At 38.1% G+C, this 65,095-nt stretch overlaps 4 protein-coding genes across 7 annotated transcripts; 2 read left to right on the top strand and 2 right to left on the bottom strand.

Annotated features, from left to right (window-relative positions):
* Positions 1-23,237: 23,237 nt before the first annotated feature.
* arpc3 (actin related protein 2/3 complex, subunit 3) lies at positions 23,238-28,456 on the bottom strand. Its single transcript, XM_008423934.1, has 7 exons — positions 28,346-28,456; positions 27,884-27,983; positions 27,473-27,549; positions 25,177-25,245; positions 24,830-24,956; positions 24,516-24,610; positions 23,238-23,462 (listed from the first exon to the last, which is right to left on the bottom strand). The coding sequence occupies exons 1-7, from the start codon at positions 28,349-28,351 to the stop codon at positions 23,400-23,402; spliced, it is 537 nt and encodes a 178-aa protein (XP_008422156.1). The 5' UTR covers positions 28,352-28,456; the 3' UTR covers positions 23,238-23,399.
* Positions 28,457-28,592: 136 nt separating this feature from the next.
* On the bottom strand, positions 28,593-31,528 carry gpn3 (GPN-loop GTPase 3). Its single transcript, XM_008423932.2, has 8 exons — positions 31,348-31,528; positions 31,102-31,210; positions 30,793-30,960; positions 30,044-30,168; positions 29,814-29,929; positions 29,580-29,676; positions 29,371-29,499; positions 28,593-28,923 (listed from the first exon to the last, which is right to left on the bottom strand). Exons 1-8 carry the CDS (start codon positions 31,393-31,395, stop codon positions 28,858-28,860), a joined length of 858 nt encoding a protein of 285 aa, XP_008422154.1. The 5' UTR covers positions 31,396-31,528; the 3' UTR covers positions 28,593-28,857.
* A 257-nt stretch (positions 31,529-31,785) lies between these two features.
* rnf170 (ring finger protein 170) lies at positions 31,786-36,641 on the top strand. Its single transcript, XM_008423931.2, has 7 exons — positions 31,786-31,938; positions 32,727-32,882; positions 33,192-33,267; positions 33,412-33,526; positions 33,702-33,775; positions 34,131-34,262; positions 35,077-36,641. Exons 2-7 carry the CDS (start codon positions 32,743-32,745, stop codon positions 35,344-35,346), a joined length of 807 nt encoding a protein of 268 aa, XP_008422153.1. The 5' UTR covers positions 31,786-31,938; positions 32,727-32,742; the 3' UTR covers positions 35,347-36,641.
* Positions 36,642-38,674: 2,033 nt separating this feature from the next.
* Positions 38,675-58,982, top strand: hook3 (hook microtubule-tethering protein 3). 4 transcript variants are annotated; one of them, XM_008423927.2, is made up of 25 exons: positions 38,675-38,855; positions 43,035-43,120; positions 43,240-43,312; positions 43,398-43,448; positions 43,547-43,679; positions 43,776-43,843; positions 43,946-44,011; positions 44,716-44,799; positions 45,333-45,395; positions 46,762-46,925; positions 47,013-47,153; positions 47,927-48,014; positions 48,123-48,236; positions 48,380-48,490; positions 48,578-48,662; positions 48,757-48,826; positions 50,898-51,038; positions 51,696-51,783; positions 51,996-52,030; positions 52,158-52,240; positions 52,579-52,679; positions 52,782-52,886; positions 52,981-53,052; positions 53,894-54,030; positions 55,835-58,982. In XM_008423927.2, exons 1-25 carry the CDS (start codon positions 38,799-38,801, stop codon positions 55,848-55,850), a joined length of 2,232 nt encoding a protein of 743 aa, XP_008422149.1. In that variant the 5' UTR covers positions 38,675-38,798; the 3' UTR covers positions 55,851-58,982. The 4 variants fall into 4 exon arrangements, with proteins under 4 accessions (XP_008422149.1, XP_008422150.1, XP_008422151.1 ...); XM_008423928.2 differs by having other exon boundaries at positions 54,194-58,982; XM_008423929.2 differs by lacking the exon at positions 45,333-45,395.
* Positions 58,983-65,095: the final 6,113 nt, after the last annotated feature.

Here is a 65,095-nt window from a genome sequence, read left to right as displayed (position 1 = left end):
TGTAGGGAGGTCATACAGGCACGTGGAGGCCACACACAATACTGAGCCTCATTTTGACTTGTTTTAAGGACATTACATTAAAGTTGGATCAGCCTGTAGTGTGCTTTTTCACTTTAATTTTGTGTGTGGCTCCAAATCCAAATGCATTAATACACCTTAAGGTATATTTAGTGCTTAAATTATTTAAATAGCCAGTTAAAGTATTTTTATAGGGGGTCTGAGCTTTTCAAAGGCAGCTGTGGACCCTAACTCCTGAAAATGGTGGTCTCCTGTACACAAAAGAGTTAAATTTTGCCATGCCATGTGTCAAGATCTTAAATGGGTAAATTCAAACATATATCCCTTTCACCTAAACTCCACAACATCTCTGTTTGACATGCTCATTTCAAACAGCTCACTGTCAGGCAAATTGAGGCAATCAGTATCACATTTTGTCATTATGTGTTTTTTTTTTTCTTGTGCTGTTCATCCCCAATAGGGAAGCTGGTGTTCCAAAGAAAAAACACATGCTACCTGAGGGCATGAGCAGAGTGTAAAAAGACATGAATAAGAAATGGTGAAATACATGGCACCTCACATGAAATGGTTTTATTTGAAGTCAAATAGGGCATTTGTATACTGGCTTAGTGTAAGTGTGTTTCAACAAGATTAAAATAGTTCATTATGCTTCAAGCACAAGTCCCACTAGTTACTCTTTCTAGTCGTAGGTGGGTTTACTGTTTTTACTAAGAAGAACAGCTATGATTCTGATTTAGGTGCTACTGAATTCTGTTGTGAGGTTCTGTTTCTTTAAGAGCTGAGACCTATACGCTGACTCTGCTTGTTCCTCCTGCCTCTCCAGCATAAGGTTTAGCTAATTAGCAGCATAACCTTAATCTGAAAGCCAACCTTATAATCGTCAATGAACAGTAAGACTTTAGACTTGTTTTATAATCTATTTTTTTCCTATTTTTTCTTAGGAGACCTTTGTAACAAATGGATAATTACATTGAAAAGAGCCAATTTAGACATTCCCTCTAACAAGGAACATTTTATTTTTCACTCTCTCTAGTTTTTTTTTTTTTTTTGCAAGATTCTCCAACCGCTGAAAGAGAAAAATGGGGATGATGTCAGAAGCAGACAAAGCAAGTACATTCAGTTCTCTTCATTGCCCAAACAACAGAGGGCAAAGATAGGTCGGGCGAAATAGCTATTTGGAATAAAAACGGCAAATCAGAGAGCAGAGGAAAAGATATTGATCGTTGGAAAGGTTTACTGTTCTCCAACTCAGCTAGAGAGTGTGATTGCCTGAGATGAATGACTTCTGTCTAAAGAGACACCGCTCCTGTGAACTATGGCCAAGACCCCAACACATTTACATGAACACTGTATTCCAACCATAAATTCTCCGAGCGCCTCTCTGATTGGCCCCGGACAGTCTTCCCGTCTCTGCTGGGCCAGAGCCACCGAATCAATCATCCTTCTGTGGCTCTGATGGTGCGGCTGTCTGATCAATGATACCACTAATAATAACTGCAATGCTGTCACCTCACCTCTCATCATCCCGACTGACACAGCCGGGGGGCAGCTCTCTGCAGATTGCCTCTGCAGATTAGGACTCCATTAGAAAAAGCTATTTACCCACCTTTTCCACCCCTGAGGCTCCCCTTCATTTTGTTTGCCCACCGGAAGACCCCATGAAGGAGAAAATAACCTTTTTTTTTTTTTTTTTAATTGAGAAATAACTACTTCATGTATACTGCTCCAAAGGCAGCAGATAAAACCACACCCTGAAACTTCTGTTCCAAGGCACCTCTTGTGAAGATCGTTGGGAAGCTTAAACTCTGGGGCTTATGGTAAAAAATTGCATGCAGCATTTCCTTCTGTGAGCACCATTTATCATTTTGCAAGTACACACCACCGTGGCATCTCCAGCACCCTCAGTTAAAGGTTAGCTCATCGCACAGCCACTCCTCTCTGTTTTACATTACAATAAAAGCTGCATTTGGCTTTGCAGAACTATTAGGAGAAATGTTTGAACATATTAATCATGTTTGTACCTACCAAGCCTTCCAAAACACTCAAACGTTTTTTGACATATTTCACACTTTTTCACCTTACAACCAAAAACTATTGTAATTTAGCAAAATTACTTCTATGTAATAGACCAACACAGAGTGGTGTATAATTGTAAATACCTAAGAACCAACAGGAAAGCAAATACACAAAATTTTCCAATTTTGACAGATATCTGTAACATGTGCCCATTTGTATCCCCTTTGAGTCAATACTTTGCAGAAACACCTCCAGCTTCAGTTGCAGGTGCAAGTCTTTTGGGGGTATTTTGAACTTGAATAGAATTGTGTTAGTTTGTAAAATAGTTCAGATTAAATGCAGAGCTTCAACGAACAATCCTTGTCACAAATGTACAACCAGCTTGATCTGAACCATACATTTCTAACTCATGGAAATCCTTTGATCTAACCCAGTGATTCCCAGACTTAGTCCTCAAGTACCCCTGCCCTGCACATTTAAGGTGTTTCCTTGCCTCCAAACATCTGACATGCATGAATGGGTGATTGACAAGCTTCTGCAGCATTTGGTAGCTGCAGAGAAGGTCATGAAATAATTTGAATCAGGTGTGGTGGAACAAAGACAATCAACCACTGATATAAACTAATTTGCTGCGGCTTTGGCTTGGTGTTTTGGGTCCTTTTCCTACGTGGGAGCAGGACAACAACCAAACAACCAACCAAAGCTTGCTAGAGTTTGGAGAATCTAGCAGGCTTTCTTTCAGGCTTGCCAGGTATCCAACTGCTCTGATCAGTTGGAGGTCATGTGCAGCAGTACTTTTCTACCATAATCAAAGTTCTGCACATTGATCAAAAGTTAAATGTTGGTCTAATTCTTCCTCCTGTTTGCTTTGTCTCCTGTAACACTCAGCCTGTAAACTGAATGTAAGTAGACGTTCTAATTGTAAAAAGTGCCCTTTAGTCCCACTTGAGCTGCAGATTTCAGCAGCTCTTTCAAAGGTATCATGGATTTCTTGACTGCTTCTGATTACTGCTCTCCTACCTCTCCTACCTCAGCAAGCAATTTAGGTGGGTAGTCATATCTTTGCAGTTATTCAGTGCTAGTTTCATTTTCAGATGAAGGATTAAACAGTGCACCTTGAGATGCTCATAGCTTTTAAGGGATTTTGCTCTATACCCTAACCCCTGAAACCTTCAAAGAACAGCTGTACTTATTCAGAAATTAAATCACACTCATAGCCTCATACAGTGACTTCTGAAAATTTCATTTTATTGGGGTTAGGGCGTAATATGACTTTAAGCCCCACCTTTCATGTTTTCATTAGAAAAGAATATTTCTTGCACTACTTTGTGTTGCTCCTACCATATGAAATACCAAAAGGTTTTTGGGTTGTAAATGTGACACAATTTGTAAAGTTTCAGGGATAATAATTATTTCAGATGGCACAGAATATTTGCACCAAGAAAAATGCTTGATATCTTTAACTCTGCCTGACTGGTCTAACAGGATAAATAAGTAGCATAAATCACTGCTCCAGGCTCCCTAGCCCATTACAGAAGTCACTTAAAGCAATCATTAGTGAAAAAGACTAATTGCATTCCTGTTTCCATTCCCATCACCACTTCTGTATTAATCTTTTGCATTGTTGTAGCAGAAGTCAAAGAGAGAAAAGGTTCTCATTTACCCTCCCAAACAACAGGAATGAAATTTCTTGGCCTTTTATCTCTGTGAATAAGGTGATTTGAACCACAGAGGATTTATAAACCACAAGAATATAAATGATGTAATATGTGAAACCTTAATTTAGGTGAGAATATATAAGCTTTTGGGAATGACGAGCACAAGCTCCCGTCCGCTCTTTTAATTAGGAGCAATGAGCCTTGTAAATCCAATATTCTAGATGCGGAATTATTTGCAGAAGAATGACTGCTGTAACACAATAGAAAAATAGGTATTTAGGCAGATACAAATGATCTATTACGATAATGTAACTCCCCTGTCTCTCAAATTTCCCAAATGGCAGCGGAAGTGTTTTGAATTTTCAATGCCAACGTGTCTGTACGAGGAGAGAGAAATTACCGGAGTGAATCTTGTCTCTGGCAGCCCTTTATCGGACCAGCTTCTCCCCAGGTAATTTCGCTGGCAAGCAAGTGCAGTCCTGATAGACAGAATGGAAAGAAAGAATGTCATATTCCCAGCAGCGCTCTTTAATTCATGAGTCCTCTGTGTTATCAAACCACTGAAGTCCTGACCTGTTTTACTTTCTGCAGGTGTCCGTTTGTGTGTGGGTGTTCTTCCCTCATAAGACTTCAGTTTTTTCCCCCCACTTCAATACTTGCTATAGCAAGTATTGAAGTTATAGGCCAAGACTCCTCTCGTTTCCCTAAGGGACCGATAACACCTTACATATAGTAAATCAAGGGTATAGGATGTGATAAGGCTCATGAAATTTGGAATTGGTTTTCCCTAAATTTGATTAGCATTTTATGGCTCTTCATTTTTTTTTCTGCCTTGCACAAAGGACAAGCACTGATAGTATACAGTATAGCTCGTATGTGAAACCATCAATAAAAATTGTTGGGAAAAATATTTTTTGGATATTTTATTATGCATGGTATAGCAGTGACCAACTGAGATCGCTTAGTGTAAAAGGAAAGTACAGAGAACATGGAGTTTTGGCCATTGTTTCTTATTGGCTGTAGACATAGACTCACAGGCTCTTATAGTTATGATCAAACCCTCCATTATAAATTCTTTCACCTTGCCAAATAAGTGTGCAAATAAACTTGACATGACTAGTGGCATCAATTTTGGTGGGTTTCTGTGTACGGCTCCATATGGACGACCAGATCAGATCTCTCTAGCGGTGAACAACTGGTTTCTCTCCATGGTCTTGTAAGACAAAAGTGACCAAGGTCACTTGTTTGAGTCGTGAGAGTTGGATCAGAACTGTTCTTTCTCAACTGAATGAACTTAACTAAGTGGAAAAGGTGCAGAATGAGCTGAAACTCATGCCGACTTCAGATAGTTGTGACAAATGGAGTGCGTTACATAATTCCCAATGTGAAATTGAATGGGATCATCATGATCATTCCCAACTGATTCAAACCTGATTAATAGTTTTTGTTTCCATAATAATTACATCTAAGATTAGTTTAATTCTGGCATATTTTCCTTGTCATATCACTGACAAAACAATAGGATGCTGTTGACTTTCTCTGCAGAACTTTATGAAAGTCATAAAGTACTTATTGCTGGTCAGTGTGCCTTTTCTGCATTACATCATTTAGTCATTTCAGTCTTTTAGTCAACATTTCTGGTATATAAAATAGTTATCTGTTTAGGGGCATTAATGATCAACTTTGACAACTTAAGATTTTAATTTTCCATAATCTACTCATAGGCTACTATAAAGAAATGTGGTTATGTAATCTTAAGCCATTTGAAACCTATGTATTGTTTTTCTCTTCAAACAAGTGAAAGCAAAATAAGTCTGTGTTTAACTTACTTTCTTTTAGTATCAGGTAAAATATGATCCTGTCACCTCTATTCCAGTAGTTTTAGTAATGTTTCCCAGCACTATTTATTCATGTTTATCTATCTTCTTTACATAGTGGAAGGACTAAGTGTTTTTTCTCAAATAATAATAGATCTTAGGATGCTACACATGGGAAAATAGTATTAAACAAGTCGGCATTCTCCTCTGAATATATTTCTAACAAGGCAAATGGGATAATGTTCACACAAGATGTTGGTATTATTATTAATCCATACATAATAATAAACCAATGCAATAAATGAGTCCATAAATTACATAATGTTCTGAAGTGTTTAATGGGTGGTTCTTCTCATTTGGAAGACTTCTTGATTTCTAAGACAGAACCATTGCAGGTAACACCTGGTTCTGCTTGGTTTATTGTGCAATGATGTTTCAGTGCAGTGTCTGCATCAAGGTCCCAGTGGTGCAACATTTAAAGCCTTTTGATCAAATAAAACTATAGTACTTCAAAATAATCCACTTTATAGAGGGCATCAATTTGGACAAAGGCACCTGATATTAGTGTAACAAACAGAGAACATGATTTCTGGCTTTTTTTGCTTCTCTATGTGTTTTGGGTTTTACTCTCTCCATGTTATTACATATTTTTCCTTTTATGTTTTAATTACTTTCCTTTTGTTAACATCTGCTGTGAATTTTGTGTCAATAGTTCCATTACCATTATAATTAATGAGGAAAAAATAATACTGATATATTCAGTTTTTATTTCACTTGCTTTCCAAACTTAATCTTTATTTTTTAAGAAGATGGAGCTTTAGGTATAATTTGCTTTTTTCTAAGAAAATCTGTGGAGCCTAGGGTCTTCTACAGCCAGTGAGTAAATGAAGAACTCATACAGCGGTTGGATGCCAAATAGGTGAACTTACTTAAGTGGTTATCTAGGAAGCTCATCATAGTAGATTACTATAATAACCACCAAGTACCATCCATTCTGTGTATTGCGTTAACATGCTGAAAGAGAACAAAATATGTCTTGTATAAAGAACCAGCATTTAAAGATAATGCTCCTGTCTGATTGAGGATGAACAAAATCGGAGTAGGTTAATTGCACTGCGATTGAATCCAATCAAACAAAACCAGAGCAGTTTAAACGTGATTAAGGAAAGAATTAGACTGAGGACAGGTATTTAGTCAAGCCAAAGAAAACCACAAAATTGATCAGAGACGATGCGCAAAGACACAGCTGCCAAGAAACTATGCCGACAATTATTACATTAAAAGTCAGACTGATCACAATGTTATGCTTTCTTCTGAACACTGGAGACTTAAAATATTGTAACATCTATTAACTTATTGGTACATTGATCTAAATGTCAAAATTAGTCAGCGAACAAAGAGAAACTTTTCTTTGGAGTGAACATACTGAATTTTTCTTTCCATTACATTGCACACATTGACAAGACTTTTCCAGTTGGGTTATATCATTAATGCAGCTGAGATGTTGTTGGAAGATATACATAATTAATTATAACATGAATGTGTTTTTCCATCGGACATGAAAATCATATTAATATATAAAAGATGGGAGGCAAAGCTTATAATACACTATCCATTTGTCTTGTCCTTCATTTTGTATTTTTCTACTTGCATTTATTGGCTGCGGAGAATTAATGTGGTTAGTGAGTAAAACAAGTGGAGGAAAATGGTTTAATGACAGACTGTGAAGACTGTGTGTGTATATGCTTGCAAGAAAGCCCTGTGGGGTGAAAGACAAAACACAAGACAAAATGAGCTAAATTAAAATGTTGCAGGACAAGAACAGAAATGTAAAATAAGGAAAAGAGACAACAAATGGATTAGGAGGAAGCAAAAACCAAGTTACAACATGTAGAGTAGATAGAGGTTAAGAATGGCCTTGGCCCCTCGCCCAAGTGGTTCTGGTCATTGAGAGGTCAAGCCGGCCATATCCATTAGCAAGTAAACACCAGATAGTCTCTTAAATGGCCTCGCTCCTCCCCTTGCAGCCACTAGAGAGTGATGACGGCCTTGTCTAAGAGAAAGGCTAATCCATCGGTCTGATTTGTAGCGAACAGGGCAATTTCAATACCTGTCTTTAGCTTGATACACGAGGCCCCCATTTGATAAAGGGCCAATTTGCCAAAGGGCCAACAGTGGCAAAGTTCTAGAAGGTGCCTTTATTTTGTCCTCCTCACTATTTACAGTGAAATAAGTTTGAGAAGGACATATTCACCATTGCCACCATTAAGAGTAAGAATGAAACAATAGTAAAAGTGCTAAAAAGCAAAGAGCATCTCCTAACAGTACATGTAATAAAATGATGTGAAGCACTAGCCTGAAATATAGATAATATATAATATTTTAAGCCTATCACAATAGATTCAGTAAGGTACTAGTTTTGATGTTTAAACTCCGAGTGGAAAGGAAATTGGTTGGACGCAAGGTTCCTCCAAAGTTCCATTCTACCTTAAAATAAATTATTTGATCACCAGTGCCACTGTCTACACTGAAGTGAGTTCATTGCCATCCATCTTTCCATCCATTCATCCATTAGTCAGCGGAGAAACATAATTCTTCCAGCAGATCCTGGATTGTCCTCTTATCTCTTCAGAACATCTCACCAGGGAGGCACCTTAACTGGCTCCTGCCAATGTTTAGGAGAAGCAACCCTGAGCCCCTCCCTGATTACCAAGCTTTTTGCCCTATCTCTAAACCAGTGGTCTCAAACTGCATTTCTCAAGGGCCAGACTCCTGCAACTTTTAGATGTTCCTCTGCTTCAGCACACCTGGTTCGGATATTAAATTGTTAGCAGAGCTCTGTACAGCTTGAATGACTGCCAGTAAGGCAATTTCACCATGTAATTCAAGCACTAGCGGAACAAGTCAGAGTCGGGCAGGGGGCGGGGCTAATGACCGGGCCCTTTATACCCAAATAATAAAGCCCATGATAATAATAATAACTTTATGACATAGACATGCCCGCAACAGCGAAGCTCGCAGGTTTCACCACCACTGAGAGCGACTATGTCATTCTGAAATTCATCGAAGTATAACAAACCAGGAGAACAACAGAAACATCAGGCTACTGGTCACTAATGATGAAAACAAAACAAATTCAAATCAGTTCAGAACCACGGAGAGCGATAGGATCATTTTGACACTTTATCAAGACTGGAGCAGCTAGCAACTGCTGAAGCTAGGCTTATTGTTGACGCGTTGAACCGAGCACGCAGCAGCGCGCGTTGAAGTGGACACGCACCGACCTCGCCACACGCGGACCGTGTCGCAGCACATCGTGCACTTCTGGATGTTTGTAGCTCACACAAACTATAAGATGCTCTTCCAGGCGGCTCCAACGTAAACCTTAACTATAAACGCCAAACCGCTGTCTTGGCTCGCACGCGCTTAACCAGAATTGTCAAAAGCGACACAGTAACTCAGCCTTGAGTCCCTGACATCACCGTTGTCGAGAGGGAAAAGAAGGGGTCGTAAGCTAGGCGGCTAGGCTGATACAATTTACAATCAGTATAGACTTAACTCACACATTGTGAATAATGTCACAAATAATAATTTTCACTTTGCCGGTTCATGGAGCTCCACTCATGTTAACTTAGTCCGTAAATATGCTCTGGCTAGCTCGTTTGCCATCTGTTGCCAAGAGACCGATGATGACGTTGGTGGACGGCTGGTGACAAGTCTTACCCAGAATACACTTGGAGACAATATTGGCTATCCTATTGTAAAGCTAAATGTCAGAGTAAAAATAAAGCCAGTCATGTAGCACAACATTTTATTCAATATTTTACACCTACTATATCACTAAAATCAGTTGATCTTGTAAAGGTTTTAGTAACCATGAGTCAACAACGACTGGAGCAACCTCATATATAACTCACTCGGTTATACACTGTTTAGTCTTATCTATATTGTACTCAACAGTCATAAGCCCAGCTCTCATCAAAAGTGATAGGATCCTTGACGTCATAGTCTGCCTCCATCCCTCTCTGAAGCCCCGCCCCAGAATACAAGTGTTTTACACAAGAGACACATCTAAAAGTTGCAGGACTCTTTGAGACGACTGCTCTGAAGGCTCTTCCATACTTTCAACTGGAAATCGGCTCTCATTGGCATGATTCACTATCTGTATTTTTTTATTCACAGGGCACGTAAATACATTTTGTATGTTTCAGATGTGATAAGGAATTAAATACATCTTCTGGTTCTTCACTAAATAACTGCAAAGACTGTCTAAGTGGCTTAAAACTTCCTGGGTGGAAATTGATACATTGTGGTCTAAGGAGGAGGCTGTCTGCAGAAAAGTGTGGCACTCTCTCCTTGACTGTTTTGTAAAAGCAAAACAGAGGATGCAGGGAGGGAGTGGAGACCCCAATGGGAAGGAGCATGACACATACTGAAGAGGGAGGGGTATCCCCCAGGTGGTCTGTGTCATGTATGAAAGGTGCAAATAGGGACATCCCGCAACCTTGTGACCGCACATCAACAGTTTGACTTCAGATGAAGCATGGGAGAGGCTTAAGGGAGAGCCCAGACACCTTGCAAAGGGAACTCATTTCAGGCATTCAGAAAAGCAACCAGTTTAAATTAACAGCAAAAAAAATCTATCAAGAAAAGGCGAAAACAGTACAAGAGGTTTACTGATGGCTATACAGAAAATGTAAATTATAGCCGTCCACCTTTTGTACGTCTATCAGTTAGTGTGCGTCTGCACATCAGTTTACGGATGTGCAAGTGTTGTCAGAAAATGCGACAATAAAAAGCCCTTTAATAACTGAATATGGCTAGAAATGCTCAGTGTAAGTGGAGTTCATTTGAAATCTGTAACTTTCTGCAAAATAAATCAATTCTATTAGTCAAAGCAAATTACATTTTAAACCTACTTTTGAGTTTGCAGCAATGAAACACAATTTATGGCATTAAACTTTTTAGGAAAGAACTTTTTTCTCAAAAGAAAAAAATATCAAAATATTTAAATAAAATTACATTTTTCAGCTGTTTGGACATTTTTATATTATTACTTTGGTGAAGACACCGTCTTCTAATAAAACGGGTACATCTTATTTTCATTTGTAGTTATTCTTCCATTATTGGATCGCCAGTCGCTATTACCTGCTTTCACTACATAGAATTTCAGGTCCAGACTGTTCTCTTCTTGTTTAATCTTTTAGGGATTAAGAGTTAACAGAGTGTGAGTTTATAGTTAAGACAGTTCAGAGAACTCTTCTATCTTCACTATTTATGCAGCATTTTAAAAAGCACATGCCATCATATGTTGGTGTTACAAAACCAAGAAATCTAATGAAACGTCTCAATTTACTTTCCTACAGTTTGGGGAAAGCAAAGTCAAGTAAACCATGTTTGTTTGAAACATTATGAGCCTTTTGGAGGCCACCTGTCATAAAATAGATTGCAGACTATTGATTCATGTTATTACAGGGCAATTTAGTTTTACTGTTTCAACCAGAAAACAGTTCTCTCAACAGAAAAATCTTTCTAACAAGAATATGTCAAATGGATACATAGCTGTTTCCTGGCAATGTAAAAAAAACGATCCTGCTACCCAGAATGGGTGAGCTTGGTGAAAAAGTAAAAATGAAGATTGTTGATTTCTCATTGCCCACCAAAAACAAGCTACTTAAAACTCGTTCTGCCTTTTAAATGTGTTGGGACCGTTTTATATTTTAAGAACAGAAAGACTTTTAGATTGTTCATATTTATTTGCTTTAAATCTGTGGATTTTAACTATTATTTTTTCATCTTTTATCTCATTTTGAAAGTGGCTCTGTTGTGTTTTCATGACTGATTAGTAAAATTAAGAACACAATTATTCGTGCCTCTGGCAGATTTTGGTTTATGCTGCCTTTTTTTTATTTTTTATTTTTATTCAATTTTAGTGACATGATTCTCCTCTCTACTGCTCTGGATCTGGAGAGGCCTAGCCAAAATCTGACAAGGAATCTGTGAAACAAGTTAGAGATTATATGCCGTACTTTTCGCACCATAAGGCGCACCGGATTATAAGGTTGGTATCAGTTGGTAAATCCTGCCATATAGTGTCAGTTGTTTTCAAATGACTTCTTCTTGAAGTGATTCGCACAAACTATAATTTTCTTTGGTAATGTGGCTGGAATCTTGCCATTAAAAAGTAACTCTGTTTCTTGTGATTGGGAGAATGTTCGTGGATACATGTTGTTAACAGCAGCCAACAAAGTACTTGTGCTCAAACTTCAGGTTTGCTAAGTGAGGGACAGTGTCTGCCGACTGTGCTTTAGTAGGCTTTTGAAATGGCTTGTTTTCCAGACATTACCGAAACATTTAGTGGTTGCCAAAAAGCATTTTACTTGTTACTATATTGTTTGTCTCTTTGTAAGAACCATAATTATTCAATAACTCTATGATTGGTTTATATAATCATAGAGAAGAGATGTTAATAATTGTGGTTCAATGAAACAATGACGTTAGAACAGAATGAGTACAATTCATAACATTTGCTCTTTTAGAAGATATTTGTAAGAAATAAAAGTGAAACAGATATAGATATTTTTAATACTTGGGAAAGAAATATGGATCTTTCTGTTAGGAATTCATAGCTTGAGATGACATCAAACACAGACATATTGTTACAAGATCCAAAAACTCGATTACAACAACCATTGTTCCGATTGCACCAGCTGTGTTCATCACAGTCAGGTTGTGGGGTAATGCATCAAAACCTTGTTTCACAGAGAGAGAGAGATTAGAAATGTTTCTTTTTTTTTCACGTCTAACTCTCAGTTCACGGCTTACCAAATGTACACCCTGAAACTTCAGTGGTACATACACTTATGTACTAGTAACTGGTTTTTACTTTTTAGTGCATATAGAGAAATAAAACCAAAACGCATCATGTGGGAATAATGATTACCCACTCATGCAAATGCCTATTGAACTCTGCAGCAAGCACAAAATTACCTCCATGATTAACATAGATCTGCTTTAAAACACTTGATGCATGAAGACGAGGCAAGGAAAAGTCTCCCATTTAAAATCAATGCCATTTGTTCGCCCCCAGATCAAGGGCTCCCCCCGCCCCCTCTACAAAACGATGCGTGACGTGACATAATCATACCTTTCCCCCGAAGTTGATTAATATTTTAAAGATCAACTCTCCTTCAGGAGGATATTAAACAAGATTTAAATCCAGCACCCCTCGCAAGACATTTGCATGCATGAACTATTCCAGTTAGATTCTCCATCATCCAGCCTGATCTAGTTCTTAAACGCTGTGATCTTATTAATCAATTCTGTTTTCTTGCACCGTGTGTGCGTCCATGTAAGTGCATAAACAGGAGAGCCCATGATCATTAAAAACATACACAGCTGCCACCAACAGAGAGGAGAATCAGAAAAGCAGCTATCGCTGTCCCCCGGTGCCGATTATTTCCTGTGAAAATGTTCAATGATAGGGCAATTGGTTTTCATAAGCAAAGCAGTGCATATTGCCTTGCTTTTAAATGTATTTACAGTGCCAGTTTTAAAGGTCAGCAGGCAATAAAAAAAAAACACATCGGAGGTCTGTTTTCCATACAAGTATGTTTATCTAATTTAAGAGCTGCTGTGTGTTATTTTGTCTATAATTCATTTGAAATCGAAAGGTCAAGCTCTTTTAAAGACCTGATGAGGCACCTTTATAAGTCCAACCAGAGGGGAAAAGGATGACTAACAATTTAATTAATATGTTTTTAGATTTTCTTGAATTTGCTCATTCAGAATTTTTTATTTATTTTTTTATACCGACTTTTGTGAATAAGGCAAAGATCCTCCCACAGACGTAGAGTGTGGTTGTGTGTGAGACAAAAATTTGATTTTATTTATTTTATTTTATTTACCAGCCATTTATTAATCGATCCAACCAGCCCACTAATTTCCGGGCAGAGTGACTGGGCTCCGAACGTGTTTGTAAAGGATGAGCGAATTTAAATCAAAGCAGGATGTAATCAGCCACGCGGGGTTTTGAGCAACCCGCGGGGGATTTAACACTCCATTATTTAAAGCAGAACATATAAATGAGAAAATAACACGCAATGGCTGAAGATCCACGGATCTGTCCGTGTTGAAACTAGCACAGATCAGCAGATTTGTGATCACAATAAAATAACAGGTTTGTGTCTTTTTAGTTGCTACTTTTACTTTGAGTTAACAGAGTGTTGCTGTCTTTACCCTAAAACCTCTGCTTTTGATTTCAAAGGATCAGATTAAATTAGATTTAGAATATATTCTTTATTGTCATTGTAAACACATAAATTGGAATTCAAGCACGCAGTTCTTGAACAAAATTAAATTAAAGAACCATGTTTTATTTGAAATTAAAATATATAATAAATTAAGCTGCACAGTGGCGCAGTTGGCAGAGCTGTTGCCTTGCAGCAAGAAGTTCTGGGTTCGATTCCCGTCCCCGGTCTTTCTGCATGGAGTTTGCATGTTCTCCCTGTGCATGCGTGGGTTTTCTCCGGGTACTCCGGTTTCCTCCCACAGTCCAAAAACATGACTGTCAGGTTAATTGGCCTCTCCAAATTGCCCCTAGGTGTGAGTGTGCATGGTTGTGTGTCTCTGTGTTGCCCTGCGACAGACTGGCGACCTGTCCAGGATGACCCCGCCTCTTGCCCGAAATGGTGGCTGGAGATGGGCACCAGCAACCCTCCTGACCCCATTAAGGGACTAGGGTGCAAGAAAATGGATGGATGGATGAATAAATTAAGTAATGAATACCAAATTCAGAGATAATAAATGAGAAATCCAGATGTTAATGAAACTTTGGGTTTGGAGAATGTGCTTTAAGTTCAAAGTTGCATAAGATGATGCCTTGCAAAAGAAATTATACCGTTTGAAATTTTTCACATTTTGTCACATCATACTTTTCAAACTTCAATGTATTGCAGTTTTATGTGATGGATCTAAACGAAGCAGTCAGCAGTTGGGCTATGAAAGAAAATGACACAGGGTTTTCATTTATTTTACAAATAGAAATTGGAGTGTATCCGCCCCCGTACGTCAATACTTTGGGGAATCATATTTTTCTGCAACTGCAGATCTTTGGGGTATTTTCGCATCTGAAGTCATTTTTGCACATTTGTCCTCAAAGTTCCTCAAACTCAAACAGATTGCCAATTTAATACAAATTTTCAAGTCTTGCAACATATTGTTATTTGGATTCATCTCTGGACTTTGACTTGGTCATCTGTCAAATACCGTATGCTTTAACCTAAATAAATCAATTTGAACTCTGCATTTATGCTTGAGTTCATTGTCCTGCTAGGAGGTGAAACTCTGTCCCACAATCACATGTTGTTTTACATTTCTGGCCAGAATTGTCACCCAGTCTATCTTCCCAACAACTCTAGCTTCCCCGCAGCATAATGCCACCACCACTATGCTTCACAGTGGACAGAATGTGTAAAGGGTGATGTGCAACATTCATTTTCTGCCACTCATGGTATCTTTAATGCAGTTCAATATGTTTCACCTAAGCGTGAAATGACCGGTGCAAATTCTCAGTTTTCTTTCAACAATGTGGTTATTTTCTTGTGACTCTTCCATCAGGCTGAGATTTGCGGTATCTGTGTGTGTCCAATCAGCAGATTCTCCTGCCTGAGCTGCGGATCTCTGCAGCTGCTCCACAGTAAATATGGGCCTCTTAGCTGCTTCGATTAGGATGATGAAGTGACCTCTGAAGGTATTTGGTTGTACTGTATTTCATTTAGTGGGATCAATGCATGCCACGCTTAACATTTGTACTAATAGAAATCAGCAACACACTGTTTCTTCTAATCCTTAATTAAATACACTTAGGTTATTGTAACGTGACAACATGTCAAAATGCTCAAGAGCTATAAATATATTTTATAAGGCAGGACACATGAAGAGTCTTAGGAGCCACGGATCCTCTGTTAATCCTCAGTGAGTAATGAAACGTATTGCCTATTAGATTATAATGACCCTGTTAACTCAAAACTATTAAAAAATACATATTTTAGCCTTAGGTTGTAATTTTCAGACTTCCATGCGAACGTGTGTCTTCAGAGGTAGGAAACCCTATATTCTGCGGCTGTGAATCTGCCGGAGTAGTTCCCCTGGTGAGCTTAAAAGATGCTGCACAGAGAAAGTGATGTTCTTATCTCACACATTTTACTCACAGGGAATCGCTTCTCGTTGCAGTCGGCTGCTCTCCGGTGTGTTTGTCTTGCAGGATTGCTCAGAAAAGTTGTCCACTCAGCAACCTCCTGTGGATACACAAACAGATAAATGAGAAAAATGTCATAGCATTCAAATAGCTCAAAGTTTCACTGTGTAATGTCAGATTCATGCGCGTGAGAACAGAGACGCTTCACGTTCAAAATATGGGCCACAGTGCCACCTATTGGGCGGAAAGTGCCTTATTTTTCTTGGAAACGCATTCATATTCTCTATTTACAGATATATAGAAATCTGAATGGCAAATCAATGTTGCTCTCAGTTCTAACTGAGTTAGTTGAATGTGCATAAAACATAAAAGCTGCAAATAAAAAGAAAATCAACTTTCCCATGATATATTTAGTCCTTCTTCTGGATTTGTAATTCCTCTATCCTCACAGCTAACTTACACCTTAATTATCAAGCTAAAAAATCTCTTGGTAAGTAATGTTACAGATAATAGTTTCTCTACAGCAAGTTGAAGAGAAAATTTCTGTTGGTGGGGGACAATTATTCAAGGGTTGGTAGGTGTGTGGGTATATTTGAGCCTGTAAATAAAAGTTTGACCCAGTTTGGATTTCCAGTTCTTCATTAAGCATATGTACATAACTTTATACGTTGCATAATCATTCCATTCTGGAAAAAGTAGGTTGAAATAAACCACTAACACAATAAAATGAACATTATGTGTCCATGATCGGCACATACAAATATCTGTCTCTACTGCCGTGCTTTCAGAAATACTTCAACCAAAATTGTTTTGCCTATTCAAGATAAAAATAAAAAAAGAAGGAAAAGCAGATTGAGGTGAGAGTATAATTTCTGACCCTTTGAGTCTTTGTTCCATTAATTACTCTGCTTAGTTTTCTAAATAAAGGTGTATGAAGTTCGATAAGCCCCCATAGGCATGAGGATAGAAAATACCAGCTCTCTGAGTGGTGGTGACCCTTTCCGAACAGTTGTGTTCTCAAGAGGGTTCATCAATTCCACCTACTCTCTCTGCTGCAGTAGTAATAACCTTTTTGCTAATTGCTTCATTACCATGACAGTGACTTTCCACCAACACAGGATTTACTGCGCCTTAGAGACTCCAGTTACTGCGGGATTTTTTTTTTTTTTTCTTACAGTACAATAATCTGAGCTGCTCTATAAGCATTTATTAATGAATTGGAAAGGTTATAGTGAGTATACAACGATGCCTCTTACTAAACCTAATTCAATTTGGGCCTACATATAAAAAAATGCCTCCATAATTCAGCATGGGAACCTTTTTGAACACAACTTGTTTTGCAGCAGGTAAGTAATGTTTTAGATCTAACAAGAGTATCCCTGCAAGGCTGAGTCTTTCAGAAGAAATGATGAGAGATGCACAACTCTGTGAAAGACTGCATGGACCAAGAGTTTTGAGAATTTTCTGGAACCACATTGCCATCTGTGTAGAGAGGTACTTAAATCAACATGTGCTGGTCCATCTGGACTATTTTCTTAAGCAGATATGCCTACGGCTCAACTTGTAGTTGGCTGAAATCCCTTTCAACATTCAAAGATGCAGCGCTACCTGCGGAGTTCAGAGAGTCAGACGCTCCGCGAGCGTCGTGGAAAAAAAAAGTCTTCAGATGTTTTTAACTAGCAAGGTGAAAAAAAAAGTACAGAGACGACGAAAGACTGGGACCGAAAACAGATGAATATCTGATATCAAAGCACAGAAAAGTTCTTGACCAAAATGTTGAAAGTGCTTATGTGTCCTTTTTGTCTGAGGCTTCTCTCTCTGAAATGATTTATCATCAAAAAAAGGAGACATGAAAGAAAAATATTTCATCAAATCCAATTACTTTTGTTTTTTGGGGGGGTTTTTTCATCAAACTTTTTGACATTTAATTTAACGATTGCCCTCAGGCTTCTACAAGTGCACTCTGTCACATTGTAAGTTGTGGGCACTTCCAACGACCTGTTACAAAAGATCTCAAACTAAACAGAAATGGTCTCATTCACTTTGTATCTATTGCATTCTTCATTGCGGTTTTTCCCTCAGACATGTCTAATCAATGCTACATATTACCCTCTATTAGCCACTGGCCTGGGCTCTCCATCTCTCTCCAGTTGGCTTTGCTGCAGTGCTTGATCACTCGTACAGACAAAAACTCATGCAGGGTTTTATTATAATAATACGCTGCATCATAAGCTAATGATACAGCATTTAATAGCATCATTAGTTCACACAAATGAGCCCAGCGTACATACACAGCAAGTGTACCTCCTGTCTCATGTGAGAGGTAGGGGTATTACTCAAAGCTAAGGCTACAGTTCCCAAAAGCCCCATTACATTCGGTTATAAATTAAATGGTGCCGTATTTGCCTCCCCTGGAGCCAGAGCTTGTGTGTTTGTCTTTCTTTACTCGAACCTTGTAAAAGATAAATGCGATGACAGGGGACTTTTTAATCTGCATTTTGCTTACAGCATCATCTGTTGTGACAATTTGTTAAAGCTTCTTTCTCTGCACATTTCACAGTTTGATGCGAGCAGTGTGGAGTGCCAAACACACAAAGGGAAGATTCAAAATGGGACTCTAAAAGCTTACTTGAAGGCAACAAAAAGGATTTTTTTTTAAAACGTAAAGTGACAGAGGAGAGTTTAAAGTATGACCAGACTATTTTTTTTTTTTTTTGCAAAATGTTGATATAGACCTTCAACCATGGGTAAAAATGGTTGAATAAAATCCATAACTGAGAACTGCAGGCAACAGCCTTTGTATGTTCTTTCTGTACATGTGTGTTTGTCTCCCAAATCACAAAACATGCATTTTAGGTTATTTTGCAGCTCCCAATTAACTTTTAACTTTAGTGATTTCGTGCATGAATACTTCTCTCTGTACTGCACTAGTGACTTGTAAAGTTCTATTCTTTGACTGCTGGCATAAGCTACAGAAAAGTAGACTAATAAGCTGGTAAAAATAACAAGAGAGCCAAAGTATTGACTGGATTTAAATTGCCAGCTTGGCCAAACATCTGCACACCGAGGTAACGCTTGTGATGCGTGAACAAAACAGCCAATCATCCGGTGGAAGCAGGATTCCTTGTTCCACCTGAACAAACATCACATATGACGATCAAGCAGAGGGATTTTTACAAATCAAACTTCTTTTTTTTTTTACCTAGATGAAAATTTAAGTCGTCCTTTGGGATGCGAGACTGCAGTGAAGATGACAGCAACATGACTCCGTGTAGCAGAAAATGTCTCCCTTAGAGGCTCGTTGATTGAAATCTTCAGCCGTCTAGACTTTAGTGAAGAGAATCCAGCGTTCTTATAACGTCCACAAACGTGCCATTTGAGTGAACTTATAAAAACGATTACATTGGATATTTTGGGGGTATTTAAATAATGCCCCATTAAGTTTACAGTCATATTCAATACATTAGATAGTTTCTGTATCATCAGAAAGACTTTTAACTTTTAAATTGGTATTAAGCATACTTTTCATTAAACCCACATTTCTGTATTATAAAAGTTTTTTTTTTTTATTGGTCTGATGTAATATCCTAATTTTTTCGCTTGCAGTTTTCATTAACTGTAAGTGGGAAATCATCATAATTAACAGAAATAAAGGCCGGAAAACACCAGTCTGTGCATGCGCTTAATCTATATAATGTGTTTCACTTAGTGGTAAAGTTCCTGAAATAAATGGACTGTAAACATTGTGGGTATAAGGAAAGATAGTTTTGATCCAGGAAGTGTTTTACACAGAAGAACTCACCTTTTTTTTTTTTTTTAAATCACCCACCGAAGTCTTTTAAATTAGTATGGACACGACGCAGGGGAGATGAATTGAAGTGCTGCAAAATGTCAAGGGAAACACAATTATTTATTTTAAAACCATTAAATGTATTCCCAGGTTCATGCGGGCCCATCGAATGGACAGCTGCAATGTTTACGATCATACGCGGCATAGTAAATGTTTACAGGCTAAAGAGTTTAAACACATATAGGAGACGGTAAACTCTGAAGGGACACAGATATAAAATATATCAAACAATAATGTGCGAAATGTGCACTGAATCACAATTGAAGCCTTGTTACCAAGCACATAGGAGGAATGTAGGACATCACATTTACAATGCGTTGCTGTGAGAGAAAATGGCTCGAGAAGGCTGCTGATTCTGAATGCTAATGTTGCAACAAAAGCTTTTCTCAGGACCTTGAATAATGCTGAAAATGACTGAGTGGCACTGTGAAAAGTCAACATATAAAAGCCAGATATGAGAACTGAGAAAAAGCAGGAATGCAGATTGCAGACTGCTGATTCTTGAACAGTGTCTCACCAGGATAGAAGGCACAGTGCTGTTAATATTATTTTTTTTCTGATTATTCTTTTGTCACTTAAATGCTTCAGTTGATCAAACCACTTTCAATTCAAAAACGTTAGGAAAAAAAACTTTTAAAATTGGGATTTTATTTATTAAGAACCTTATCTTGCATGTTAATATAATTTCCCCTATAAGCATAGCTGGTTGTGCCACCCTTCCTGGTAATAATTGCTATCAGTTATTGATGATAACAACCTATAAAGTCTCTTATTTTGCTGAAGAATTTTAATGCACAAGTCACAAATAAGATGGCGAGAAACAGAGAAAAGTCTGGAAGCTCTAAACTTCCTGTGTGAGAAACAACATTTTGTTATTTAACCAGCTTATATTAAACAGCAGCTAAGCGTTGCCTGCTGGTGGGTCAAACAGATCATATAGGCCGTCTTTTTTTGTTCAATGTGATTGTTGCTGAAGAAAAACAAATGAAGCCTGGGTGAAAATCTATCTATCTTTAATACCTGTGCCAAATCTTGGGTAATTAGATTAAACATAGCACATTAGAGACAACACAGTTTCTACAGATGTTTCACCTTGCAGCGAAGGTTAACTTTGCTATTTTTAAATTAGTTGGGAGTTTTCACAGACACCTGCCAGCAAAGCCTCTTACTTTTTAAGTCAACTCTAACAAGCTAAAAGGTAATATTAGGTTCAACAATTCCAAAGAAAGTTATTCTACGACAGTCAAATGGAGTCAATCCAACCATTATGATGACTGTTTTTGAAAAAAAAATTGACGACCAAGCAACAATTTCTGTTGGGCCCATTTTCCATTATTTGCAGTTTTCTCCTTACAAATCCAGGTTGCTAGAGGTTCTATTGTATAAACATTTTGTGTTCTTCCTCATCTTCAGAGCCTAATAAGAACCCACAGGAAGGCATTTCTGTGGATGCTGGAAGTGATTATGACATCCATCTGTGAGAAGTTGCTGGTTTTGGGCCTCAAGACACATCACTCTGGGAGTTTCTTTTCACATCATTATTTCACATTCATTAGTTGAGTTGTGACTTCACCACTTCACCCAAGTCTCCAGTGTGCTTGTAACACCAGCTTCTTTCTCATTTTGTGAGTTTCTTTTAAAGCACATTTTCTTCCAGAGACAATCCTTCATGGCCCTTTAGGATTATATTTATGAAAGAAGTCTGGCACCTAGATGTACCAGAAAGTTTAACACAATACACCAGCATTAAGCGTGACCTGCTAAGTAATTTGCTTTCATTAAAGACCCAGGAGCACAGAACACCCTGTGAAATTAATTGTGTAAGAATGTCTTAAAGTATCTTTTGTTGAGACAAAAGTAAGTCTGTCCCACTGCAAAGTTCTCAAAGATAGTCAGAAGAAATACAAAAATTAGTTTTTAACTTACTGAGAAAAAAAAGCTATTCCAACCATTTTGTTCAACTGTGAAAAAGCAGCTGCTCTATTAGGCTATCTTAAAGTCATGGCAGATCATCTATGTTACTTTTAAGTCAGGACTTTGGATGGAGATGTTCAACTCAGCCCAACTACAATTCTGCAAGTTTTGGGTGTGTCCCTACACCTGACTCAAACTGACTCATTAACAAGCCTATGGAAATCCAAATGACCACTGGTGAGGGAATTTAATTCAAGTGTGTTGGAGGAGAGATGCATCATCTGTCCATTTTCTGTACACCCCCTTGTCCCTAGCGGGTTTGGGAGGGGTGCTGGTGCCCATCTCTAAAGAGACATTTTGGGGAAGAGGCAGGGTACACCCTGGACAGGTCGCAGGGCAACACAGAGACAGACAGGACAAACAACCATACACACACACACACCTAAGGAGAATTTAGAGAACTCAATTAACCTGACAGTCATGTTTTTGGACTGTGGGAGGAAGCCAGAGAGAGAGATGCATTATAAGTTGTATAATAATAGCTCTTGAGGACTGAACTTGGACACCCCTGTGCTAATTAACATACAAGAGCAGATGTTTTACATGCAGCTTAATGTTAAGGTCATCTTAGTTTTCTTTTAGAACTTACGATATGCATTGAGTTGAAACTTAAAGTCAAAATTTAGACCTCATTTGTATATAAAAAAACATTCTAAAGGATTTGCTTTAAAGTACACCTGCATTTGTCTACCATTTAAAAACTTATGTGGGATGCCCAAGTCAAGTGATCGAGAGCTACAATCCAACAGTTGAGTCTCACAAGGCCTCTGCAGAGCTGACTGACATGCTGATGAGGGAATTCAGCCAATTGACTCAGGTGTACTGGAGAAGTGATGCAGGAATGTAACAAAGAAGCTCGTGAGGACTGAATTTAGGCGTCTACAATCAATGTGGCATTATGACTAGGTTGTCTTTTAAAGTATTTCTTCATAAAGAAAAGCTTAAATATTACTAATAAGATGTTAATAGCCATTTTAATTTGGATACATTTCAATTAAACTGAAGCAGCTCCGTCTTGGTGGCCAATAAAATTGAAGAGAAATGTGTGTAGGCCTCACCACATTTTGACACACCAGGACAGTGGCTGCATAGCCAGAAGCAGTTTCCATGCTACTGCAGTGCAGCTGAAAAAAAAAACATCCTTTGATAAGATTTGTCCTTTCTTAACTGGCATCAAAGAGTGTGTCAAATCCAGCCGTCCTGTGGAATTTATGCTATGCCCTCTTTTATGCCAGCAGGCAGAAATATGATCATATTTATATTCTCATCTTGCATCAACTTGGTAAGGACAAGCGTGACTATAGAGTGAGAGAAGAGCTGACTACCAATGACCACACCGTGATGCTGGCATGGTAGCCCTGTCATATGAGCAATATGTATGAATCTTCCAATGTGTAGGTATATGTATAAATACATTTTATGTATGTTTAAGCTAGATGCATATAACCCAGTCATATCTTTGACTCTGTACGTATTTCTTTAACCTATGTCTGGTATGTATTAGTTACAAGCAATTGTTTGTGAATAGATCGATGTATTTTAACTTATTAAAATTAGATGGAAAATGTATGCAACATACAAAGAACAGATTTTGTTTTTCCAAAGTGCCTTCAAATGTTTTCAAAGACATGATATGACAGTAGGATTCCTATGAAGCTTATTTTTGTCATGTATAAAAATGTGTAAGAACAAAACGAAAAACAACATTACCAATCTCTCAAACTTCTTTATTGTATTACACACCAGCCCAATATGATCAACATCCAGACAAGTGAACATATAATTTTATTTTTTTTTAAGTCAAACAGTATAAAATTTTAACAGAAAATCAAAACTTGCTTTATTGCAGTCTCTGTGTCCCTTCTGGTTCACTGTCCAGGAGCAGAGAGACTTTTGTTCATGAACTGCTTCTTCACAAAGCACAACCACCACTGAAAAAAAAAAACCACAAACACAGATTAGGACAAACACTGGCATTTTTAAACTGTAGTATTTTATTGATGGGCTAAAAGTCTACAAGGTCTTTCAATAGAAATAGGAAACAAAGAGCTGTTTAACATGACTATGTAAAGAACTCAATGTATGGACAAAGCTGGCAAAATTATTTCATTGTACTAATTTTAATTAACATTGGCATTAAAGTTTTGCTTTCAGAACTGCATTACAGACTTCAAACAGTGCTGTTTAACATAAAAAGATATCTATAAAAATTTGGTGTTGTCTCAAGTATTCCAGTAACACAAAATTTCAAAATACAAAATTTGAGTTCTCATGATATAAAGCTCTTTACTTTTATTACAGAAAGAAAACAGCATGAAATATTTAAACTCATAAGGGGGAGTATATTGGTTTGTAAGCAGGAATACAGCACCATTTAAAATATCTGCTTTAGTCATTTCATCTTATGACATCATGAATTTAGAGCCAGAATAACCAGCCTCTCTTCTCCACTTTGTCCATTTTCAGGGCTGACCTACAGAAAGCGACCACATTCTAACCTATACTGAAAGCTCAATCACACAAGAATCTGCAGGGCACCAAAACACAGAGAGCCTGCATAGCTTAGCAACAAAATGGATATTTGCTTAGCAGCATGCCTCATGTCCACAGAATATAAAGTCTTATGGAAGCATTCCCATTTTTTCCCCTTGTATTTCAAATTGCAGCACCGCTGGAAAAAACTAATAAATGTCTACTCTTTTTTTTGGTCTTTGGCCCATCTCATTTTGGGTATTTTTTCCTACCCAAGTCTATCTCTGCTAATAATTAATTATATGAGCTGAAAAACTAGCCACTCATCTTGTAAAAAGTCAGAAAAAGATGTTAATGAGAGGTCAATAGAAGCACTAAAACACCTTTCTTTGGCACCTGGAGAATTTAACTATTTTCACAGCCACTGCAGCAGCAGATTGAGTCATATATTTAATAAGGTAACCTTTGACACCAGAAAGAAAATTCAAATAAATCATAAGTATGAGACTTACCTTGCTGGGTTTGTCTGTTTGCGGGTCAAACACACGATCACATAGCCTTAAACCGGTCTCCTGGCGAAGCTGCTGCAGGTACGCCCTCATTGTCTCTGAGATGAAAGAATACATTAATTTATCGAGTTCAAAACTATCATTTGGAGTGCCAACTTAGATTTTTGTGCTATTGTTTAGACTCTTACACAGAATCTTTTAAACTAATTGAGGTGTATGCTCCCTGCCTTCAAACAGCAGCAGAGCATCTCCACCATTGTTAAAACCTCAACACAAACAAGCTTACCGCTTGTCACAATATTAAAGCTCTCTCTCACCGTCCTCCTGCTTGTTTCCGGGCTTGGCATACATAGCATTAAGAGGGAAGCCAGGTTCTCCAGGAATGGGAAAGTTTGTGATGCCCAGAGTGTACATCTCCTTTTCTCCTTGGCTCCTAGAGCTGCACTGCAAGATTCATACATAATCCCAAATCATCAATTTGAAGGTGTCCAAATTCATTTAAATCAGCTACTTTCTCCATAAAGTGTGCAAGAAAAAAAAAACAAATACAAAGGCTCGTCATGTTCTGTTCAAGACACAACCACTTTAATGGAAACATCAAGTGCTACTATACATTTTAAAATCAAGCTCCAAGAACTGGTCATGCTGCACAGTAAAAATTTACCTTCTGTAGCTTCTTTAGGCATTCAGAAATGTAGAGTGTAACGTAGATCAGTGTCCTGTCAGCCTCATTCTGGAAAACAAATTTACATAACTTATTATTAAAAACTAATGATGTAGAGCTGCACAATATATTGTATAGCAATAGCAGTGTGTGTGCAATACTGCAATTGCAAGGAAGAGCTTGGATGCAGGTTTTAATATCACCTCGAACTCTTCTTGCCAATAATATATTTGGTCAGTAGGAAGGATTTTCATTTCCTTTTATACAAGCATTCAACATAGATCCTGCCAACTGAGATGCTCAAGCTTAAAGCATCTCAGTTGGCAAGTGGTGATGGACAATAAAAAATGAGGATATCTGTATTATCACTAGAGGTGTGCCGATGGATCGGCCACCGATCATAATCGGCCGATTTCCGTGAAAAAGTGTATGATCGGTGATCGCCGATCACGGTCTCTTGTTGCGGATCACACAAACTGATCACCTGCATCTCATTTCGCAGCCTGTCTGTGCAGCTGGTCTCCTCTTTCCTTCACACTGCGCAAACGCGCAGCAACAAATCCTAAGCGATGTGTAACTATAACGCACTGAGTGAATGGGGAAGTTTGCGTGTTGCGGCAGAAAATTGAAGCATATGGGGTGAAGCAAGTCAAAATGCATCAACACAATGAATCTAATATGGGATAAAAACAATGCCATGCCGTACTTGACAGAGTTTGACTACATCGAGGCTCACTGCAGTAAAAAAGACATACGGAGGATCAGATAGCAGGCAAAGCAGCGTGCAGCTACAAACACTCATCCGGATTAGCATTACGGTCAGAAAGCTAAACAAATAACCCGCAAAATTATTTAAGTCTTCGAGCTGCGATGTAAGACGCTGGTTCTGCTCTCACTGTTGAACCGCTGCTACGCTACAGGTAGCGTAGCAGCGGTTTACATAACTTGCAAGACACGATCACTCCGTCTATTTCACAGACGGAGCGCCGCTTCTGCTCCACCTGGTAGTGACTCTCACACCAAACCTTTGCTTAAAGCTGCAGCATCTAACTTAATAAAATACATTTTACATATGTATTAAAACTTTCGCTGTCCTAACATGAAACAAATAATCTCTAAAAAAATAATCGATCTCCTCCCTGCTCTGCATAATTACTCCGCTCAGTCAGAAACAGCCAATCAGAACTAGCAGTAATCAGCTAGCTGCCATGCTATCAGGAAGTTTTCATTCAGTAACTCAGGTGGCTTAAGGTGGGTCTTTATTGTAATGGCACCTGTATTTCCCTTTGAATGTTAAGTTTTATACTTGAATTTCTTTGGCAATGTTGAGAGGTTTTATTTTGGCTCTTTGCATTATTTAGTCTCTTCAGAGCCTTCATATGTTTTCAGTCTGTTAAAGATATTATTACTGATAGCAGTACAATTTGAACAATGCCTGTTTTGTTTTTTTCTTGGAAAAAGTTATTAAAAATAAGTTTTTGTCTAAATTAAGGTAAATTCATGGTTCCTTTTTCCACATAATGTAACCGGTAGTGCTTATGATTAAAAATAATAATAATTACGTGATCGGTATCGGAAGGAAAAAACCTGATCGGCACATCTCTAATTATCACCACAGTATTTAAGGGCTTCACAAGATTTATTTTCTATCTTATGCAGCCCAACAATTTTCCATGCCATATGCATCCCACAGAAAAATTTTTTTGTAAAAGACTTAAACCCTCAGAGGCAAAAGTCAGACAGATGTACACCAAGTTGCAAGACAACAGCTTCTTAGTTTGGTTTTCTAAAAGAGTTAAGCCCTCAGAAATAAAACATTTTCTTATATGTAGAATAATAAAAACTTGCAGAACCAGTGTATGAATGTAATATAAAGTAAGCTATTCCAGTGACAGATACCAATGAATATGACTACTCAAGGGTGACAAGCACGACAGAAAAGGCTCAATGATGATACATGCCCATAAAAATCCAAAGCAACTCCTACAGGACTGTGTTGTTAAAAAGGTATGAGATAAAGCAAGCCAGGGCAAGTGGAGAAACATGAAATACTCAGCTGCTTCAAGACACAGATTACTGAGGCACAAGCTGTATGCGCCACTTTTGAGCTCCATTTGGTTACAATTTCTAAAATTATCTTAAGCGTTTTTGGGATATACAGCTTTTTGTCTTTGTGTCTTTTAAAGTCCCTAACCTGATTGCATAGTTTTAAGAAAACAGAGTTAATCAGCATTATTACAGTGTCAATAGTACATAAAGGTTCATAATTCAACTTTTTGATTTCTTGATCTCTTACCTTGATTTCGTAATTCTTAAAGAAAACATTGGCCTTGAAGTAGTAGATTGCTTCATCTATGATGTCAGAATCTACGCCTGGAATAATAAAAACAAATGTTTTCATTAGACATATTATCCTATTTCTTATATAAATCTTTATTCTTTTAGTACTGATCACCACTGAATCGTTAGAAAATGACTCGAGTACGTATACAGATGTCACAACTGTACAATTAAGAGACGTATAAATCAAAATGCAGAAGTTAGAGGAAAGGTGCCACCTTAGTTTGCATTCTTCAGACCATATAAGGAAGTGAAGCTCAGTCATGAATCAGGAACTCAATGCTTGCAACAACAACGCACATCTCTGCAGAACGCCCAAGATTATGTGGATACGTTTTTTGAAAAACAAGAATGAAAGAACCCTCACCGTCTCCTCTTGCTGGTCCCTTGAACTGTGTTTTGACGGGAAGCAGGGCCATGTTTCCCACCAGCCTGGTTTCAGGGACCATCAAGCTTGAGTGATAAGCCTGAAGAAGAAGAAAAAAGAGAGAAGTCCTGTCATTTTTGTCGAGTACGTTTGTTAATTTATAGTCCCCGGAATGAACGCGGCTTTTCATCGGTGGTACTAAGCGTTTTATATACGTGTATATAAAATGCTAAACTCATTAAAAACAGTACAATGACAGCGATGAATTTGTGTACTGTTGCGAGTCAGCCACTAGCAGCTATGAAGCGAATGCTAAAGTAGCTAGCCTACTGTGCTAGATTTGTCTTGAGAGCTAATGTTAAAAGCAGATTCAAAATCTAGTTGCGTATTTCTAGAGATTCCTGGCTCCTAACAGTGAGCTGAAAGCTTATATTTGTCGTTTATCGCACAGGATATACTCACCGGCATATTGAATGAAATATAAATCCAACTGCTCAGCAGGAAAAACGTACAGGCACCCCCGAAGCCTCTGCTTCCGCTTGTTCCACCCTTCAGCTTTACAGGAAGTGGCCACGTGTCGTGTTGCGTTGCAGCCACGTGGTGGCGCGCACAAGCTCTTTTTCCCCCCTCCACATGAACACGTATTCATGTTTATGTCCCCCCCACCCCCACATTTAAAAAACACGGGCAACTTGTCTGGTGTAAGCAATATTTTATTTTAAAAATATATATTTTGTTTTTATATCTATAATAAATCAACCAAAAGCCAAAGATTTACACGTGTACATTACTCTAAAATAACAAAATATGAAACTGAGGTTCCTTTAAATTTTATAAGTTATTTAAAAGAAGAAACAAAATACTTTTATGCAAGTCCAGTCAGTTTTTCAGAAATATTCATGGAATGAATATCAAACATTAAAGTTGAACTTCATTTATGGCAAGTCATTTTTCCACTTCAGGGTTCAATTGTCTCAGCTGCTGACTTTGTCTTGAAAGATCTCGTCATAATTCAGGTTGGACTGCTCTTCGTCAACTTCCTGTCAATAGGGAAAGCATAAAAGTCATGATTATATACAAATATAAACCCACACACACAATGGCTTGCATGATTATTCATACACCCTTTCACATTTTATTGCATTACAAACAAAAACTTGAATGTAATTTACTCGACTTTTTGTTTTCAAGTATGGTAACTGCAAACTTGCATGTCCACATGAGCCGACAGTTAATCAAGCACCACTTCTTTCAGAGAACCGGTTAAAATGTATTCGGCAACACTAAGAGCCCCAATTTGAACTGTCTAGCCTAAATGCAAAATACCAGGTCTACTGCCTTTAGACACAAATGTCAAAAGCTCAAAGGCTGTGAATTCTATATTGTTCTGCACAGTGACATCGGTTCCAAAGCTTTACTGCAAGGAACTATGTAACGGTAATTATTCATTTTCAGTAAGTGTCCAATGTTTTGTTTTGTCATTTTACCTTAGGCTCCTTAACCTCCAGGTCCTCTCCATACTGTATGGAGAAGTCAATGTGCTGCAGAACTATGTTTATCCCCTCCTCATCTGTACGGTCAAAAGGCAGGAATCTTACCATGCTGTAGTCTTCTATCTGGAGACATAAACAATCTTAGTTTTCTGAATATAAATTACAAGAATATCATTAAACAACAAAACTAGGACTCTACTTACCAAACCACAAATTGCTTTAGTAAGCTTTTTGAACTTTTTGCTTCTGAAAGTGTCAGAGTTATCTTCCATCATGGAGTACATGTCTGGATCCAAGTACCTTGTAAATATATAACAAAATATTTTAAAACTCAGTATGAAGAGAAGGATCAGCAAGGTTCATAACAAAATCTGACAAATAAAGTGCAGCCTCATCGAAGTTGTCAAGTATTCAGTGTTTTATTCTTACTAACTTACTTTTCAATTTCCTTCTTAGCCTTTGGAGCAAGCAGGTCCATTTTTGTCATGACATTTACTTGAGGAATTTCTAACGACACCATTGCACTGAGGGCAGCCATAACTCCTGAGATGAACTTGAGTGCAAGATAATGGAAACACCAGTGCATATTGAAATCAAAGTAGGTTCATTTGAATATTGCTTCAGCAAAAAAAAAAGAACAAGAAAAAAAAAACACAGAGAAAATTACCTTAAAAGACTCGACCATAAACTGCGAGTCTACCAAAAAGACCCCGCAAATGCGAAACTCCCACTGCTGGAGCTGCTCCACCAGCTGCTTCATCACAGGGAGGTGTGTGTAAAGCTCAATCTGACCTGGAAAAGTGTGAGAAGAGCTGCATCAGTCATGCACAGCTGACACTTTTCCTTAAATAACAGCTAAGGTGGATCTAAGAACTGCACAGACTCTTGTTAAGATGGCATGTTTTCAGTATATACACGTGACCAAGATCAACAGCTGGTAAACTTTTTCCAACTTTAAAATTACACATATCCTGTAAAAATTCAAATGAAATATAAATAAATCTAAATGTATGGCTTAATGGTTCAAGCAAAGTCTGATTACAACATAACATATTCTCCTCCAGGTTTTGGAGGAGAATATAAGTCTTGAATAAGTCTCTCTTATTCAAGAGAGACTTGAATAATTTCAAGTCTCTCTTAATTTCAAGAGAGACTTGAATAATTTCTTTGGAAGAAAAGGACTGAGTCTTGCAGGTGTATTGCTGATATACAAAGAATATAAAACATTGCTGTTACTCCCAGCAGTTAGTTCAGTGTTACTGCTTTCCTTGTCAGTTTCCATTTTTTCTTCCCATTTCACATGAACATTGACTTTAAAAACACTGTGCTTTAAAATTAAATCAGTTATTCAAATAAACTCTAACCTAATAAAGCTTCCACCTTCATTAAAACTTGAATCCAACGCAGAGCACTTACCTGGGCAATCAAACAATATGTAGTCATCTTCTACGTGGCCCAGGCTTTCTTCCAGCCAGTCAAAGTTGTTGGCAAAGTACTCCATACAGAAGACCAGGCCTCCATTAGGGCCAAATCTCAGAGAGTTATCCTCCATTACGTCATCCACCTGAATGAGTTCACGGATGTCTGAGAAAACAGAAACAGAATATAACATACAAAGAGCTGTGTTAAATGTATTATGGCACTAACATTTTCCTAGCTTAATTTAATTCATATTTCCTTGGTAATGTGTATTCCTGTTACACATCCATGCAAAGTAAAACTTACCTGCCATAACAGGGTAATTAAAATACTCTGCAGCAGGATCCAGGTTCACCACCTGGACTGAGCGGTTTAACGACTCTGCGTGCTGAACCATGGTGGAGCAGTAGGTACTCTGAAATAATAATAATGTGTTAAAAAAAGACTAACACGTTTTACTTTTGCGTAGAAAACAGGACAGCCTCACGCCGCATCACAACATGTTAGCCGAACAACATAGCACAACCTCTCACCACAGACCAGGAAAGTTACCTTGCCGCTTCCAGCTGGGCCCATAACTAACTGTGCATAACGAGGCATTTTCTGCCTCTGGAGAGGTCCGCTCAAGAGAAGTTCACCTTTTCTTATAATCCACGACAGCTTACTACAGTTGGGTACCACTGTATTAGTGTGACTACTTCTTCGTTCGAGGACACCACGCTGTAGGCACCGCTATTGCCACCTAGTGCTTAGACTGTGAATTATCACTCCTTGAAAAAGTAAGTATTTCAAGGTTCAGTTTTAATGTTATGTTTAACTGGGTAATAATAACTCTATAAAAAATGTTCATGTTATTAAGTATGTATTTATAAGGCAGAATTAAGATTGTACTGACATTCCATCGGTGATCTGTCGTGAAACGACAGCTCTCACTCCAGCACACTAGGCGGCGGTAATACATTCTAACAATGAGAATGTAACAACGAGAATGAGTGAGCTGCTATCAGCTGTCCATGCAACGATATGCGATATGGTCACTTGGCTAACTTACAAAAATACATAACAAAATGCTTGGACGGAGTGAATGGACTTGACAGGTTACGGTTGCAGACAGATATTTGGGTAAAAGTAGGCTTCTTATTGGTAAGTACTCTTCTCGTTCTAAGTTCAGCTTGTAATTTATATTTTAACGTTTTGAGTTATGTTGCTTAAGTAAAACTTTGTAGTTATTTGACTCTTTCACAGCTACTGTGTAGAAATACTTAGATAGTTAAAAAAAAATAACAACCTAGTTTCCTCCTTCCTTGATTAAACTCCTCTGATCTTATGAAAACGAAACGTCCAAGGCTAAACAAGCATCTTCCCTATTCTCAAGCGCTACATGGCTTTTTGCTAACGAGCCAACCCCAGTCCACTTATTTCAGTTTCGAAAAATATAAGCTCGGCCTTGGTGTTCATTGAGCTGTCCATGACGCAACCACCAAAAACTACTTAACAATCTAGCCCCCATTTTGTTTTGACATGAAACTCAGTATGCGATTAAAATGTTGTTTGTTCCTGAAATTACACTAAAAAGTATTGTCATTATATTACGACAATACCTTTTGGGTTAACTCTGCTTACAATGTAAGCAACCCTTCCAGTTCGTCCTTTGAAAAAACAAATATTTGTAATAAATTCCAACAAGAATTCATTAAAATGTCTACTTTGAGTTTGATACAGAGGTGGCTAAATGTTTTATAAAGCCATGATAATTTGGAGCCCCGCCTTTTTTGCTTTCTGCATCTTACACTCTAGCTCTAGTTGTTCCGAAAGTGTAATTTTTCTGCTTGTTTCAAATGTGATATGATTCCTCGATCATCTACATAAAAGTGTCAAAGAAAACCTTGAAGACGGTAACCTACACTTTCCTCTTCTGTTCATTGTTGCAGGCTATGAGTGTTTATAATGGAGGATGGTCAAGGTGGGGACTTGGACTACCTGATCCAAGATGAGGACACCATCATTGAGGGTGTTAGCAACCAGGTTTTGTTTGTAGTGGTTGTCAGTTTCACATTGCTTGCAGGCATCTTCACTTTGCTCTGCAGGTAAACCACTAAGTCAGGCTGGTTAATTTAAATTGTTTTGAGAAATTTGTTAAAAAACAAAAAAAAACAAGTGTACGAAGTGTCATTTTTAATATAAAAATCCAGCTAGGTATTTTTTTTTGACTGATTTAAATTTCGTAGAGTTCTTTGAAACTAACACATGCATATGTGTTACAAACCAGTTGTCAACAAAACAATCCCAGCTGCAGTCTCCTCATCCAGTCAGAGAAATCACCTTTAATCTTCCTGTGATCTTGTTTGAAACCTGTGAAACTAAAAAAAAAAAAAAACTCCTTTTGTCCTTTACAGACAGGAAGAGCAGAATATCCATCCTGAAAATCAGGAGCACGTTCGAGCTGTCCGACAGCAGCTCCAAACTGAGCAGGTAAAACTAGTAACTTTTAGGCACGACTTTGTTGAAATGCCATGATTACTGTCATTTGAATTACATCTATATATTTGTATAAAGTGCAAATGACTGAGTCATTGCAGATATTTTACGTGTCTTTTCTACATTTCTTCTCCTTAGGATGAAAATCCGCAGGCAGAGGCTAGACAGCAGTATTACACAGACATGTCTTGCCCTGTGTGTTTACAGCAGGCTGTGCTGCCTGTGGAGACCAACTGTGGACACCTTTTCTGTGGTAATTGCGTGGACCGTTTTACAAATTCACGTGTTTCTGGCGTGGTTAGTATAGTAAGAAACAGAGGAAACGATGAGATGATACAATCATTAATGTAAATACTTTTTTTTCCTTCACATTTTTACAACATTGGTGTTCTCAATATTGCTGTTTTATGTGTTGTCTTTTTGCAAAGGCTCCTGCCTTATAGCTTATTGGAGGTACGGCACCTGGCTGGGTGCGATCAACTGCCCAATCTGCAGACAAATGGTGAGTGATACAATGCCACATCATTACCATATTGCAATCATGCCATTGTTATGCCTTAATGCCTTTAAAGTTTGTGGGGAAAAACAAATCTTGTGGGTTTTATAGTTAAAACCAGAGGTGCAGTGGTTGCCGCACCTCTGGAAAGACTAAGCTTTCCCTTTCCTGCACAATTCTTCTTGAGTTTGCCTGAAAAGCTTGTATACCATTGTGAAATCAAAACTACTAATTATAAAAGATCTGTTACACTTGAACAACAGTTTGTTTAATTTCAGTGATTCTTCGAAATGTGTTGTGAGATTGTGTTTGTGGATTTTGCCGTTTGTTTTAGACATGTATTTTGTTTGTGTTTTTCTAGGTAACACTTCTGTTCCCGTTATTTCACGAGCACGCCGCTCCTCAGAGGGTTCAGGACGGCGAGGCCGAACCTCAGCTTATATTACGAGACATCAACGATTACAACCGAAGATTTTCTGGTCAGCCAAGATCTGTGAGTCTTTTTATTTATTTTTTTTCCTCATACAGGCTGCATTTACATAAGCTGAAATCATCTTGTAAATATCTAGGGAGATCTTTAAAGATTTTTTTATTATATAAAAAATAATATACTAATATATTCTTTTAGAATAACATGCAGTGTCTGTCATGTTCAGTTGTGTAACTGTAAGGAAATCTATACTTTTTTAATCTCAACTGAAATTTTTATTAAAAAAAAAAATCACCTTTTTCTTTGACTGCGTGTATTTATTTTTATTCTTCATTATGAAGACGAACCCAACACTATAATGGACAACTTTAAGATACAACTTTAATAACTTTATAGAGCTTAAGTTAATGTTAGTCGGCATGTTGGTGTAAGCCAACATAATAATTGCATTTATGCTAATGTCATCTTTTTAGCTAATGTTAGCTATGATCTTACACTTTAGGTCAGTGAGCAGCATGTTCTGCAACATTTTTTTAAAACTGATTGTCTGAGGATTTAGCAGAGACTTAAAGTTGTTTTCCATTTTAGGCAGACAGTTTTGCTGTGTAAGATTTGCAGACTGTTTTACTTTTTTCTGCTGCTTCTGCTTATTTCTGCAACTGTTCTGCGTTTGACTTCAGGTAGTTTTGCTGTTTTCAGCAGTGGCATTCAGTTTACATCATTCACACTTCATTCTTGCAGGAAATGCACATTTTCTAGTTGTAGAGCTGTTTTTCTTTTGCTTATATCTGCAGTGGATGCCAGTGAATGTGGCCCGCCCTGAGTTTAGAAGACGCCTTTTCATAATACTATATCTTGTCTGTTTTCCTCCTATCAGCTTATGGACAGGCTGCGGGACGTCCCCACCCTGCTCCGTCATGCCTTCAGGGAGATGTTTTCTGTGGGCGGACTCTTCTGGATGTTCCGGATTCGAATCCTTCTCTGTCTCATCGGTGCCATCACCTACCTGGCCTCGCCACTCGACATTCTCCCGGAAGCTCTTTTCGGCCTTCTGGGCTTCATGGACGACTTCTTTGTGATCCTCCTCCTGTTTGTGTACATCTCTATCATGTACAGAGAAGTGGTTACGCAGAGGCTTAACGGCTAGGCCCACATACAGAAACGGGGGACAAAAGAGAGATGAATATCTGAGAAGAGTTTGTTAAAAAATATTGGGTTTTCTCAGAGGGCTTCACTTAAATTAAATGGACCACGAGCGTCTGACTGGACAGAGGTTAGCAAAACATTGTGAACATCAGATGTTGTTACAAAGGTTCTCATTGACATTTACAAGGCAAAGGATTTCAGGCAAACAAGTTACGATCAAATGAACATGTATGAACAATGTACTGCTTCAAAATTTACCCATTTAAAAAAAAAATACAAATCTTAAGTAATGTGATTATCAACATAACATGGACAACTGTGCAATACAATGACGTCTTGAAAGTCTTGTATTTATGGGTTCATATGTAATGATTCCATCTTAATTTTCACTTCAAAGAACAAGTGTCGAATGGTAAAAGAGTTCCTGTTTGAGCTTGTTGTCATCACAATGACGTGTAACTATGCATATTTTATGATAACTTGGGAAAGCAGAGCTTGTTGAACCGGTTGGAAAAATTCTCTGAATAATCTTTTTAAGCAACAATTTAAATTCAGTAATCAAAACCTGCTTCCTGCATGCATACAGGGAAAATACAAACAGGTAATTCTGGACAATTTTGAATGTAAATCGTCTAAAAATGAATGTGAAGTCATTTCTGTTAAGTTTACTTTGACATTCTGTTGTGAAAAGTAAATTTGGTTTGAGCTATGGAATCAGATGGTCAATTCTTCAACAGTTTGCTTCCTTTTGTATTCAGTACACTGTTGGCATTAGCATGTACAATGCAGATCTTTTTTTAATTATTTGTAAATAGTTTCATCAGTGGTACAGGTGTATTATCTTCAGATGATGAAATGACATGTCTGTGTGCTACTGAAGAGCACCGTCTCAGTTTAAATCCACACAGACCAACTGTTTTCCTTTCAAAAGTCACATGAATTGGCATTGTTTGCAAAAGATCTTAAAGTCATATTTTATTACAATATGATGAATATTAAAACAATTTTGAACTTTCGATTCAAGTACATTTACTGAGTAGGAAAAAAAATCTGTGTTTCAAGAATGAATTGCTTTTAACAAATCTCCAGTGTAACGATCAATACTTTGCACAGCCTTCAATACATTTACTCCTATTAAACTCATAATATTTCACAATGTTGGAACATCTCCAAATAGTAACTAGAATCTGTTTTATGCCCTCATCAGCTTTTCTATATGATTAAGGTATGTGGAACGACATGGCTGTGGACGGAGGCTGGTGTTTTCTGCTTTTCTGATTTTTGCATCACCTCGTTGAAAAAAGCTCACGGAATCACAGATCCTCCTTCACCGTATTTATTTGTGTTGGCGTCATTTTCAAACAACCAATGTGCATGTAGACAATATTATACAGTTTTAGTCTTGACTTAAATGTTGCATTTTGCAGCTGTTGACTAGCATTAAGCCTTCGTTTTTTTCCCCCTCCTTTTTAGTCACTGTTCATGCCGTCAAAATGAATATGTGTCCTCATCCTCCATACAGGCCAGTGGGTCAGAGGTGTAGAGGGTACAGATAATTGAGGAGCTGGATAATTCAGAAAAAAAAAATCTTAATTTTTATCCAGACAGAAAATGCCCTCCAAATATCAAAGGGTATGTTTTTTACTTTGTGTGTGTGAGTGAGATTATTCTACTACAATAAAAGATTTAGTCTATTCACACACACTCCTTCTACATGTCAGTACATGCATTGCATTTGTATTTTAATCTGATTCTATTATTTACACAAAGTCGGTTTTTCTAACATTGCTTAACTGTAACTCCTTGTACCAGTGTTTCCACTTGGAAGAAAAATCCTTCCATAACATGTTGCGAGAAAGTCAGCTGTTGTGTAAATGTCAAGTTCTGTTTACAATTTTGGCATTAACTTCAAATCTTTTTCAATCCAATAAATATGTTGCACATGCTAAAATGTGGCAAACCTTTTCTTTTCTTTTTTTATTTGACTGGCAGCTCATCTGCTGTGTCTCAGTGGTGTTTCAGCAACTTCCACCTCCGTTTCAACACCAAGAACAAAGACGCTTAAGGTATTATCACACCTAATTTTCTAAACCTCAGAACTGGTTAGGAGATAAATTCACACGGGGAAACGCCTCTGAGGAATCAATTCTCGCCCTGGAATTTCACATAGGTGATTAAAAAATGCTGAATGTAAGCCTTTCTGCCAAAGGTGCAGTCAGTCTTAACTGAAAAATGCACACATCTGTATTTTTCAGTGTATTTTGGTAGACTTTATAAACTTTTACCTTTATAACACAGCAGGTCATGTAACACAGAAACTACACTTGGTCAAAATTAAGATTTTCCCACAATAGCAAAGTCTGTAAGTTATTTTAAATTAATCCAGTGGCCCTCTGCTACGTATTTCACAATTACTTTATAGCCATGGTGCTTGTCATAGCAATGGAATGATTATATTGGTGTGTCAATGTTCATCATGACAAATCAGTGCGAGTTTCATTATGGGCCTAGAAGGGAGAAGCAGGGAGTCATAACATGTCCCTCATGTTATGAGGGACAGATCAGATGAAATGACTTGCTCAAAACATTAATTGGTTTGATGGCAATCTTTAAAAACAGAAGTAACTCTTCTACATTTTATCACATTGGAACAACAAACATAAAATAGGATTTTGAAGGAAAATAAAATTGTTGGCGTACTGCTGCAGGAAACTGCTTTCCTTAGTGATTAATACATTTTTATTTCATCTAAACCTGTAGAATTGCATAGACCATTTTCTAGAATTAGAACATTTACAGTTGAAGTCAAGAACTAAATCCTTAGTAAGACTTGAGGTAAAAGGAGGTGCTGCAAAGTACTGACTCATAAGAGCTGGATACAAATGCAGCCTTTCCATGCCTTTGTATCATTTAAATAAAGTAGTTTTAATTTTAAAACCACTCTTGAAAAACTAAGCTTTTTTCCATTTGACGATTATTCATAACTTCGAGTTGTTTTAATCTTCAAAAGCAAACTGTATGAAGAAAAACAAAGCTCAATGGATATGAATTGTTTTAGAAAGTACCGTGTTGCCCTGTCTACGTGTAGGGTATAACTCAAGGTGTACAGCTGAAAAGTAAAAATAAGCGAAACATGAATTTCATTTAACAAATGCTCCTATTATTGGTAATGATTTTGTTTGCTAAACAACCAGTCTGAGACACATATTACATACTCTATAATAATAGAAAAAACAAACAAAACAAAAAAAAATCCCTAACAGTTCTGCTGACTCTGCCCGCCCACAGCGCCTCCGAAAGGCGCCGGCTTGGGGAAAGCAGCGAACCCTATCACTGGCCGACGGATCGGTGAGACACCGAAAAAGCAGCAGAGACCTCTGGAGTGTATGAAGCTCGCTGTTAAGTTCGGGCTCCCTTCGCCGCGCACACTCAGCCAGCCTACGTGAACTAACCATGAGCACATCAGAGTCCTTGGATCGAATGGAACTCTGCGAAAGTCTCTTGACATGGGTAAATACTTAAATCAGAGTGTTTTTTATAGTGACAGACAGCTCTCCGGCGCCGGGGCGATGCTAGCTAGCATAGAAGAGCTAGCGATAGCTCCTGGAGCTAACAGAGGAAACGTTAGCTGGCTAAAGGAAAATGACACTTTGGTTACGTATGCAGGCCAGCTGTTTGCTGTGTTTAGCCACCATCTACCATTGTGTGACCAGAATGGCGATTCCAGCACAAATCAAATTTGCTGTTACTTAACGTTAGCTCAACTTTCTGGTTCTTAAATCTCAGCTGTATGTAAAAACAGTAAGATCCAGACAACGTCGGTGGTGTTAGATAGGCTTTAGTTTAGCATTTCTTTGGCGAAGCCTTTCACCCCCTTTAGATCGTTTAACGTGTCAGCTCTGAGGCTGAATTCCTGCCATTCTTGTCCATGTAGCATGATGCTCACTCGTCCTTCTTCATTCTTTCTATTGAGCCAGCTGTCAGATACACAAAGCTTCCCTCATCATTTATTTGTACCCTCTCAAAATCTAGCCAGACTTGGGATTATAGATCTAAACTACAGGGCTGAAAAACTGTCAAGACCCCAAAGTCACGTGGTTTCCTGTCGTTCATGTTTACATTGTTGGAGAAAATCTCCCAGCTCTCTTTAATACTTCTGAGGATGCTCACCCTGTTTGGTAAATTAGAAATGTAATGTTTGTTGTTGTACATTTGATCAGTGTTGTCAGAAAACATATCAAAATTGCTCTGGTCACATGTTTACATCTCTGCATCCAGTTATCTGAATTGGCTGATTTTCCCTCTATCGCCCAGGTTTAACATTTTTTTTTTGGAAATTTTCACCACTGACACTGCCTTTTACTGATTATGAACCGATGAAAGGAAAACAATCTGATTCTGAACTCTTTACTGATTGACTGGTACATGTCTGCTGTAAAACTATAACATTTTTTAAAGAACCTGCAACATTTTGTCTCCTGCTTATATGTTACGGTACTTGAGGGAAAAAAAAACAAAAAACATAAATCGGTATCAACCTGGAAGTGGTTGGTTGGTGCATCTATTCTTTACAAAGATATTTATTTTCACTGCAAAGGTATATCTGTTTATGCAACTTAGAACTTTGCATTGTTAAATGTTTTTGATTTATTTAGACCACACTGGTTATGAATCGTCAGATATGTCTTGTTATGGAAGCTTGCCATAAGGAACATGTTGTCACAGACAGGCATGAGGCACTGATTGAAGAGCTTGATACATTCTTGCTTTGTTGTATCTGTATTCCTCAGCTATGTCTAGTGCGTCATGCTGTCTGGATGCAAACTGAAGAACACATCTGATTACTGTCTGTTACTTAACCTGCAGCCTTTTGTTTTAATTCCCTATCCGATGGTCGAACATTTCATTTTCCCAGCCGTTTCCGCAAACCTATAGGTGTGGATTTCCTCTTTGACCTCACTCGACCCTTCAGTTTTGTGTTTACTTCAGTTTGAACATTTGTAGGCTTAATTTCTCTGTTTTTACTTGGCCTGTGCTGGCTGGCTGTGGTCGATCATTTCCACTGTGAATTAGTTGATATAATTAAAGCCTCTTCTAGCTTTTCATTTGAGCCCGTTTACCCTGCAGTGCTGGGCAGCGTGCGCGAAGCCAACTGGATGTAATCTGAAACAAGTGCGAACGTTGAGCCTTTTGAATGTCTCACATTGCATGATGGTTAGGTTCCAGATCAATTAAACCGATTCAGCATGTCGGTTTATGCTAATTTCAATGCGTCTTCATTATATCACCAAGAGGCAATTTAATGAAAGGTAAATTATAAACGGTGAACATGTTGTCTTTTATGAGACTGACATCTGTTGCTTAGTAACACATTAGCTGTCAGTAACAGATTGGGGTTATAGTGGATCCAGTACCAGAGAAATGTCCAGACACACCATTTGAAAGTGTGTGTGCACTGGCTCTAACTGCACAGAAAGCTTTATAAAGCAACATGAGGCCCAATTCACAGATACACAATGTGTAAAGCAAGCCACCTGCATCGCTCTCTCTCTGCTACTTCTGTACTATTTGGTTCCACATGAGCATCAAATTGCTTAAATTCTTCATCTGGTTGTAATGATCACTGTTTTTTTAGTGCGTTAAACGTAGGAAAACAGGTAATTTTGTATGTTTTTTTCTTTAAAAAAAAAAAAAGAAAGCGTCTGCTTTCAAATTGTCTGAATATGTTTAAATCTGCAACAACAGATGTTGCTCTGTCGCTGAAGTTTCCAAGATTGTCAAACAGGTTATTCCCTGTGTGAAAATGTTTTCGTCCTTTTCGTTTCCCTGCATCCCACTTGTGTTTTAAGTGGGTGGTTCGCCCCGTGTTTTTCTTTCCTTCCTCCTCTTTCCTGCAAAAAAAAGGAAATGATGCAGAGCGAATGTTGTGGCTTCAAACATTTAGAACAATGTTTCTTCCCGCTGCCTGCTTTATGGCCGTGCTTCAGTTCTCTCCCCAGAGACTGAACGTCGTTTTGAGATGCACCGTTTCCCACTATTTACCATCTGTGATCTCGGTCAGCAATATCTGTTTCTCCCTGTAGTAACTCAAACTGGAGAAAAGTGAGCAGCATAGACATTAGAGAAGGTAATGTGTGCTCTTAAATCAGCAGAGGTTCTTACCTCCAGTAGTTAGACAGATCGATGAGGGAAGTGTAACTGCGTCTTTTAAAGTAAATGATGAGAAACTAAGAATATATGTGTTTTTTACATAAGCATAAAAATATGGAATGTAAGCTCCATCTAAGCATGATAGTAGTTTTCAAGTGTTTTTCCACCAAGTTTGCTGTCTTTTCGCTTATTTTGCTTCTCAAATGATACCTTTAAAGAGAATATTCTAACATTAGAAGTTTAGTTAGTTACTACAGAGTGTTAAAATACATCAAGCTCGAGATGATGCTCAAATCTACGTTTACAAGTTGAGCTGAGGATTTAGATTTATTATTTTGATTTATGAGGAAGAAGGGGGAATCCAGTTTCAGCTTAGTTATAAGCAAAGGTTCTTTCAGCCAGCTAAGCAGCAGTGTGCAGCAGCAGTAGAAGTGGGTGACATTTCATTGACAGAGCTTTAACTGTAGGGAAATACGATGGACTTTTTTTTTTTATATAGAAGTGTTAGTTCTGTGCCTCGTTTGAAATTTGGTAATCTAGCTCTTCAAGTACTCTGATGCCATTTAGAGCTAGACATTCTTTCAAAAGCTGAAAAGACCCATTCATAAAAATGGATCCTGAAGCCGAAAAATGAAAATGAAATAAAACAGAGAGGCAAATAGGCGCCAGGTTGTATGTTCTTGGAGCGCTCAGAGCTGCTTCTTAAATTTCCTCCCAGTATGGAAAAATGAGGCTACCTAACACTCAGACTTCAAACCTCGTCTGTTTTCTTACTGTTTGAATTCCAGCATTCCTGCAACAAGTTTCCCTCCTCCTTTGGCGCATGTTTCACTGGCGTCTACACTGAAGAATATAATATCCGTTACAGCTGCATACTTTCTGCCTGTACTAGCAGGAGAAAACTGCAACTATGGGGAAAAGACAGTGATGACATGGCATGTGAGGTAGTGTGGAAAGAAGAATAGGATCCGAAAATTACTGAGGCGATGGAACAGGAAGTAAGTGGTGAGGAGAAGCAAAGTGGACTTGGACAGTGCGTGTAAATACTCAGATTGTACTTTCAGTAAATTCTTTGTGAAATATCTACTTCTACTGGCAAATAAACATCAGGTGTAGCTTGTGTTTCCTGGCACAAACACACGTCTTTAAATTATGACGACAGATATTTTCCACCTGTTTCCCTGCTGCTGTTAGGAGCTTAATACTCTGTGTCGCCTTGCAGATATTTCGGACACAGTTCTGAAAATGCATGAAGATTTCCACCCAAATTCACAGTGATTTTATCAGACCTGTTAATACTGACGGTGTTTTATGAACCACTAGAGGGCACAATAAACTTTAAAAACAAGTTTAAATTCACAACCTTATTCTAAAACAAAAACTGTGTTTCATTCTCTTTTTAGTTTGCATACTGCAAAATAATCAATATGTTGACATTCCACTGTGTTAAACAGTAACACTGGTTAAACTGTTGGCAGCTTACCCTAAAAATGTGTGTGTGTGTGTGCGTGTGTGTGTGTTTGCCTGCCGCTTCCACAGATCCAAACATTTGGAGTGGAAGCACCATGTAAGACAGTTGAAGATTTGACCAGTGGGGTCGTAATGGCCCAAGTCCTGCAGAAAATGTGAGCTTTTATTTATTTATTTTTCCATTTATTTGTTTATTTCACTCACTGTTTTTGTCTTGACACATTTATGCTACCAAACACTAATATTTTCTTTAATTTGTTTTTTTATTTTTTAGCGATATATCATATTTTAATGATACTTGGATTACCAGAATCAAGCCAGAGGCCGGGGACAACTGGAGGTTAAAGGTCAGCGCTGCCCTTTCTCAGCAGTAAATGTATGGAGTTGCATGGTAGTAATGAATGAAATTTAACCAAGTTCGTGTTTCGACAGGTCAGCAATCTAAAGAAAATCTTGAAAGGCATTCTGGACTATTACCAGGAGGTAAGAACATGCAGCTGTGCAAGTTTTGATTTAGTCTGTCTCAGGTTTAGATGATTTTTGTTATAGATAAAATAAATATTTAACGTTTTTCTTTTCAGGTCTTAGGTCAACACATCAATGATTTCACACTACCAGATGTAAGTTTGATAGGAGAGCACTCTGATGCTGCAGAACTTGGGAGAATGTTGCAACTCATCCTGGGCTGCGCCGTCAACTGCGAACAGAAACAAGGTGCTTATTTCACCCTCTGATAACAAATATTATCAGCAGATGAGCTGTGTCTATGATGGTCTGATTGATTTTTGTTTGCTGTTTTGCGTCGCGTAGAATACATCCAGACCATAATGGTGATGGAGGAATCGGTACAGCATGTTGTCATGACCGCCATCCAGGAGGTGGGCATTTTGTTCTGACATTGCTATTATTTTGACTCATCCTTTGTGTTTTTAATTTGTGGTAAACAATCAATGGGTGTTTCTCCCTCCTCCCCACTGCAGCTGATGAGTAAAGAGACTGCTGTCACCCCCGGAGGAAATGACTCGTACGTAGATCTGGACAGAGAGGTATGGAAAGATTTATTATTCACAAGATCAATTCCGTTTTGCTGGATGCCAGAGGAATGACGGCTTCTTTTATGAGGGACTGAGATCAGCAGCGTACTAAGGGGTGTTGTCAGTGTGGAAGTCCAATCTGTTCTTTTCACATGATACCATCTTATATTGTGAAGCGGATCTGTCCCTTCTGGAGCAAACCTTCCTTACAACATGACGGGACATGTTCTAATTGAGCCGTGGTCTTAAAAACGAAGATCTTTATCACATAGTGCATTTGCAATCTGTTATTTGACTTTTTTAGTTTGCTTGTTTGACTTGATTAAAAGCGCAGTAATTTAAGACTAAATAAACATCTAAATGTGCAATTAATAGGAAAAAATAAAATCAAGAAAATCTAATTATTCTTCCAAATAGAAATAATGTTGTTTATCCTATCAGAGAGCATCTGATCTAAAGAAGAACGTTATCAGGTCTTCCATAGATTATTTATTTTTCTTTTCATATATGACCTGCAGATCTCCCAAAGAAAAAATTGGTGACTCATTTTGGATTTTCTGCCTCTAAATCCAAAAGAGCGCAGATTATTGACAGATTATTTGAAAGCCGTGTACATTTGAGAGGATTTTGATTGTGACCCAGCCATCTGTCATCGGTTTAATCAGGCAAATCGGTGCAATTTTAATGTGTTGTTTTTTTCCCTCCCTTGTTTTTAGCTTAAGAAGACGATTGAGGAGCTGAATGATGCTTTGGCAACCAAGGAAGAGATTGCTCAGCGGTGTCGTGAGCTTGACCTGCAGGTCAGTTTAGAATGATAATAATAATAAAAAATATATAACAAAGTATTTTTTTTAGCTACTAGAAGTCCAAACTGTTATTGTGCAATTGTTGTGAATAAAAATAAAATAAAACCAAAAAACAGAGGAATTAAATCACACATGAACAACTTTTATAAAATATGCAACACCGGGAGAACATGTCTCATGTTTTCTTATATATTTTGTAAATTATTTATTTAACATACACTGATTGTGTTATGCTTCCTAACTTAACAAATGTTATTCAGTTTAATATTAAAAAAAAAAATCTGCTCTTTTTTTTTTCTGTGTTACTTTTTACTTCATGTCATTAAAACTGATAGGTTTGTTCCTCGCGAGGAAAATTCATGGTGATTTTTTAATTATTTTAATTTTTTTAGCCTCATTGTTGAAGTCTTATCTGGAAAACTTAAAAACGCAGCTGTGGATCTAAAATTGTACTTGTTGTTCTTTGTCTTTAAGTAGTTTCCCATTTCTTTCCTGTCTGTTTCAACACTTTGTGGCTTGTTTTAAAGGCCCTCCATGCCCAAGAGGAGCGTGATAGACTGAGGTTAGACTTTAATGAGCTAGAAGAGAGGGTAAATCCAAACTTCATTTTCTCTCTTGTCTGCCTTCCATCCACACTGAGTGCCGTGTTAAGTAGTCCTGCCGTTGTTTTCAGCCTGCTTGCACCAGATTTTCCTTCTCCAAACTGTGTGAGCATGTGCGAACGTGTACACGTTTGTGCACAAACGCTTGTGCACACATCTACACGTGGTGCTTTTGGAGCACACACACCGTCTAGAGCTGCAGTTTTGTCTTGAGTGCGTCAGGTGGTGTCCTGCACTAATGATCCTGAGCGTTTCTCACCTCAGTGTGTTTCATCCTTTTTAGTAGCAGCAGTAAGACGGCAAGAGAAAGGTTGAAATGAAAGGGGGGGGGGGGAAACACATTTACAGCAAGACCTTTTTTTCCCCTTAAGACTTTCTGGTATTTTTTTTTGTATCTTGGGACTTTTGGCATTTGTGGTCTCAAAATTTCATAGGGATTACGCCATTCAGAAATGTTTTTCTTATTTTGAATATAGTGTTATTTCTAGCTTTTTTTCTATCCATCCACATCTTAGTTGGAGTATTTTCTTGTTGTGATCTTGGAATTTTCACAGCAATGCAACTTGTCCTAGAAGTCGTTATCATAAGCCATTTATGGACGCAGCTCAGTATATTAAAATATCACCAAGAAATGAACTTATTTTAAAAAGCTCATTAAAATAAGTTCACTTTGAGGTCTAATGAACTTACAGTGAAACTATAAGTTCTCTAGGCACACAGTGACATAGTTTATACCGGTGGTTTAAAGTGTAGGAGTCGTCAATGTTGCTGGACGGTTTAAAGAAGATCAGTGACCATTTTCCTGTCGTTTCTGATGATCGTCCCGTGTAGATCTGAGTTTTTTTAAAGACTAAGTTGATCTTGGTCAAATATGGGAACTGAAAAATTACTTTAAAAAATGGCATGATGGGTAATTTTGCCTTTGAACATATCAAAACATTTTCATTTCTTAAAAAAACGTATGGTTAGTTCTTGCTTTTGCTGTTTGAAAAGGACGACAGCCAGCAGCTTCTGCTTTGCTTCGTGTGGAGTTTGATTCCTTGGTTATCAAACTGAAAAGAAAACATGTCCCCATACACAACCCTCCCGCTGTGTTGGAATTTGTTTATTTGCCTCATTGATGTGTGTTTGGTGTGTACTTATCAGAGTAATATGTTGATGCAGTGATTGAGAAACTAATGGACTAAATTCCGTGAAACTAAAGTGTAATCTATGTATTTCAAGTATCTCAAGTTGCAAAACTTTAACTGCTTTTTATTGCCTTGTTCACCTCTCTGGATTCCCCTGCGTTTTCCTCCTTTCGTCCCGCACTTCCTGTTCTCTGCCTGCATCGGCAACACCTCCACCGTCTCAGGTGGCAGCTCTGCAAGAGGAGAAGAGCAGCCTGCTGGCCGAAAACCAGGTCCTGATGGAGAGACTTAACCAGTCTGACTCTATCGAGGACATAAACAGCCCCGCTGGACGTAGACATCTCCAGCTGCAGACACAGCTGGAGCAGCTTCAAGAAGAAACCTTCCGGTGGGAACTAGCTTCACAAATTGCAGCTGAATAGACCGAAGTTGACGTTTTCTTTACAGACGTGTTGATTTTCATGCTTTCTGTTAGGCTGGAGGCGGCAAAAGACGACTACCGGATCCGTTGCGAGGAGCTCGAGAAAGAGCTCCTAGATGTGAAGTCCCAGAATGAAGAACTCACGTCTTTGGCAGATGAAGCCCAATCTCTGAAGGACGAGATGGATGTGCTTAGGTAGGACTGGGAGGCGCACGGACGTCATCTTAGTAAAACAAGCAAAACTTGTAATAATTGAAGAAAAACGTCATTGCAGCTTATCAGGATGTTATGTGATTGACCAGCTAAGAAAGATTATAAGAGAAAGGGTTTATTGTTTTCAGTTTCTTTGTCTTTCTTTTCACAAATAAATATGTAAAAAGAGTGACATAGGTTTTGTATTTACCCCTTTTCTCACACGCCATTAATTTTCACAAATGCACCTTTATTGCAGAACAGTGAATGCGTAGAACTATCTGTCTTTAGCTCTCATGAACAGAAGTCAGCTTTCAAAGCTTTTTACGAGCAACATACGTAAATCTGAAATGGTTAATTATCCTGTCTTTTATCAGTTTTTCAACACTTTGTATGAACTGTGATTCATTTTATTGCTAGGTATGTCAAATCTTTGATCGGCTGTATGTACGTATGATGTGTGTTTTTAAAGATGGACCTCAGGAAGAGTGAACTTTATGTAAAGCCTAGCTAACATGGATCCTAAAAGATAAACAATAATCTACTACATACAATTCACGGCAACCAAATGCTCTCAAAGGTCAACTTGGTATAGCATACGAGTCCACCTTTCTGTAATTAAATGCTGTTACTTAATGGGAAGGGAAAAGTTAGCCAGAAAATGATATATAGATTAGGTTTATAACTTACATTTTCAAGAATATTTAGTTTGGTTTGCCTTGCTCTGTCTCATAAAATCTCAGTAAAAACCACAGGACTTCCTGTTTTCTTCTTAGACATTCATCTGACAAGGTTTCCAAACTGGAGGGCACCGTGGAGCACTACAAGAAAAAGCTGGAGGACATGGGGCTACTCAGGAGACAGGTACAGTAACACACTGACAAATGTCTTTTATCGTCTGCTTGTCAGCCTAAAAAGTTGCCTGCAAAGCAGAAGTGATAAATATGGCTAATATTGCCCTCTGTGCTCCAGATTAAGCTTCTGGAGGAGAAGAACACAGTGTTAATGCAGACTAACGTCAGCTTGGAGGAGGAGCTTCGAAAGGCCAATGCTGCCAAGGGCCAACTGGAGACCTACAAGAGACAGGTAGGTACCTGACCAGCTGGGGTTTTACTGACAGGGTAGCGTAGCCAAACTCTCTTGCATTTGCAGTCGTGGTGCTCCTGCAAGTTTTTAAGTAATCATGACGGGTGTTTTTTTGGGGGGGAAACTCCCTCGTCTCTCCCCAGGTGGTCGAACTTCAGAACAGACTTTCAGAAGAGTCTAAAAAGGCCGACAAGATGGAGTTTGAGTACAAACGCCTCAAAGAGAAAGTGGACTCTCTACAGAAAGAAAAAGATGTATGTAATGTCTTTTGAATTTAGAGGGAAATGAAGTACACTTTCTGTTTGATGTAGTAATGTATCCCCTGTTCTGTCCCTACACAGCGCATGAGGACAGAGAGAGACTCTCTTAAGGAAACTATTGAGGAACTCCACTGCGTTCAGGCTCAAGAGGGACAGCTTACATCAAGTACCGGAAAACCTTTGTGATCAAATATTAACAAACATAATCCATTATTCTACGTTTGTTTTGCAAAATGAACTGCTGTTGTCTGTTTTATCAGGTTTGTTCCCACTAGGGGGCAGCGAAGGCTCAGATTCCCTGGCTGCTGAGATCACCACCCCAGAAATCCGGTAAGTAAATTAGACTTTTTAGCCCCGCGTCTTATTGTTTTTGTCAACAGTCTCTGGTCACTTTGTAGCAGTCGAGTGTTTTCTGATCCAACTTTAACTCTCCTGCTATGGCCCACCATCCACTGTGCAGTCACATCAGTCATTTACTTATATGTCAAACTATATTCAGTGCAGTTTATTAAATTTAGCGAGCCTTTTTGGTTCACCTGAGCGGTAATCATGTGCCCCTAGATAACAAAAGCCTTTTTGCCTGTTATTTTTGAAAATATTTCTTTGACCTCACCTGTTCTAAGCTGGAAATCCTCAAACTTTGGCCTGCTTTATAGGAACAAATTGGCGTTGTTAAAATAGAACTTGATTACCTCCCTGAGATTGAAAACAGTATGTAGCTAAATGTGCCCTCCCTTGTTTTTTTATTTTAGTACCTGCACTTTTAAAGTTCTTTACATGTCCCTGATGACACTTCTTAGCCGTACTACACCGACCATTATTTAATCATCCAAGTAATACTAAAAGGCTTTCTTTGTGACTATTGCTAAATATTTTTTAAAAATTAAGGTTTTAAATTGAATCTTTTCAATTTTAGTTCTATAATAGGGTATTAGTAGGTCAATATTTCCCACGCAGAATCTTAACCTCTTACCTGACATGATGACATCAATGTCCTCATGGGCCCATTGACTTACACGGACAGCTAAAGGGTTTTAAATTACCTTCAATTAGCTCTTAAACTTCCACATTTATTTGTTACTTTTTTCACACTTCATTCATTCTGTCTGCTGCTGTTCTGGCTGAGGCGTTATTGGACTTCTGTGTGAATCTTCCAGAGGCCCTCAGCTGTTCTGACTTGTCAGAGCTGTTTTGGCAGCAAAGTTGTCTAAGTATTATCAGGTAACAGGTAATTAATCACAATGTTATGGTTGCTCAAAAGAATCATCCGCGGTACTGTATGTGTTTCGCCTCATCCTCAACGAGCCTTTTCTTCTGTTACAGTTTCTCGTTTTGGGTTAATGAGATGTTTCGCTTTAAAGCTTTGTGCAACACCTTTGTACAAGTTGCATCAGCTCTCTAACAGCTTTCCGAGGGAGGTTCTTACTGTGCCTGGGTTTATGTTCTATAGTTTTTTTTTTTGTTTTTTTTTTTACAGCACTTATGAACCTGAAACAATTGGCCGTTATGCAGAAAATCCAGAAATTATAATTGTTGAAAAGCTGCTTAACCCAAATTCAGACAACTCTAGCAATTAGACAGAATTCTCTGAGGATGTTTCGTTTTGGAGGCTTTCGAAATGGAAAAAGATTCCTCAGTTGAGATTTTTCATTGAGTATCTGTTGAGAATCTTTTTAAATGTCTGGAGTTCAGGTGTTATACATGCATTTCTTTGAATGTAAGTTCATTAAAATATATATACCAGAGATGGACGGATCAGCTTTGAGCTGCTGATTCTGATTTGTGAAGTAGGAAGTTATTAGGAGAGCGTTGCAGATGTGTTTTTAGCAGCCCTGCTGTGACCTGTTAATACTTTAGGAGCAGAGTTGGCGTCACGTTGTGTGCATGAAGAGGCAGTTTATGTTTTAAACTCTTAAGCATCTTACGTTAGCCGTTTTCACTGCAAACATCAGAGTTTGTGTGTATTCCCTGGTGAAATCAGACCCTCACCATCCAGTATGTTCCAGAGATTAAAAGCTCAGAAGTGATAAAATAGAATAACTTTGTTGAACTGTGTTCTTCTGTCCTCTTATCGGCTGTAAGTCTCTTCCTTGCGCTGCATGAATTATGCATAAACGGGTCCTGAAATGTTGTAGAAAATGTGTTTTCCTTTTACCTGGGTTTTAAAACCTTCTGTGTTTTTTTTTTTCTGACTACATTGCTAAACATCTCGCTGATGCTGAAAGGTGTTCTTATTTTCTTGACTCTTGCAAACTTTGCTGTATTAATACACGCCATCGCTTTTGAATTTGGTTGTTTTTGCTTCTACATGTACCCCTAATTCAGTGCCCTAAGTTAATTAGAGATTATTGCTAGCAATTCTGATTCCGACCTAATTGGTCCTTGCGGCGCGTTTCCACAGGGAACATCTGATTCGCCTTCAGCACGAAAACAAAATGCTGAAGCTGGCCCAGGAGGGATCGGACAACGAGAAGATCGCTTTGCTGCAGAGCCTGCTGGAAGATGCCAACAGAAGAAAAAGTGAACTGGAGACAGAAAACAGGTTTGTGCAGAAAACCGTCCAAAACAAGCAAAAAAAAAAAAAAAAAACCCAAGAAAAAACTGTTTCCCACGGTTTAAAGTTGATCTAAATTGAAGATGGAATAGGGATCAGTTTGCTCTCATTTTGATCTGTTGATCTCAGGAGACCTGTATATTTTGTAAGACCTGTAATATTTTATATACTCCTGTTGTAGTTTTCAGTATTCTCAATCCAGTGTTAAAAAAAAACATCCATCCATCCATTTTCTTACACCCTTGTCCCCTAATGGGGTCAGGAGGGTTGCTGGTGCCCATCTCCAGCTAAAGTTTCAGGCGAGAGGTGGGGTACACCCTGGACAGGTCGCCAGTCTGTCGCAGGGCAACACAGAGACACACAGGACAAACAACCATGCACACACACACTCACACCTAGGGGCAATTTGGAGAGGCCAATTAACCTGACGGTCATGTTTTTGGACTGTGGGAGGAAACTGGAGTACCCGGAGAAAACCCACGCATGCACAGGGAGAACATGCAAACTCCATGCAGAAAGACCGGGGTCGGGAATCGAACCCAGAACCTTCATGCTGCAAGGCAACAGCTCTACCAACTGCGCCACTGTGCAGCCCGTTAAAAAAAACATTGTTGTCATATTAGTTTTCCATTTCTTTTTATTTAGATTAATCAATCAGCGGTTGATGGAGGAGCAGAGTCAGGTGGAAGAGCTCCAAAAGACGGTGCAGGAACAGGGTTCAAAAGCAGACAATGTAAGTGAGCTGAATGCTCGTCTATGTTTTAATTTCGACTTTTACTGACGATAAATAACCACATGCCTCTAACTTCTAAGTCCTAATAAAAATAAACGTTTTAAAACTCTTGACTCGTTTATTGTGCACGTCAGTTTAAATGAGTGTCTGTGAATCAATGATTGATTTAATTCCGTTTGTTGTAAAACATTTTTCATTTGTTTCTGTTTCAGTCATCAGTTCTGAAGAAGAAATATGACGAACATGTGTAAGTTACATTAAAATAAAGCAGTCATGTATAATTCAGATTGTTTTAAGGGCTTCCTACAAGCCATCTGACCTAATTTGGCCAAAATCTCATTTTTATGAATCTTTTTTTGTTGTTGTTGTTGTAGGGAGAAGTTACAAGAAGTGAACAACGAGTTACTGAAGAAAAGCGCTATCATCGATGAAATGGAGCCTAAATACAATGCCAGCTGTGAGTTTGGACTAACTGCTGACATGTTTGAAGCCTTCTTTTCACTTTCATTTCCCTGCCAAGGCGAGAGCTGTGGAGGAGGAATGTGATCGCTGCAGTTTGTCAGCAGAAATACAAAAAAAAAAAAAAAATCGCCGCAAAGCAAAATTTCATAAAACTTTGGAAAACTGTAGCATTAGCAGAAACAAAAGATCTGCAGCTCAGATTTAGACGATCCAAACCGCGGCGCTGGCCTTGGTAGACGTGTCTTCCACCCTGGCATCTTCCTGTGTTTATGTAAAGAACCGTATTACTTTATGTGGGATGTGTAGAAGACTTAAAATATATTTTCATACTAGCCCAACGAGTGGATGAGCTTGAAGAAGCTCTGAAGAAAAAAGATGAAGAGATGAAACAGATGGAGGAGAGATACAAGAAATATCTTGAAAAGGCAAAAAGTGTGAGTGAAGTTACAGTAAACAAAAAAAACCAACCTCTCTATTTCTATATTTACACACATCAAGCATTTGTTGTGAGACGCATCTGATTTTTACCCTGGCAGGTTATTCGGACGCTGGACCCGAAACAGAACCAAGGCTCCGGTCCGGAGGTTCAGGCCCTGAAAAACCAGCTCCAGGAGAAGGAGAGGATGTTGCTCTCGCTGGAGGTAAATGAGCCCCACACTTAAGGGTTACATAAACACTATCTAATAAATAACTTTACTAAATGTAACTTGAATGTTTTGTGCTCATTTTAAACAGAAAGAAATGGACAAGACAAAAAGCCAGCGGGATCACGAGGAGAAGCTGATTGTTTCAGCCTGGTACAACATGGTAAGAGATGAAGTCACATTTACTTGTTTACCACTTTTCAGCAGCAAGGCAGCTCAAAGGGCTGTACATCATAAAAACATGATGTAGGTCATCAATTATGAAACGAGAAATAAACATTACATTTTGTCAAACGCCATCATCGCAATCGTCAAGCAAATGCACATCAAAAATGTTGATCCGCGTTCCGGTTACTATAAATCAAAGGCAGGTGAGTTTTTAGTCTTGATTTCAAGGAAGTCGGGGTTCCAGCTGTTTCGCGGTTTTCTGGAAGATCGTTTTTTTTTTTTTTTTTATGTTGCGTTACAGTGGCACAGACCTTCAATTTAAAAAATAATTTAATGAGAAGTAACAGTAGAGGGCAGCAAAACAGTGCTTTAGAAACACTGTAGAAACAGGTGAGCGCTGGTGTGAGAGCATGTGCTTCTTTTAAGGGAAGTAACCCGTCTATTCTGTGTCTGAGTCCACATTTATGTGATGCTATAACACATTATTAAATGAGCTCCATTATTCTATTAAAACTAAATTGCTGTTTCTTGTGTGCCGTTTAACTTTTTTCACACGTTGCCGTGTTACTGCCACGACCTTCAGCGTAATTTTGCAGGGATTTAATATGCCGGTGTTTACTCACTCTTTGCAAAACAGCTGAAGCTCTGATTACATTTAGGAGGGTGCATGAAGCGTGATGTTTTCTACCACTGCTAGCATTTTGTATGTAGGTACAAAATGCTAGCAGTGTAATGCAATTGAAGATTGCGCTTGTAACGTGCCAAAATGCGCATCAACCCCAAAGAGCACAGTTTGGCCCTCCCAGAATCAAGTGGTCGTCTCTGTGTCCTACCAGGGCATGTCTCTGCAGAAGAAGGCGGCTGAAGACCGACTCGCCAACACCGGCTCCGGTCAGTCCTTCCTGGCCAGACAGAGACAAGCCACCAGCACGCGTCGCTCCTACCCAGGCCACGTCCAGCCAGCTACCGCAAGGTAGACGGCCTCAGGGCACTAAAAGATAGCTGCTCTTTAAATTCTCTGAACTTGCTTTTAACCTGCAAAACCTGCTTTGAGGCACAACATTTCCATTTAACTCTAATGGATTCGGCCTTTGATTTTCTGTGTTTTTTTTTTTTTTCTTCTTCTTCTCAATCAGATCCATGAGGTAAAGATTCAGGGGGCAAGGAGGCCCAAATCTTGCACCCTTTTTTTTTTTCTTCTTCCTGCCAAATCCTATTTTAACCTTGACTCCCATCCAGTGATGCAAGACTTCTACCTTGTTTGAACCCCAGCATATATATTTTTTTAAATATATTGACTAATCACTCCAAATGCCCAACTGACCTCTTGTTGAACTTGTTCTGTGTGACAAACTTTACCACCCAGCTAATCTGGACCCAGGCGCTCAGAAGACTTGCATCTTTTTGAGAAGTTATTGTCATTTTTTGATGAGGAACAGTTCTACCTTTTCATGCAGTATTTATGCACTTCTCTACCTGGAGAATGACTGTCCCTGCTCAAGGTCTAATGTTTAAATTTTATTTCATATACCTTTTTACGGTTGGTCTTAAATAACTGATTCATAGGAAGATTTATGTTGTTTTTATTTTTCCTGTAAATGTCTGAATAAGGTGACAGTGGTTTTTAGAATAACTAGGTTACAGTTGGGAAAACGAAAGCAATAATTGGGAATTTTTCTCTCTTTTTTTTTTTAAAGGAATCAACTTCGACGGGGTTTGAAGTTGCTTCAGAAGGTGCAATCTATAATTAGCTACAGTGCTGGTCAGAAGTTTTATCGTCAACAAGAATTTATTTCATTTGTGGCTCCTAGTTTGTTTGAAATGTTTCTTGTTTTTTTTTGCAAGGAGTATTTAAAAAGCAAAAAAAAAACAAAAAAAAACGTAAGTTATTTTTTCAACAGGAGTGTACAACTTTGAATATTTTGTCCTTCTCATATAAGGTTAAAATATAGTTGGATATATTTGAGAATTGGAAAAATTGCAGTGGTACAGCTAACTGACATTTTTCATGGAGCTTTTCCTTCTTCATTAAACGATGCCCCCACCATACATGAGCGTCAGCATTTCAGCTGCTACAAATGTAGTTTAAATGTAGTCATGGGAGTTACACCGCTTTCAGGTGTCCAAATATACAAGTAATAGTTATGCCAGACATTTGAAATGACTAAATATTGCAGTTTTTTTACAGTTACAATGTTGCAAACATGTACTGTGGTAATGATTGCAATTCCCTTGTCTCTCATCATCCCAACAATGAACACATGCAAACTTCTGACCTGCACTGTAGATTGTTAAATGTTCCTGCGTGTCAGGATTTTGGTTAGCTTGTTTAGTAAATAACAGAATTCTGGAGCGAAACCACTGGATCTGGTTTTTAGCTTTACCAGCGTGTTCTGGTTTGTGTTGAACAGAGTTTGTGTGCCATAGATTTTTTTTTACCATCTGTTTCTCTCAACGAACCATTTTGCAGGACTTTCCTCCAAGATAAAATACTTCACGGGCTTTTAGCCGTGCCGTTGCTTCAGAGTTTGAATCATGTTGCTCACGATTGAAGAAGATGATCTACAGTATGTTTCCATCTAGGGATTTTTAGATGCTCCTTTACCAGGAGTTGCACAAATTGTTGTGCGTCAGTTTTCTTTTCCATCGTCTCTTTAACCCGAATGTCTCACCACAGGTCTTCTATTAACTTTAATTTTAAACTGACACGGTGCTTTTCTTTTATGCTAACCAGCTCTCCCATCTGACCATAACATCTCTCTCTCCTCCTCCTACAGCAATGTCACTGCATGACTGGTATGCCAGTGAGCTGCTCCTAGCCTTGTGCGGCCGGGCCCGGCCTTGTCCCCCCCTGTGGCCTGCCCTGACCCCCGGGGCCAGGCTGGGCTGAGGCGCCTGATGCATGAACCTGCCTGCCTACTGTTTGCATGACCCCTCTGTGTTATTTCAAGCCTTCAAAATAACCCGTCCCTCTATCGGCCTCAGCAGCATGAGCACTAACAACCCTTCGGCATTGTTATGCATCATAATCTCCAGGCGAGTCTGATGAGGGATTTTGGGATCTGAAAAGAAAAGAAAATTCTCCGATTAATTCCCTTTCCCACCTTCCGTGCCAGTAGTCTGATGTTAACGTCCCTGTCCTCCTTCCTTCATACCTTCTAACTCCGCTGTTACACCTGATGGACGCATCCACTCGTGCTTTCACGTGCAACAAGTCTGTTACAGCGCAGCGCGTGTTTCAAACGTCCCAGAAGGGATCAGAGTACAGCAGTATTTCCTGTCCGTCAACCTGTTTGGTATTTATGAAGATCTCGTCTTCGGCTGGCCGCGTCAGGACACCTCGGTGACATATTTCCACAGATCCATTTCAATCTACATGACTGAGAGGATTAACGTGTTATTTAAGAGGTGCAGCCTGTAAATTGGTCTCATTTAGAGTTTTCTCCCTTTTAAACTGTTGCGTCACATCTGACCTCTTATTTGGTGGATTGGATCTTAAAGATGTTTATTATTATTATTATTATTATTATTATTATTTTAATTTAATCCAGGTGTTGATTACAGCAAGTTTTGAACAAAGTAAAAAGCTTTCGGGGACTTTCCTCCGTTGCCTTGTTTTTATGAGCTGAGGATGGTAAATAACGTGTGCTATGTTAACAGTCTTGTTACAGATTAGTTTTTATTTGAGTTAAAAGTCCTCATTAAGCCTAATCATGCCTCTTTCCAGCCCTTTTTCTACATTATTTAATTTATTTTTTGAGTGTAGGCCACAATTTTAGAGATGATTGTAATTATACCAAAAAGCTTATTTCTTTCTCTCTCTCTTTTTTTTTCATGATTCATAATTTTAAATTACAATATTAGATTAAAAGTGCATTTGCATTGGTAAGCCAATGGGCAGTCTGTTCACTTTGGGACCTAAAGTAAACCTCATGTTTGGGCTGAGTACTAATCAGTGGAATGATGTGGAAAAGGCAGAAGAAGGTTGCATTAATTATAACTTCCTTTAAGGAAAACGTCAAACCAGCAAAAGCAGGAGAATCTTCCTTTCATCTCTGGTTTTCAGTATTATCAGAGCTAAAAGTCTTGCAGTATCAAAGTATGTTGGCATTTTTTTTGGGATCGTGGAATAAGATGCAGTTCATTCACTTTCAGGCAAATTTAGATGTTTCTGTCAGATATATGTATGTATGTTCTCCAGTTTTGTTTTAGTAAATGTTTTATTTAACTTTTATTTTCCAGAGTTCATTAAAAATCTTATCCAGAATCTGACAGCATGGACGAGTTGCAAGTGTTAAACCCTATAGTGAGAGATGGTTCAACCCTCCAGCTGAGTGCCTTTTGTTTCTGATGCTATCAAAAGGTGTTTAGGTTTGGATTCAATATGTTACAAGGTTTATTGAGTATTTACGGCAAACCAAAACCTCAGTTTGTCTTTATCTTGACAATAACTTAACTCTAAGTTTGGCTTAATGAGAGCATTTCTCCCCAACGTTTTACTCATACTTCTTCTGTTGTGTAATCTTAGTTTAATCCATGCAATGCATTTTATCCTAATGGCTTATTTATTTATTTTTTTTTTGCTTGTACAGCAGTGTTAACATTTTTTTAAATTAGTATTATTATTATATTATCATTTATACTGTTACAATGGATGTAATTGAGATCAAAATACTGTTAAGTAACATATGCAACTAAAGGAGGAGGTTTCTAGTATTAAAGCATTTAACTCCAAGTATAAACTGGAGACCTGTGAAAGTTACGGTTCTTGTATAGTCAGTGTTTACAGGGAAAAAAATCTTTTTTTTTTTTCTTTTTAAACACTGCACAAATAAATTTGCATTTGTAGTTGAGTACGATGCTTTTCTCTGGAACAAAAGAAGCAAAACCACATTTTAATTCTCGCATCAACAAGATTTGCAGCACTCACACAAATGACCTTTTAAGTTTATGGACGTGAGATTGACATGATGGTAGCAACAATGATCATCAAATAAAACTATTTTTAAAACAAAAAATAATGTGTTGAAATAACATTTAAGAACATGGACGACTAAAGTTTCCAGGATTTCTTCTTTTTTTTTCTAAATGAATCATATTTTTGTAAATTATGCGACATTAACCATTTTTCCTGTTTGTACTTCAAGTAACGTTACACAGACCTCTTTTAACCGTCCATCCTCAGAACATGGTTTGTATATTTTGCAACGCATCCACATTGTGGTTGACCCGTTGACATTCATGTCAGGGATTTGGGCAAACCTGCGTTTATGAACACTCATCTGAAAAGACAAAAAAAATAAAAAATAAGCAGGCTTTCTGGTTTTCTCCTTGCATCCCTGTCAAACCACCCACTGTAATTTTGTGTTCGCATACCTCCATTACCTGATTACAGGTGGGGCCAATTTGTTGTCCTTTTCAATGCACATTTCTTGGCAATAAGGAAGGGGTTAAAAACCCGGTGTGCTGCTCTAACTAAGACTTTGAAACTCACTTCAGTGTTCTAAGAACAAATATTTTATGCTGAAACCCATTGAAAACTATCATGTCTGTATTTTTACATGCCTGGTATTCCCTAGAGGTTTTTTTTTTATTTTTAATTTGGTTGGTAATATCACTAAGGCTCTGTCAAATGAATTAGAAAGCTGAAATGAACAACAAAAGGGGCCAATCCCAAAGTAGCAAATAATGTCCTATTTGCCAATATTTTATATTGCTTGTATAGGAAGACAAATTGTACATAACATTTGTGGTCGTGTCGTAGGGCTGTTTTAAAAATATTTGCGATTGAGGAAATCAGAAGATCATGTCTAGTTAGGTGGATTTCATCTCACATTTATCCAACAAGGATTACGCTGATGAAAATGTGCTTCCGACACCATGAAACCCAGAAACCACGTTGTAAATAAAACTTGTATAAAAACATGTTGTTTTGTCCCGTTTATTCAGATTTTTTTAACTCTTTTTCACCCCAAACAAAATGACAATCAGTTTAGCATTTCTAGACAATTGTTGGTTAATTCATCTAAACTGAATAGAGCTAATAACCAACAAATGTCATCTCAAACTGGTCGAGTTGCATAGAATTTAATTTGACCCACTAGAACCAACCTTGGTATAAACACTTATCTACAGGTCGACTGGTGGCTGGTAGCAGTAGCTCCATCCCTTTGCTACTTTAAAAAAGTAGAAAATGCCCGACAAATTTGGTGGCAGCAGTAACTTTCTGTCTACAGAAATGGATTACACACACAGCTACCCCTTTCAGAAACAAAACGCTGAACTGAGGCACTGGTACAGAAAATAGGTAATTGTTGCAATTATTAGTAGCTTATCCCATAAACTAGGATCTAAAAGTCTGAAGTTTGACAGCAAAGTGCTGTGTTGGAAAAATATAAAATAATTTAAATTCTGTAATGTTAAACAGCTTGATCTTTCACAGCTTTTTTTTTTTATGGAGGAAAGAAATTACTCTGGATTTAAATAGCTGATAACTAGAAGCCGGTATTTGAGAAAAGTACATTGTTCAATTAAAAATATATTAGCAGTACTACTTGATAATGACATGCAACTATTATACGTATAACTAACACCCTTAGATACAAAAAACTATGAAATACAACTTGGTGTTTGTAAAATAAAGCAGTACTGCAAACGGATTGTTTTAATACCGGCCCGTCGTTCTTGAACGTCTCCTCAGTTCAGAATTAGAGCGGGGCTGCACAACCTAGCATTCCATCTCTAATCTTACAAATAATTCTGCTGTCTTATTATGTTATTATCTGTAAGCAATGGAAAAAATCTTGTTAGTTCAGACTTTGAACTGCTCCTCTTCTCTGCTGACACAAACTGGGCTCAGCCTGGGAAATGGAGCCTGAACGCCCCTCGAGGCTGCGGACACCGGAACATCCCTGTATCAGTGTCCTATTCTTCATTCCGGAGAGCTCCTTTTTCTCCTCTCTCTCTAACCTCAGCCTCTGGGTGCTTCCTGACACAAGTCCCAGCAGAGGTCCAGAGTCAATATAAATACACCTCTCTGGTTACCACCCCCCCTAACTTCTGTCTTTGACATTCTAAGTGAAAAGAGGGGAACTGATGGTTACAGTTCAATGTGGCAATATCAAATTCCATTTCAGGATGAAATAAAAGACTTTTAATGTGGTGAGGTCTGACAAACATAGAAGTGTTCTTGTTCCCTGGAAGTATATTTAATGTTTAATCAAATGTTTGATTCTTGCTTTCTGCTAATACAACAATCATACAGTACCGGTCAAAAGTGAACAATTATACCTCAAATACTTTTCAATTGCAGTTTTTCCCCACCCCAATTTTAAGTCCAGGTTTTTGTTTTGCTGAGAGTTGTTTGTTTTTGTGGTAGCCTCTTGACCTGTGAATAATTCAAGCATAAAAAGGCTCCTAGCCTCAAAAGATGAGCCAATATGATGTCAACACGCAACGGAAAACCAATTTTAAATTGGATATTTTTTCCTTTTCTTCCCATTTCTGTCATTGAACCTTTGAAAAATATCACAACATGAATTGATGAATACTATTTTACAACAAAAGTTTTATTCCCATGGATTGATTAGCTGAAAAAAAGTGCTGTACAAAATTGTGAAATGTGTTTGCTTCTTTATGGACTTTTTTATTTCTTATATTATTTGTGTAATGGATGAAAAAAATCAAAAAAGAAGGTGCAGTAATTTTTTAAGGTATATGGCAGACAACAGGAAGCAGGTTAAAGTAGGAGATCGGGTAAAGAACAGCAACTCATTACCCGATTTAAGAAATTCAAGAGCAGCTTCGAAACAAACTATTCACATCTGGAACAGGATTCAAACCCATTGTTTAGACACTGGGTTCTAGTGAATCACAGTGAGAACCAATAACTGAAAATTAACAAAACATCAAACACTAATTGAACCTTCCCAGGGGTGACTAGCCTAACAAAATCCCTTTGAGAGTTCAAAAACAACATATAAAGCACTGCAGGCCTCTTTTGGCTTTGTTAAGATTAGTGTTTGTTCTTCAGGAAGAGGCTTTCCAAAAACTGCATCCATGGGAGTTTTCCAAGTTGAAAACTACTGCTGAGCAAGAAGAGCACAAACACAAACACTCGTTTCAAAACTGCCTAAAAACATCAGTATGACCCATGACTTTTAGGAGATTATTCCAAATCTTATGTTATTTTGAATGATTTTCATTCAACCTAAAAGTTTGTTTCTGATGGGATATGAAACAGACTTTTACCACATATAACAAAGGAGCCTCAACTTTGACAAAAAGTATTTTTATTTGCAGCTTAATTAAAAAATACATCTTAAAAAAAAACTTTTTTTATTGCAATAAATTCAGTTTTTCCTTTAAAAGTGGAAGACATCTGTCAATGTGAGCATTGGAAAGTTTTTTTGTTTGTTTGTTTAGAACCATTACTCTTAATGTTGTAAAAGAATATCGTCTTAAAAACCAAAATAAAAGAAAACGAAACTCATCTGTCCCAGATGTGTGCTGTTTGTTTTTTTTTTTTTACTTTTATTTTGTCTGACTTTTTCCTCTACATTGAAATAATCATGGAAACATTCCACTGAGAATAACATCCCACAGTGCCAGACTTGTCATCTCTCTAATGAAAGAACCTTTTTTTATTTCTTCATTGCTAAGTGTTTGGTGCACAACTTGGACTTTATGACACTTTCGGTTTAAAAGTACAGCCGTCAAGTGGGCATTTTCTAAGACAAACAGTTGAACTGGTGTTTCGATAGAGGCCTCAACCTGTCATGCGATTCTGACATATTCCTGAACACTAAACATACGTATCAACGAACACCTGCTGACGCACAAGGAGAGGTTTCACTGTGGTCAAGAAGGCAACATCTCCGATTTTAAATGATCATTTTTGGCATGACTTCAAGTCAGAATTACACTCAGCAGTCCAAGTGTTTAGTCTGTTGACACGATTACAGATTGAAAGTGGTGCAGAGTGGCTCTAGAGTCTACAGACTCCAGCCGAGCAAGTAGACAAAAGTAGAGCAGACAGACAGCTTCTGTGTGTGAGCATTTAGCAGAAGACATAAATTGGGTTCTTTTCAAAACAAAATTTTTATTCACGTAAAGATATATGTGTGTTTTTCTGAAGACTTTTACCACCTCTGACAAAGTGATAGGTTTCAAGATTAGCATATTAACTCCATAAAATGTCACAATCCTTTGAGGTTTTAGTGGTTTTACTTGGTAGGCAAAACAATTTGTCTAGAGCTTCTCTGTGAGGCACTCTACTGTACAAAAGTCACATTTTTTTTTGTTCGCTGAAAATGAAATGTAGTTCAAGATCAAATCAGCATGTAGTTCAAAAGTAGCACTTAGGTCCAAACCAATTCAAGACTCAGCACAGAGGAGGATTTGCTCTCCAAACAGACTTAAAGCTCCACTCATGTGAAAATATGTGCACACCCTACAATAGCCTGTGTTCAACATATTTAGACAAACAGTGGAGCCCTGGTATTTGCAGGGGTTTGAGGACCACAGCTGCTCAATAATTTCAACAAATACTTGACACCCCTTCAAAAACACTTCTGTCTTTTTTAAGTATTAAAACTAACATATATACCTTAATGTGCAATAATACGCACAGTGGAAACCACAATCATCTACACCCTTCCTTGTCTCAGCCAATTAGAGTCAAGGAGAATGAATAGCACTTATGGATTGTACTATTCCAAACTGAGGATTTGTTGGACTTGAGGGAAAACAGAAATGAGATTTTTCAATGAAATAGCAAAACTTAGACTCTTGCAGGACATGAGAAGATCAACAGGGCCAAGATGGGACACAACAGGAATCACTGATGATTAGAGGAGCAATGATGGCTGCAGCAAGTTCAACAATGCACTGCTGCTATGAGGGGTGCAGGGATGAGGTGGCTGAGAGAAAATGACTAATAGACATGTAAACACTGAATAAACAAAGGAAAAACATCAACAAAAACTATAGATTATAAAAAATGGATTACCCAAAATAGGCAAGAAATCAAAATTTCAAACTCTTTCTCCTGAAGAAGAGACCAAGACATTTAACTTTTTTTTCTTTTCAAGGAACAACGAATGTTATCAAAGACTGAGGTTTCTGTCATGAATCTAGTCGTGTTAATTTGAATTCATAAAACACACAAAATCCATAATTAAAATCCATAATTATTAATGGTGTACCACACGGTACACCATTATGCTACATTACGCAGATGTTGTGCACCAGCAAAATGCTACTAGGCACCTTCAACATGTGCTGATCATGTTGCCTTCACTGTATTTCATATTGTTCCTTGGACAAAACATGGTAAGATAAATATATTTTTTTATGTCCATTTAAGATGTGCCAATTTGTTCAATTTAGGTTTGTGGGACATTTCTGCACTTCTGAGGGCGGCCATACTAAAGGAGAAAATAGGAAACTGCTGTGTCCTCCCATTGCCATTTTTCATTTTGTCTAGTGTGTTATATTCAATTTTCCTATCAAGAGCAGATGGTCTCAAGAAACATGACACTTGGATGGTAAAAAGGCAGAAAATTAGATTCAATTCGCTGTTATTTATAGCATCTTTTTTGTTTCATCTCTGTTTCCATGCGATTTTAGTTTATTTTTTTTAATTCTTTGTAAATAAATTAAGACAGATACATCTCTGTCATTTCTCCCTCATACAAAAAAAAGGGGGCAAGCAGAGAGCTGATCATTGCTGGACCAGAGGGATGAATGTTGAGGTGATCTCCTGTGTGTTTGAGCCACAGTGAGTCACGCCGGGCAGTGCGACCGCGAAATCAGAGCTGTTTGAACAGCTGCATTCCTTCACACCTCTTCATCCTTTCCCCTGCCTGCTCTGTAAGGCTAACTCTGGCTATCGCTGTGACTCCCCTCCACCTCTCCAGTCTCTGTCATTGTGGCTGAAGCTTAATTTAAAAAAATGTATAAAATAAAGACATGAAAAGGTGAGTTAAATTGTTCTTTGTCCATGGCCAGGTGAGTGCAAAAATTAAACTGAGAAATTTGAAAGAAGCTTCATAGGAGCAACTGTTGCTGATTAATGGGCCCATGACTGCTTGAGTGAGTCGTTATGTAGCTTCTATTTCTTTTCATATTTCCAACTCAGCCCCCTGAGTCACGCATTGCCTGGCCGTCAAAGTCTTCCAGTGACAAGCATGGAAAATCCAGCTGTACGCAAAACAACAGCAGTGAAAGACTGCATGTTGTTTACTGAACATGCAGTGATGATAATATGAAATTGCTAATCTAACAAAAACCTATTTTATATATGCCGGTGTGCATGACGAGTTGCTGGTTTGTTCACGATAGCCATCAGTCAGTTTAGAATAAATAATTGCAGATCTTGAGGACCAGTGTGAATCTTTGTCAAAATCAATTATTTGAAAAACAAGTGTAGTTTTTTTTTTGTTGTTGAAAGAAACAAACTACCATATGCATTTCATCAGTATTATGCCACCTGTGATATTCTTCACACTCCACTAGCTGGTTTTCTGTACGGTGAAGTTTTTGCAGAACAACTTTTAGTTTTTATGCGTATATTTGACTCCTCACAGTTTTCAATAAACTCACTCCTTGATTGTGTTGGTGTTTTTATGCAGAGCTATCTGATAACGTGTTTGTATAGGTTAACACTAGCATTGCTTACTCTGTGTTTTATGACTCATTGATGATTTGGTTTGTAACAAATTTCAACACAATTCCAGTTAATAATATACAGTCAAACTTTTACGACTTTATAAACTTTTGAGAAAACTTTGGTTCAGCTGCTTTATACTTAGCTTCTCCTAGGACATCTGGTCTCATGACTTTGACAGTAAATGAGCATCTTTGTAAATGAAAAACACCTAATTTGTGATATTTTTAGATCTACAAAATGATGCGTATGGTCTTCAATTCAGCTTTGCACTGCCAATAAAGAAAAAATATATATATTTTTTCTATTGGCAGTGCAAATTGTTCATTGGCATTGATTAAACTGCACTATGTGGATGCATGCACACAAA

This window comes from Poecilia reticulata, linkage group LG12, assembly GCF_000633615.1.
Source record: "Poecilia reticulata strain Guanapo linkage group LG12, Guppy_female_1.0+MT, whole genome shotgun sequence".
NCBI lineage: Eukaryota > Metazoa > Chordata > Actinopteri > Cyprinodontiformes > Poeciliidae > Poecilia > Poecilia reticulata.
The sequence above is the reverse complement of the archived record's forward strand: the minus strand, read 5'-3'. Positions and strand labels throughout refer to the sequence as shown.

What these genes read in the sequence shown, in the direction of transcription:
- arpc3 (XM_008423934.1), bottom strand. An exon ending in GGGACCAGCAAGAGGAGACG is followed by an intron (nt 27,550 to 27,883) that starts GTGAGGGTTCTT and finishes TTATTATTCCAG; the next exon opens with GCGTAGATTCTGACATCATA. An exon ending in AAACAGACAAACCCAGCAAG is followed by an intron (nt 23,463 to 24,515) that starts GTAAGTCTCATA and finishes TTTTTTTTTCAG; the next exon opens with TGGTGGTTGTGCTTTGTGAA.
- gpn3 (XM_008423932.2), bottom strand. Translation starts at nt 31,395, where the DNA reads ATGCCTCGTTATGCACAGTTAGTTATGGGCCCAGCTGGAAGCGGCAAG. An exon ending in GCCCAGCTGGAAGCGGCAAG is followed by an intron (nt 31,211 to 31,347) that starts GTAACTTTCCTG and finishes TTATTATTTCAG; the next exon opens with AGTACCTACTGCTCCACCAT. An exon ending in TTATGGTCGAGTCTTTTAAG is followed by an intron (nt 29,930 to 30,043) that starts GTAATTTTCTCT and finishes CTTGCACTCAAG; the next exon opens with TTCATCTCAGGAGTTATGGC.
- rnf170 (XM_008423931.2), top strand. Translation starts at nt 32,743, where the DNA reads ATGGAGGATGGTCAAGGTGGGGACTTGGACTACCTGATCCAAGATGAG. An exon ending in ATCTTCACTTTGCTCTGCAG is followed by an intron (nt 32,883 to 33,191) that starts GTAAACCACTAA and finishes TGTCCTTTACAG; the next exon opens with ACAGGAAGAGCAGAATATCC. An exon ending in TTTCTGGTCAGCCAAGATCT is followed by an intron (nt 34,263 to 35,076) that starts GTGAGTCTTTTT and finishes TCCTCCTATCAG; the next exon opens with CTTATGGACAGGCTGCGGGA.
- hook3 (XM_008423927.2), top strand. Translation starts at nt 38,799, where the DNA reads ATGAGCACATCAGAGTCCTTGGATCGAATGGAACTCTGCGAAAGTCTC. An exon ending in ACGTAGATCTGGACAGAGAG is followed by an intron (nt 44,012 to 44,715) that starts GTATGGAAAGAT and finishes CCTTGTTTTTAG; the next exon opens with CTTAAGAAGACGATTGAGGA. An exon ending in GTCGTGAGCTTGACCTGCAG is followed by an intron (nt 44,800 to 45,332) that starts GTCAGTTTAGAA and finishes CTTGTTTTAAAG; the next exon opens with GCCCTCCATGCCCAAGAGGA.